This window comes from Diadema antillarum, unplaced genomic scaffold, assembly GCF_040938485.1.
Source record: "Diadema antillarum isolate AM-2024a unplaced genomic scaffold, OU_Dant_1.0 seq00000117_RagTag, whole genome shotgun sequence".
NCBI classification, from domain to species: domain Eukaryota; kingdom Metazoa; phylum Echinodermata; class Echinoidea; order Diadematoida; family Diadematidae; genus Diadema; species Diadema antillarum.
This window is the reverse complement of record NW_027271198.1, coordinates 153277-225365: the sequence shown is the minus strand read 5'-3', so window position 1 is coordinate 225365 and position 72089 is coordinate 153277. Positions and strand designations below refer to the sequence as shown.

Genomic DNA, 72089 nt, shown 5'->3' with positions numbered 1-72089 from the left:
ATATGCATCAAAATGTAAGAATATTGATGTCTGGTCTCATTGGTTTGTAATGGCCAACTGCTTATGAAATAATAATCATATTTAAAAAAATGCATTTTGTGTGTGTGTGTGTGTGTGTCCAAAATTGTATGCAGAGTATTCCACACACAGTTCAATTTTGACTTCCATCTAGGACGATGAGCGGTTACTTTTTTCTCAACTACACTGTAATATCAAAATCTATTGAAAAAACACGGTGGCAGCTGGGTCTAACACATTATCATTCCTTTTCGTTGGAGATCCATGCGGGATGGTCAAAACAAACATAAAAAACAGATATCTCAGACCTAATTGTTATAACAAAGCATCATATCCTCATATACCCAACCCAACCCTCTATGCCCAGACAATGTAAACCACCCCATGGACTTTACTTGGAGCTTTAGAATATCCTTTGTCAACAGAGAGAGACATCCAAACCTTTGCAGTGCCGACTAAGATCTGCCATGGAACTGATTGGTATTGGCTCTGCATCATTGACAGCGGATCTCGTTTCCTATTCTCCTTCTTCTTCTTCTTCTTCTTCTTCTTCTTCTTCTTCTTCTTCTTCTTCTTCTTCTTCTTCATTATACTGTGTAATCTTGTAATATTCTGCCATGGGGCCTTTTCTTAATTGGTTAAAGAAGGTATCCAAAGAGCTATATGAAGCAAAAAACAACAAACAAATGCAAAACAAAAAGAGAGACATATGTATCTTTAATAACAGAGCTGAATATTGAGTATCTCTCTCCTGAAGTGTTTCAAAGAGATACAAGAGACAGTGGCCGAGAGTAGCCGTCACCTTTTTTGGGAGTAGGCCTACTTTGTGTTCTTGCAAATGATGCCTGACATTTTTGGTCATTTGCCCTTTATGAAGAATGCAGCAATAGAGCCACAACTTCCTGCGGAGTGGATATTGTGGGGTTCTTGATGCAGAACATCATCGCTGAATTTGCCTGTGCTGTACTTTCTTACAGGGATTGCCATTGTAGTTTTGTTTTGTTTTGCTTTGTTTTGTTTTTCAAGTGTGGCTGTAACACTGCTTGTTTTGCATATGATGGTCATTGCAGCTAAAGAGTGAATATTTTCTCTGGATCATTCCAAACTTCATGATGTTTCACCTGGGTGAATGGATCCCAGATGATGCATGCATATTCCAGGACAGTCCTGAGCGGCATGGAGTAGCAAAACACCTGAACTTTATGATACTCGTATCTTTGTCTGGAGAGAGTCTTTGGTTGAAGTATAACCTTTTTAAGCTGCTGTGGCGATTTGATTCCAGCTGAGCCTCCTATTGGAACTCCAAAATATTTTGCACAATCCGCTTTCTCCATGGTTTGCCATGAATGCTTATCTATTCCCTGGGTAGGTCTCGGATGGCAATAGCTAGTTGCAATACACAGGATTGCTTCATGTGGAATGCATGTTGGGCCTCACAGTATGTCGAAGTTTTCAAGATGGTCCATGATGTCGCAGCTGTCGACTGTATACTCCAGGACCATGAGTCATTCATCGCAGTCATACTGTAACAACCCACCAGCTTTACACTCGCCAATACAGGCCCACCAGCTGGAAACTATGCAAATATTGCCCATGAGCTTGACACTTAGGCAAACCAGTCCCATAATGAGTCCGACAAATGGGGGAAAAGATCTATGAGACTTACACTGAATAGATTAAACACTCTGTATATCAGTCTCGTGGGCCTTGTTTTCCCCGAGTGTCGAGATAATGGCCATATTTGCATTTACTAGTCTACATAACTAACCCAAACATAACAGTTATATTTGAGGTCACTGCCGTCACTCAAGAAACTTAAGCTTTATTTCTGAAGTAATTGACCTCTCACATTTCAGAGACCTGTTACTATAAACCAATGCTCTGTGGAATATGCATACATACTTTGATCAAAACGTCAATGCGTGATTTGTACATGATTAAGCATTTACGATTACACCAATGAAGCCAAACATCAATACAGGTAAGCCTACACATGTGACCTCAGTGACCTCTCATTGTCCTGAGAGGTCAAAGTTGGATATAATGCACAGGCTAATGACCAATGTTCCATGGAATGACAAGATTCTTCTATTATAGCATAAATGATTGTACATCGGGTATTACAAAGTTGACCATTGACTATACATAGAATATCAATATTCTGATATTTTGAGGTCATTGACCTGTCACCTTCCTCAGAGGTCAAAGGTAGAGACACGTGAGTAATTTCTCTTGCTCTGTGGAATAGGAAAACAATTCAATTGTAATACAAATGAATATAACATCTAAATCATGTTTGTCATCAACCAATTGCACCAAATATCAATGTTCTGACATTTTGAGGTCATTGGCCTCATCATAGGTCATCTGAGGTCATCAGAGGTCAAAGGTAGAAATCTGACTCGAAAGGCTCAGTTGAACATTGAGGCAATTCCTCTTACAAAAATTAGTTTTTAGTACATAATTATCGTGTTTCAGTTATGAGTGACGCATTAAAATATCAATTTTCTGACATTTTGAGGTCATTGACCTCTGGAGGTCATCAGAGGTCAAAGATACAATAAACCTGACACGGCTCTGTGGAATATAAAGACAATTTCACTGTGACAAAAATTAAGTTTTAGTACATCATTACTGTGTTTTATCATTAACCAATGATGCAAAATATCAATTTTCTGACATTTTGAGGTCATTGACCTCTGGAGGTCATCAGAGGTCAAAGGTAGAAACCTGTCAGGGCTCTGTGGAACATAAAGACAATTTCACTGTGACAAAAATTAAGTTTTAGTACATCATTACTGTGTTTATCATTAACCAATGACGCAAAATATCAATTTTCTTAGATTTTGAGGTCATTGACCTCTAGAGGTCATCAGAGGTCAATTCAGACTTACCTCCCGATCTTAAAATTAATCTTATAGCATGTACTAACAATGGTGAAAGTTTCATGCTTTAGTCAAATTTTGCACAATTCTTCCGCTTATCTGCTCTACTAGAAGAGGTCACATCAAAATTACAAGCTGAGCTGGAGAATGCCAGGCCCTGATATGGAAAGATGTCCATACTCTGGAAGGATAGAAAATAAAAACCAGCTGTGCATTCCCCTACCAGGGACAGCCTCCCGATGACACTCCAGAAGTATGGATGCAAAATGATACCCTCTGATAGAATACAATGATAATACGGAAATTTTTGCATGAATAGCACTGTGCAGTAAGGGGCAGCCGAACGCTTTCGGTGTGTGTGTGTGTGTGGGGGGGGGGGGGGGGGCGGGGGGGGAGGCTGCAGGCAGATGGGGTTCAAGGGTCACTGTGATCTTTCAATATTTTGTTCTATTTCTTTTCTGAAGAACAGAAAATGTGTGTGGAGAGCTGCAAATGATAGAAAGGCAAATGTTGGATAAGGATGTTATTTCTGTTTGTACTTGCTACTTGAGGAAGAATTTTTACAAAACAGACTCAGCATGTACTAAGTCATTTGTTAAAGGCAGTTTCCACAGTTACAGACTCCTTTTAAACATACAACAACTGACCCTTTAAATCCAGACAGACAATACTCAAGGAAGCAAGGAGGCGACAAAGCCCTGCATCAAACAATGAGAACGTGAAGAAGCTATTCAAACAGAGAGGGAGAAAAAAAAAAGTTTACAGATTGGCATTTCTGACACTTGTGATTACCCAACCCTGAAATAAACCCCTAACAGGTATTCTATTTGTGAGCAGGAGGGTTTAGAGGGTTATGGTATCAATGTATATATTGTATGTGAACCTCCTTAAAGCTAAAACATAGATCAAAATAGGCAGGACATTCACATTCATCTTCCATCAATCGGAATTTGCTTGCTCACAAAGGAAAGATCTACCAAGAAACTTGTCTGGCTGATGGGATTTGCCAGGATATTGAGTTGATTTGTACTATTTTGAGATCAAAGAGTGTGAATTGATAAAAGTTGGTATACCAACTTTTATTCTGGAATGACCAATTTTAAAGGAGAGATTTGATGACACTGAAGACATTTGCATTGGCCAAGCCAGCACTGTCAATATTGATGAATTACAGACTATCACAAATAAAGGTATGAGATAATATCAAAAAATGGATTGTCCTGAAGTGTGCAAACTTGTATGCAAGCTGGCATTAACTGCCATTTATTCTATTAAAGAGAGTTTGAGAGTTTATGAATAGAATGACCCTGAAGACATTTAAATTAGTCAAGCCATTATTGTCAATATTGACAAACTACAGACAGTCACAAATACTAAAGGTAATGCATGTCAACAGTGGATTGTCCAAAATTGTGTTAACTTGCACACTGGTATTCCTAGCCACATATTTTGTTGAAAAGAGTTTATGAATATAGAATGTTATAACTTCCACGAAGGCTTTACAATTGGAATCATTTCCTTTCAGTTATTTCCTATTTCCTTTTCAGTCGGTAGGAAGAGCTTACAAGTAGTCTGGACATGTAGTAAAAATATTTTCTATGAATTCTGTTTTCTGCTTACTGGTACACAAGAGAGTTTGTGTATCACTGGCTCAAATCTAGCAAGCTGAGATTTTATATCATATACAATACCTCTACGGTTGTTAACATACTGCATTTGTCGTGCTGAGGTTGTATTCAATTTTCAAGCAAATGAAATATTTTGTAGGTACCAACATCCAACTGTAGTTAAAGCCCACATATTTCCACAAATAAACTATAAGATTGAAAAAAAAAAGAAGTTTCAAGAACAAACCTTGTTTTTGATAAGAAAAAGAAAAGTTGAACTACCATCACGCATCTATAATGTTACAACAACAAAATTCATTGCACTTATCGATTCCAAACTAAATACAAGTATGTCACCCAACTATATGCATTAATCTACCGGTAAATCATCAGAAGTAAAAAAAACAAAACAAAAAAAAACTCATGTTACATGTTGAATCTAGAGCTACAAACACTGCTCAGCATCAAAGACAGATGAGAGAGAGATTGTGCATTGCACTCTCCAATTCTACTTTCATGAAACAGTAACTGATATCTTTGATTCTCAGCTCAGGATTAACTTTCATCCATATCCTCAGAAAACAGAAAAGCTTTGTGGAACCTGATTTCAATTACACAATATACAACAGACAAATCAACCATAATAACAACAACAATAACAACAAAAGGAAAACATGAAACATAGCTTACTTTTGGCTTCATGTTTTGGCAAATAACACTACAAAAACAAATGACAAACTAACACACACTTCAGATTTGTTTATAGATTCTGAGAGAAAACATCCTCTGAAGACTAGCTCTGAGAGAAAAATATGAAAATGACACAAAGAGATAAAGGGTTATGGAAAAATACAATTCATGCAAGGCTCACACCCATGAGTACCTCAAGGACCTTTCACTGAAGCCAGATAGATAAACTGTACTCATACACACCACTACACTGTTTTACACTGCAACAGGCTAGACAGACATACCTCAGCTCTTGAGAATTATGAATACAATTCCAATGCTACTGCCCGAGTTGTTGCGCGTGCGGCATCACAACCTATCCCTTTCCACTCTTCACAAACTTGTGCCAGTCCCTGCTTGACGTGTGGGTATGTGTCTGTGTGTGTGTGTGTTCCCTGGATCGCTGCTGTCCGATATACTGCGTAGTGTGTTTGATAGCAGTACAGTTGTAGGTCGGTGGGGAGATGCGCAGTCATTGGCGGATCAGGCCCAGATATGACATCCCTGTTCTCTCCACAGCTGTCATTTATCACTTGAAAGGGGTCTAGACTTCAGTGACAGTCACTTTCGACACTGCAAAAATTTCCAACAACTTCCGAGTTCTGGCACTACTGTAAAGCCAAAAATGTTCACATGCATTTTAATTTTGCAAATTTTACAAGAGCCAAGATTCATGAAACTAAAATGCACCCGAAAGTTCTTGTTCGTACTATATATGCATTGAATGCCAGTGGCAAACTTTCATGCCACGAAAATATCTTACTTTACAGCAACTTGGAGGAACTTCCAGGAATCGTAGTTTGGCTCAGTGTTTTTTCTTGTACATCTGTTATTACTTTAGCCCCTAGAATGTTCCTACTTTGAAAAGGTCTACTATCAAATCTGCATTGATACTTTACTTGTCTTCAGGAGGGTGAGGAGACAAACAAAGTTATAGTTTTACAGAATGATAGAAAAATGAAAATATGCTGAATTCTTTTATTTTTTTTTATATCGCTGTCCTACTGCCACATCACGAATTGTTGTAGTCATCTTTAATACTCAGTAGCCAGCAATGGTAGTATTAAAACTTTCAACATTCATAACTTTTGAATGAATTGCCTGATTTTCCTCAAACTTCAAATGTCTTCTATTAGTATATTTCTGCATTCACTCAATCCACTTATATTGGATTTAATTTCCCTTTAATCCACTTTTAATGGAAACAAAGTGTGTCACATGCACACACTCTCATAGGCTACAAGTTTAAAATCTTTCATCTCACTAGCTTAAAGGGATACAATTTTGTAGTACAGTATTGGTGGAGACGAGAATTGGGCTTTTAACTTTTTGTGAGATACCAAGAAAACACTTATGATATAGTACAGAGCATACTATTTTAAGAGGAATCAAAGTTTATTTGATGAAAATCTGGTTTGGAGTGACTGAAACATCCAAAAACAAAGTAAAACAAAGCGATCGCAATAAAGTGTGGGTCCCACACTTTATTGGAATCGCTCTTTTTTTGATATCTCGGCCATTTCAAAACCAATTTTCATCAAATAAAAGTTGAATTCCTCATAGAATTACATGCTCTTTCATATTTCATGAGAGATTTCTCATTATCTTGCCAAAAAATGTTAGAAACCTGAAATTCGGTCTCAACCAAAACTATACAATCCCTTTAAATGTGGAGTCTGAGGGGTTCTATTCAGCATCAGTATACTTCTCTGCATTATGGGCTGCATTATAGATCTATTGAAAACTTGAGAGAGAGAATCATGTTTCAAAACGCGATTCTCAGGGTGCAGCGTTTATCTATCCATCATACAATCGCTAATTTGGGTGTTGTTACTGCGCGGCTGCTTTGCGCTGTTCGACCCAGGAAGTAAAGGTCAACTGCATACATTGTACCACCATACATGCCTCATCATTCACTCACAAATAATGGGTAGAAAACATAACCGGAAATGGCTGGGAGTTGACATTGAGATATAAACGCGTTTCAAAACGGTAAAATTGCGTTTATCTACTTGCAGAAAGGTGATCATGGTCTCAAACGCATTTCAAAATGCCCTTTGAATAATGTTTCAAAATGGCGTTTCTACACGCATTTGAAAACATGGTTGTGTTTACCTACTTTGTAACCCCGGAAAATACCTCACGTGTTTAGGATGGTGATTCTGCCTCAGAAAATTTTGAGATAAACGCACCCCATATGGTCTATCTATCATATCAAGTCTGTGGCTTAACTGCCTTCTAAATTGAATATCAGAGAGTAAAAAAAACATTCTGGGCAAACATCTTCACTGTGATCCTGTACATATTTCATATTATCAAAACTGACAAGAATGACGCCGTCACATCGAGAAATTACTGACCTTTTAGTAAACTAAAGAAATTTGGCTGAGAACATGTTATCTTTGCCACGAGATCATAATGGCCATCATTCAATCAATAAAATACCCAACTAATAGCAAAGTGTCCTGCTAGTAAGAATCATTCAAGAACAACAACAAAAGCTGCTAAAGGTTGTCCATTATGGAAGATAAATCAAACATCTACACAAGGAATTCTTGTCATTAGAATCCTATACTTGTATTTTTGAATTTGAATATTTACAAAAATATATAAAAAACCAAATCATTCTTGGACTTTCTTACAGGAGATAGATAAGAATCAAACTTTTTGATATCCAACAATTGTATCAATTGTATTTTCTCTCCATTAAACTTCTCTAGAGTTTTCTTTCTTTTACTATTTGTGATTTTATCAGGGTCACTTGCTGATGGGACAAAAATAACATATTCACAGTTTCAGCAAAATCATATGAACAATGAAGCAATCATAAGGTGGCACAGGATTGTAACACCACGTAGGCCTACAGTTTATGAAAATGATAAGAAAAGAAGGAAATCATTATTGTCTTTTACTTTTTATGAAATTCTGTGAGTCATTGAAACAATTACAAATATGACAATAAAATCATGCTCCATAAATATATGACAAAATCAAATCTTTATTCAAACCAGTGAGAGCAAAAATGACAATAACTTAACTTATAGTCCATGATAGAAATTTTATTCTAGGCACCAATATTCTAGGCACCAATAATCATGTTGATAGCTCGCAGAACATCAGGAATGCAGCAGGTTATGATAGATTTGTCTACCTCTTCTAGCATGGTCTTTGCTTTCCCCACGGAAAAATAACTTTACACACAAACTAGCAAATTCCACTCAACTCCAGGAAAAGGCTGTCCACGGAGACTAGCGAAAGGGGGTTACAGAGGAAGATATCATTGACAGTGATGTCATTCATACAGCATGATGTCATCCTTCAATCCCATCCCCTTAAACCCCCTCCCCCTTTCTCCACCACACACCCCTCCCCCGTCCCCCTCCACATCCCCCCTCCCCCATCCCTTCATCACCGCAGCAACAGTAGGTGCCAACAGACGAGGCAAAGTTCATAGGGCTAACAGACTTCAGGGCAGGACAACCGAGCGAACATTTGCTCACGCAGGCATCGTCACCTCAGTCTGGAAATCCAAGTTCGTTTGGATGCGTCATCAACCTCACCGGCCCCCTCACACATTCATCCCACTCTCCATTCTATCAGCCAAGCACTGGGCCCCTCTGTCCACTTACCCCTCCCCACTCTCTCCCACCCCCCCCCCCCATCTTCCCACCCCCTTGCATCTTCCTGTCCCCATACCCATAGCCAACATTCCCCACTCCCCCCATCACCCCTGTCCGTCTGAGACATGCATCAGTCTACAATAAACACCTCCGCTGACACAGGGCAGTGTACAATGTATGTTTCGCCGTCAAGACATAACGTGAAGCACAAATCGGTGTCAAGTGCTGTGATATTTCCAGGGAGGCCAATGTTGGCCATGCTGTCACATTTTGATTTGCTCAATATCAAAATGGATTAGTCTTCTACATATAATGCATTTACAAGTCCTGCCAGTACAAACTGAAGATAATTTCAAATTACAAAGGGCACATATCAAATTTATGATCACAAGTGCACACAAAGTTTGCACTGAACTCTGTACTGACTGTGAACTTACAGCATCTGATGTAAGAAGACAACATAAAGGTACAAGGTATCATAACTTGGTGAAAAGTGTCCACCTGGCTGTACAAACACTGTCATTCATGATCATGATTCACAACTGAAAAGCCAAGGTCTTACATTATACTCAAAGACATAAGGAAAATGGATGCTAAATTCCTTAAGTTCTCATTAAACAAGAAAAACACTATCAGCAGCAGCATGATCTAAGATTCAAATTTGAACTGTTTGATAAATATCATATGAATGCTTAATACTAATTCAATTTTAAAGATGTAGTTTTGTATTAAGCAAGAAGACAGGCGCGGTCAGGCCTACAGGATGTACAAAGTGTAAAAGTATTCATAATCTTTTAAGAATCCAGTCTGCACATGGTTTAATCAAAAACTTGTTCCTTCCTTGGAAACGTTTAAAATACACATGTATTCCAAGTTCAGGTCTTTAAAGAAGAATTCATAAAGAAAGTACTCCTCTCTATTATCGAAGCATTTTTTTTTTCCACATAGAGCATATCTCGTTGGCTGGTACTGGCACGACAATAGCTCCTGTCACAATTGGTCCTGTCTTATTTTTTTTTTTCCAAGGACTTAGGGTTAGGGTTGTGATAGGGTTTTAGGTTTAGTTTGATGTGAGGATTAGAATTAGGGTTAGGATTATGTTTGTGGGTAGAATTTGTGATTGGCTTATGGTGCAGATATTTCATAGGAGTAATTGTCACAGTACTGAGGAAATGTCATGGAACCATCTTGCTGAATAGGTGCAACATAACCAGCATTTCCAGGACACTTATGGTACTACTCATGTCAGTATCATATTCAACTATAACCCATTAGTGGTATTAGCGTAATATCTATCCTGAAAAAAAAAGTAGATCATTCGCTAATATTAAAACTGGAAGATGGCTTTAACAAATTGAATATTGAACACATGGGGCATATATAACTTTAATGGCTCACTCATGCTAAGATGATGCAATGTTATGCAGTCTTCATGTGAGATGAGTACCACTTACAAATATACCACATAGTCAAAATTCCAATGTTCTTCTACTACCACTCACCCCCCCCCCCCCCAAAAAAAAAAAAAAAAAAAACCATGGCATCAAATGTGTGAGATCATCTTTCATCATTTCCTTGCCACTGACTCTGGCATGTCTGCACATGAACATAAAACCAGGAAACTGCCAATTCCAAAAAATAAAAAATAAACTACAGTATGAAGCACATTTTTGTTGTTTTTGTTACTGCTTCTCCTTCATGATTATTTCATATGGTGATCAGTAGTGAGTACTGGCATGATTATAAACCTAACTTGTTTTATCTTTGCCATCTGCAGGAAATATTTAGAGATGAGGTGTCCAAAAAAATTTTTTTTTAATGCTTCAAAATATGCATATCTCCTGAAAAATCTCATGCTTTGTTTATGAACAGACAGAAAGGCATATTCAGCAGAGGTCAACATACATTTGGATCCTTTAATATCGCTGAATCAACACCTTCAATGAAGATAGCATACAATACACCTCCAAACCACAACTAAACAATATTGGAGAACAGCATTCCTCAAATGCGGTTGTTTGCACTATACAGCTGTTGCTATAAAATCATTGTGTGTCAATAACCACGGTTTAATTAAAGGGATAGTATAGTTTTGGTTGAGATGGGAATTCGGGTTTTACCTTTCTGCAAGATTTTTTATAAGTAGAAACCACTTACATGAAATATTAAAGGCCATACAATTCTACGACGAATTCAAACTTTATTTGATGAAAGTCGGTTTTGAAATGGCTAAGATATCCCAAAACATAGTGGTCCTAATTAATGGTGGGTCCTACCTTTTATTAAGACCGCTTTGGTCATAATAAATCATATTAATCAGGTGGGACCCACCATTTATTAGGACCACTTTGTTTTGGGATATTTCGGCCATTTCAAAACCAATTTTCATATAAACTTTGAATTCCTCTTAGCATTACATGTTCTTTCATACTTCATACGAAGTTTCTCATAATCTCAGGAAAAAAAAAATTTGGAAACTTAAAGCCCCATCTCAACCAAAACTTTACCATCCTTAATTTTCAGGAATTTTATTTTTGACTGAACCTTCAGTGAACAAAGGCATACATTTGTATGCCTACATTTTTGCTTGGTTCATCATCATCATAATGAGATATGGGTACGCACAAAGACTGCAAGTGTAGAGACAAAGAGATACAGGGGGGGGGGGGGTCAAATGACACTGGGTGCATTAAACTGTCTTTAAGTGGGGTGAAAAATGCAAACAGGCAGGAAACCCATGGCTTAGGCCCTCAGACAAGGCTGAAACTAGCAGGAGGGGGGAAGTGAATCACAGAGAGACTCCGCGAAACATAACGCAAGGTGCGACCAGCCATAGCATTTCATGTGAGCACACGTAATTAAACATGCTTGTGGAATCTTCCTACCCCGAACACATCCCTTCACCATGTGTCTTCCCCTCCCTCATCCCCCCCCCCCCCCCCCCCCCCCCGCACATAAATGACTTTACAGGGGGTTCCCTTACAGAGAAAAAGTTGTTTGAATTAAGCTGAATTCTATTCACCATCCATTTTACAGTGTGATATCAAATGGTTTTGAAAGCTATGTGATATGTTTACACACAAACTATATCCCTATTTACAATTCTGTAAAAGTTGCTCGTGAATATTTTTAATACAGCACTCAGAACATACTGAGATATATTTGACAAACAAAGTAATCACCACAACCACTAAATGATGCACCTCTTTTTTAAAGAAAACAAATGTGTGAAACAGCAAAACACAATATGATGGTGATTGAAACTCTAGTCTGTTCAATACCATACGTTTCTTTTAAAAAACAATACGTCACTACAGCCAGAAGCACATAATAGTATTAAAACATACAATTGTACTCAGGTATTGACAATCATTCTGAAACACATAACATGAAGTATACACACGTTTACCCAAATTTGTTACAATATGAACATGTGGGGTTGAAACTAAAGAACTCTGTTCACGATTCTTGCTTTCATGCACCAAGCAATTCCTAAATCAACTTCTCCACTTACCCCATGTGAGTCAGTCCGCTTTTCTGTTCAAGATAGTACTTAGTACTAGTAGTAGTAGTGGCAGCGTGACAAAATTCACTTGCTATACCTGTACTATGGTGCAGTCTCTTTTATGGGTATCACGTTTAATCCCTTTGTTTGTAAGGATTTCAACTCCAGTTCACTTCCCACTTCCTAAATCCTCTTCACACCATCTTATTTCTTTCCAAAACTGTCTACCACTGGGGACTTCAGGGGGGAAAAAGGGGGGGGGGGGGTCCTTGCAACGCCCCCATGAACACATTCTTTCCCTAACTGCATATTTAAAGTGCTACAAAGGGTGTATAAGATGGGGTGAACTGAAGCATGCTAGGGCGACATGTCATCCCACCACTGACAGTTACTGTACATCCATTGGCTGTTTTGAGATTACGGTACTAGTATATCCTGCTAAACAGCTTCCTGTATGATCCATGATGGTTAACCTAATATCCTTACACACACACCAAACACCCACTCTCAAAGACTTGACACTGAACAGAGCTCACTGTATTAAAGAAAGGAAGAACTTGTATATCATGGTGTAACTAGTGACACCATGGAACATGAGACAAAATGCAAAGGTACCTGTTTTTAAGTAATGATTTATCGCAGTCTGAATAAGAGTAATGTCTGATTTGGTTAACATTTTCACTTCCATTGTTGCTTTACAGGGTGCTTTATATCCACTTGCCCACTAACCCTGGAAAACTACACCAAAAATCTCACTGTGGGCCAAGTACATGTACATGTACAGTGAATGAGAATCCATCTGCTTAAAGTATGGAGCCTTTGCAAATATTGATATTAATATACATGTATGACAAATCTATGTTTTTGGTAATATCCTGCTTACTGGATAACTGCATTTAAGCAAAGTAAATTTTTATAGTAACAACACATTTTCTCTTTAATAAGATCTATATTTTATTTTTAAGAATGCCTCTTTTTGCAATAATGTCTGTGACAGTTTGTTCAGTTGTTTTTACCTATACATTGTAGATCTAGTACTCTATCATCATGCATATATTTATTGGAATATGAAATACACAATCTATCTTGTTTTCTACTTTCATAAATTTATGGAAATACTTATAATTCATTTCATTAAAAAAAAAATTAACATCCTCATGATTTCAACAGATAATTTAGTGAATCCACAATGGAATAAACTTTCATTGAGTAAAATGGAGGGAAAAATAGCAGGCGACAAAATTGGAAGGAAATCAGTTATGCAGCAAACAGTAGTGCCATTTAACCATGTAGCTTTAGTTTGCTATGTAACACAATATTCGATTCTCTGTCATATACAAATTTCCCTTTAACAAACCTTGATATTTCATTATTGCTCTCAGGGTCTCATTGACAAGACATAATTGTCAATGTCATTTTTTTCATATTTTGTTTGCAAAATCTAGATATGCTTTCTCACTCTATTCTGTGCAAAGTTTGTTTTCCTTTCTTCTTCCCAAGATCAATTTCAAAATTGATAAGACCTTGATGAGTTGTTTATCTATGTACCTCTGAATGCGCAGTAGAGGTGTAAAATATTGACTTTACAAAATTCACCTGACATAAAATCAACATCATGACGTCAATTTGCATACATGTACTTCTGCTTGTCTTTCAAGATATTTCTCACACTTTTGAAGGACAAGTTCACCTTCATTATACATGTGGATTGAGTGAATGCAGCAATATTAGTAGAACCAAGGAGGTATGAACATACCTCCTTGGTAGAACACATCAGTGAAAATTTGGGGGAAATCAGACGATTGATGCAAAAGTTATGAATTTCCTAAGTTTCTGCGCAGTCACTGCTGGATGAGAAGACTACTACAGTTTATGATGTCTGCGTTGAATGATATAAGGAAAATATAAAGAGAATTTCACAAAATTTCCTTTTTTGAGAAATGTACGCATTCTCTCGACTTGTCACTGATGTAATATTATTTCATCTGCATTCTGAAAGAGGCAAGTTGTGTTCTTTAACTGTATTATGCAAGAAAAGTGAAAATATGTTGAATTTTCTTTATATTTCCTTTATATCGTTCTACACATGTGATATCAAAAGCTGTAGTAGTCAACTCATCCAGCGATGGTGGCACTGAAATTCAAAAATTCATAACTTTTTGAATGAATTGTCCAACCTTCCTCCAACTTTCACTGATGTGTTATATTAATATTGCTGCAATTTCTCAATTCACGTGTACAGTGTATATGAAGGTGAACTTGTCCTTTATCTGCATTTTATTGCTCTAGCTCTATATCATTACAGTCATAATTTCTGCATAGGTTTAAAAGCTACATTGTAGCTTTGAAAAAAATGTGCAACATGAAAAAATTGATCTATTTTTTTCCTCAAAATGCTTTCTTTGGATTCATGTAATGTCTCTTCTTTTTTTGTCTCGAAGTGTCTGTTTCTCTCTCCCTCTCTTTCTCTCTATCTCTCTTTCCTTACGAATAACACACTATTTTCAATCAGTCTTTAATTTCCTCTCTTACCATGTATTCTAAGATATGATTTTAAGCATTCATGTGTACAGTATCTATAATAAGTGTATCCTATCTCAATCAACCTATCTACATGTCTTAAAGTAATTACCCACATATAATATATGTGTGGACTGAGTGAATGCAGCAGCATTAGCAGAACATATCAGTGAAAGTTGGACAATCCATTCAAAAGTTATGAAAGTCTTTAGTTTCTATGCAGTCAGCACTGGATGAGAAGACTAATTGTATTACAGTTTGTGACATCACATACATACAGCCATATACAGAAAATTATAAAGAGAATTCCAGAAAAATTTAATTTTCTATAAAAAGTATTCATTCCCTCAACTTGCTACTGACAGAGTGACCCATATTCAGGGTAATATTGTTCCCCCTGCTTTCTGAAAGAGGTACAGTTGTAAGTCAAGCGCTCTTTCATTTTGCTACAAATATGAAAATATGTTGAATTCTGTTTATAAACTTCGTTTATCATTGTACACATGTGACATTACAAACTGTAGAACATTAGTCTTCTCGTCCAGCAATGGCTGCACAGAAGCTTCAAAAAAAAAAAATCATAATTTTTGAACTTTTCCTCAAACTTTCACTGATGTGTTCAACTAATATTGCTGCATTCACTCAATCCACTAATATATTCTCTCTTTCTCTCTCTCATTACATCCAATATCTAAATTGAACATACAGTAATATAGAGTTCTATTTCGGGGGAAAAAAAGTTTTCCCTTGGAAATTTGGGTTTGTCTGGCAAATTGGAAGTTAGCAATGGATCTTTTCTTCTTTTTTCTTTAATTTTCTGTGAGCACTATCAACATCTTTGCTCACTTTTTGGAAGGACGCCTACAAACCACTCTTATACCAAAAAATGAGCACTAGTTAGGACATTTGCTGGCAGCTTTATAGTGCAAGGCACCTCCCTGGTGCAAGGTGCAAGGCTTTGGCAGAAGGAGGGAGGAACCTCCCTGGGCAGACGAGCCCCTTCGAGGAAATGCAAGCACACTTCTCCCTATACCAACACCAAGACAAATTGGGGGGGGGGGGGAGGGGGAGGAAGAGAAAAGCAGACAGTCAGATTGAAAGACAGTTAGACTGACAGTGGGAGAGAGAGAGCCCTGCTCGATTAGTCTAGATTCTGGACTTGTTAAAAAAAATTGTCAATGTTTTCTTCTCATTTCTCTTACACTGGTGTAACATGCACTGTACTGTATAATGTGTACTGATTACCTGGGTATGTATAAAACGGCAGTTAGTGTACCTCAAGAAACTATCATCCAAGAAATTCCCACGTCACACTATAGGAAGTCATTACAGCAGGCAGATACAGAAACAGTCCAGAATCTAGACTACAATTTGATGAAATTAGGAGCAAGAGAGAGAAGGAGAGGGAAGGGGGAGGGAGGAAGGGGGAAGGGGGAAGGGGGAGGGGGGGACGGAGGGAGGGAGGGAGGGAGGGAGGGAGGGAGGGAGGGAGGGAGGGAGAGAGGGGGGGGAGGAGAAAGGAGGGAAGGCATGAAGGAGAAGGAGGGAGATGTTGGGTTGAAGACATGATGACCTTTACTTAGACTCTTATCTCCCTGCAATGTAATACACTAATGACATTTACTGGGTGGCAAAAACTGATACCAGACTCCATCTCTGCACATATTCACGTAATGCTTATAATCCAACAGTACAGACCGATACTCATCTCTATGCAAAGCCAACCCTGGGGAATATTAGACTCATTTTTTTTTTTTAGTGCATGATAAATGCAGGTATGTCTACCAGCCATGCTGAAATGCCTTTTACTTACTGTCTATATCAAAAAGAAATTAATGCCCTACACTGTCCTGATCACCTTTTGTTAACCCGTTGAGGATGAGTCCCGAGTATATCTGGCAAGTGTCTATGGGAAATGCGTGCTGTAGCAAAATCAATCCGTCCTCAGTGACCAGTCTCAAAGCTTGTATAGGCCTACACTCTTCATGGGATGTTCTAAAGATTGATAAGTCTCGCTGCATCCAACACAGCTTCATGAATCCCCTAAAACGGCATCTGAACCTCTGCCATCGATGTTGTGTGGGGCATGATGTGCATGTGAACTTCATGCACACATAAACCTACGTGTATGACCAAGGCACTCCAGCCCTTGGAGTATGGCAAGAAACCAATGTGAAATTTCACCAGGACCATGGCAGCACAATGTACCAGCCCAATTTCTCTTTTATTGTTCTCTGAAAGTAAATAAAGTACTAAGAATTTTTGCAAGGCTCACTTTGACAAATTAAAGGTATTGTTTACCATTGGGAGCAGTGATTTAGGGGTTATCACATTAGATGCATATCTGATATGTGTAGGTCAGTTGTATCAGAAAACATCCTACCATATAATAATTTTGCAATAAAGTCTATCATATAAGGAGATAGACTTTTCTCAATAAACCATAACAGTAGCCAGTTTATTCTAGAACTAAGCAATTTACAACTATTGTTCACATTTTGTACATTTGACAATACTTAACATTGAAACGGTTTGACATTTTTATGTCGGTTGTTTCTATCCCTAACTCACATTTTAGAACTATTTTGAAGCACTAAAGCTGGGTTTTTGTTTCAGCTGCAAATGGTAAATAATGCCTGAAAAGAGTCTCACAACTTCAAATTTGCAAACTTCATGAATTTCAGGCTCTCTATAATGTTATAGTATGAGTGGCTAAGTTATATTTTCATGGTATCATCATACCCCCCCCCCCCTCCCCCCCGCATATCACACAGGAGTTCAAACTGTACGTCCAAGGGGGTGGGATGAAGCCAAAATTGCCAGCAAAATATCTACCAAAGAGACAGGCTGAAGTTTTCAGACTATCTAACAGCAAAAATGGTCTCAGTTCCTCTTGTCTGGGCAGCCTCTGCAGGTCTTTGCACTATTTTCATACAGTAAAGGGCCATGCATTGTTATGGACCAGTTTTTGCATCTGGGTCAAAATGGGGAATATCAACATCCCTTCCAAGGATGTTTACATTAGACAGGATTCCAATATTTCCTGTTCAGGACTGTATACATGTGTCACCATCATTCATATCTGTATCATATTCAGTGCACAGACTAAAAAATGTTGTGGGTGTAGCCAAATCATACTTGCTCCCTAAAATCATCTGCATGAAATACAAAGAAGAACACAAAACATTTAACCACACAAAGAAATTTGTAATTGGGATCGTGGCACAATAAGTTTATGATTATATGATATAGAGTCTAGGTAGAATACAATGGTAAATACAAGCGTATTATGAATTTTTTTAACATCATATTCATAGATCATTTACTTCTACCTGCAGTGCTCCCTACTTTATTATCAGTAATCTATCAAGAGCTAAGATTAAGAACACATCTGCAAATCTTGGTTCGAAGTCGTGTGTTTAATCGCAAACGTTACAGAAGTTACCCAGCATACCCTCATAGTTACAATTCATTCCATTTGCTGGCTATTTTCTGCCGAACATGTGCCTCCGACAGGCATAAGCACGGACATTGCAAGTACACGATGAGTAGCGAGCAAATCTCGAACTTGCATATGTAATTTCTGCTTAAACCACACTTGGCAATGTTTATTATCTACCATGACTGTAAATATGGCCATACTTGCAGTGTAATGCATCGTGGAAAAGCTGACATGTGAGAATATAATTCTGTAGATCTAACCCAAAATATCAATAGGAGTCATTTTGAGATCAAAACTGTGTGTGGCCCCTAAAAACCCCTGGCCTGCCCTTGGCCTTGCAACTGGCCCTGGATAGCCCTGGGCTGGGGTTGACGTCAGACTGACTCTAAGTCTAATCTTTATCTTCATAAAATCTATCATATAGATCTACATGTCTTTATAATCTAGAACAATTGCAACCAATCTCCCCCAATTTGACAAATGTTTAGCTGTAACGTTAATCGCTCATAATTGCATGGAACCAATTGCAAGGAGCTTTTGAGGCTCCTTGATGGAACTGATTGGCGCTGCATGCTGCACTGTTTACACTGCACTGGTGCGCAAAAGCGGCCATCCACCGCCCGGGCCTGGCGCCCGGTGTTTGCGTATCAACTCTGTGAGAGGAGCTCACGGGTAGCTGAGCGAATGGATGCTCGGTAACCTTTGCAAGCCCCTGGCATGGCCCTGTCTGTCCCGTCATGTTTATCAAGTAGCAATTACTCGCTGTGCGCTTGCTGTTACCATTTCCTCCGACATATCGCGGTCACATAGCAATCCTACCTAAAATGGGTAGATTCTGCCTCGAAATGCCACGAAAATCCCCTCGCATAAGGCAGTATACGTCGAAAGAAAAGGCAAAAGTTTACTCACATATACTAAGAGCAGTTTAAGTAGATAGATGGTTGACGGGTTTTTCTGAACTGTTTTAAGACGTGATGAACCGGCGTCGAACTTCCTAAAGGAGACGGTATTGATGTGTTGTGCACATACTGACAGCGCAAGTCAGTCGCCGATCAATATCCAGCTGATTCGCAAATTCCCAACACAAGGGATTTCCTCAGTCGAGAGCACAGTGCCGAACAACGTGACAGAAAGTGGAGAGTGGCTCTCAAATTCCGCAAGGTTGATTTTGACGACAAAATCTATGGTAGCTTTCAATATTTAAAGGCATTATTTACCATTTGCAGATGAAACAAAAATTTAGCTTGTTTAATAGTGCTTCAAAATAGTTCTAAAATGCGAGTTAGGGATAGAAACAATCAGTGTAAAAAGTTAATCAGTATAATCAATGTTAAGTATTGTTAAATATGCAAAATGTGAACAATAATTATAATGAAATTGTTTTTAAATTCTAGACTAAACCATCTACAGGTTATAGTTTAGTGAGAAAAATATCTCCTTATATAAAGGCTTTATTGCAAAATCTTTAAATGGCAGGATGTTTTGTGATACAATTGACCTTCACATATGCATCAAATGTGATAATTCGAACATTTTTAAAATTACTGCTCCCAAAGGTAAGTAATACCTTTAAATCCATTGATTTCTATTGTAGTGATGTGTTTGTTTTCTTTGCCTCATTTTTTCTTCTTCTTTTCTCTTTTTTGTGTCCTTCTTCTGTTCCTATTCCTTCCTCTTCTTCTTATACTTTTTTCTTCTTCTTAATCTTCTTTTACTTTTTCTCCTCCATTTCACTTTTTTTTTCATTTGCATACTTATTTTTTTTAATCATCTTTTATAATACCTAAGTATTCTTCAGCATCTTGTATTAATTTTTCTTTCAAAGATTTTGATATACTCTCTATCTTCCTTCTTATTTTCCATCGTTTCTGTTTTCTTTGTCCGTTCCGGAATAGTGACTGAAAACGATGATGCAAAATACAGATGTGGTTTAAAGGGCAAATTAAACCAGGGAATATCATGTTTGTGAATGATCTTGCAAACCGGTACATCCTACTTGTCCTGCTTCCTATTCAAGTGAATCGACGGCCGAATCTTCGAAGATTGCTGCTATTGCACGCACCGCCGCCGGGTCCCACAGCCGCCCCGTGTATGCGCGCCCAAAGAAGGTACGGGTACGGTAAATCGACCCGGACCGACCCGAAGCCTCGCACGGGATCGGGCGGCAGGCGCGGCTCGTGCGTAGGATCGAGTTTGCGTATTGATACCATATTTGCCAGGCAGGCTCCCTTGTCCTGACTAGCGCAAGAGTGCGGTGAGTATTCTTACTATTTTGTTCTGTTTAGACTTGTTTTGGTACTCCAGTCACCACAAACTTCGTAGCTTGCACATAACTCACAGTCTGTTTATTTCGATTGCGTTTTGCCAATAAGAAAATTGCAGCAACGTGTCCGAATAATTGAAATGTAGATCCATTATAGGTACCAGTCCCATACGCTTCTATTTTTGCTGGATTTATTGGCTTTTGCATGTGCAGCAGTATCACGGAAATGAAGCGTAAATGAAGGAATAAACGAATGAACGAACGAATGAATGAATAACTTTTTTCACACATCGCCAACTCCAAAAATTTAAAAGGAAAATTTGAAACACATCTCTGATCTGTAGCTGTAAACGATCACGGTACTTGAGCATATCAGAATTATCAGATATGTCATTGACATTATTGTCATGTCTTGGTTTATGCAAATTATGGAACAAAGTGTGAAATGACTATTAAATTTAATGATGATTATGAAATTAAAACTTTACATCTTTTCATACTGAATTTATGCAAAAATGAGAGTGACACTGATTTCACTTTCCTCTGATTATGTGTAGATCTAAACAAAATCTTTAAATTTGATAGAAGCATGTACCCACCAGCTCCAAAAAAAAAAAAATAAAATAAAAAATCAGTAAAACCCACTGCATGTTGAAGTTGACTGTAATAAATGCTGTAACTGTTACTGTTAGAATGACATTCACAGAATGGGTGCTACTGAGTATGACATTGCATTCAAACATAATAGAAATTGTTAAAATGTGGAATTTTAATGATACATCACATGTTTCTGTAAGAAAGCTCACACCTTGTTCCTGTAGAGTTCGTGCTAATAATACTGTGGCTACAAGAACTCTCTGTACAAGCCTATGTATGTATCAATAGGGTAAATGCAGATTTTACAAAAGATGCCCAATAGAAGACCAGCTTGTTCGTCTGAAGGAAGACTGTTACCTATTTTTGGTAATTACTGTAAAACACAATATTTTTGTGGCATGAAATTTTTGCGAAATGGAGCCGACGGCCTTTTTTCGCGGCATGAAAATGTTGCAAGTTGCCTCTACCATTCAATGCATGTTGTGTAGACAAGAACTTTTGAGTGCATTTTAATTTCGTGAATCTTGACTCTCGCAAAATTTGTGACATTAAAATGCATACGGTGTGAACATTCCTCATTTTACAGTACGTACCTTACTTTTCTATGGACTAATGTAAGCAGTCGGAAAAATAATTCCTCTTGCCTCAGTATCTAATGAGAAGTGTATTGAATATTAATTCTTTATTTATACCCCCCCCCCCCCAACTCTATTCCCAACTCTATTCCCAGTTGCATGGCTCAACATTTTTTTTTTCTTTTACGCAAAGGGTTAAAAGACCTGAAGATGAATATGTAAATCATTTATGGGGATAAGATTTGCTAGGTGGTTTCAAGTATCACATTGGATGTTATTAGAAATTTGCTGGTATTGCAAATAATTACAAAGATAAGATCCACAATCTTTTAACAAGCCAAGGCCTATACGTGCCTCACAATGAGTTTTAGTCCTCCAGGATAAGTGCAATGGGTAATAGCAATCTGATTAGGGGACCAGGATTATTACAGTCCCATGTGCATGTCCATGTTCATGTTTAGCAATAAACCATCTCTCTGACTTCTTTATGATGTGACTCTAAGAAAATTGACCATTTTTATATCTATTCTTCAGCAGGATATCAATGTGAGGGTTTATGTGCCTCTGGTAGAGATCTGAGGTGTCTGCATCCATGATAAGATGGTGGTATCGTCCACAGCAAAATGAGTCGAGTAACACTTCTGGCATTCCTGCTCCTGCATTGCATATGCTATCAACTAGCGCAAGGGGTTGACACTGAAGACCCCTTGAATCAAAATAATGGAAAGACTGACACAGAGGCGACAGAAAGCAGAGTCAACCGTGATGCGGAAGCGGTGATGACACTTGTGACTGATGACAGGGAGGACAGCGTGTTTTCCACTGGGGGAGCTGGGAGTGATGTGAAAGTTGCCAGCGCCTCCCCTAAACTTTCTTGGGATCCTAATGGATATTTTACCTTCTGTCCCTGTATGGGTAAGGCTATTACGTTGAGTTCTAATCATATCTCAGCAAAGCTGTTTTAATGAATGAAGGAAATTGGTTTTGTGTAGAGAGAGTATAGTTGTAGAGGGTTTTCTTCATTTTTTGTTTGTTAAGTAACTGTTACTCTCAGCAAATACAGTAAGATCATGCGGTTGATCTGCATTGTTATGAACGCTGAATGAAAAAGAAGAAACTAGCATGGGATTTGAACCTATGTCACTTACTGCTTATTGGGTAGCAGCATTACCACTGAGCTGAAGCCTATTCCCAGCAGTAACATAGTGATATTTGAATTATACCCAAATACCCGATGCCTCACCTCTCTTTCATTCTCTCTTTGGTCTTATTCAGTAATTCATTAGCCTCCAGAAAGGCATGTTACATGAATTAAGGGAATCGGTTTCTTGTGGAGAGAGTATGGTTATAGAGGTTTTTCTTCCATACTTTTTTCATTTTTTTTAAAAACTGTAGTACTATAGTGCTTCTGCCTGGTATGCAGTAGGTAATGCTGGTTCAAACCGCAGACTAATTCCTTCTTTTTCAATTGACATTCATAAGGAATATACAGATCCAGCACACAATCTTATTTATGGAGAGTAACAGTGAAAAACAAACAAACTACGATTAACCAACAAAAACAAAAAAGTCTACAATTCTGTTTTATAGTCATGTGTAATCCTACAGTGCTAGATCAGTTATTTGCTCAAGATTGTGAAACTCTGATATCATTCAAAGAAAAATGATGTGATTTGATGTTTGGTTTGGGCCAATATGAGGGGTCCTTTCATAGATATTAGAGTTTAAATACTGTATGATTACACTTAGATTTACAGCTGGAAGGGTCCACAGTGTACACAAACAATGTACACTGATGTAATTTGTTGTATGACAAATCAATGTAGAATGAGAAGTGATAATATCTGAAATCTGATGTCTTTGATATTGGACTAATAAGGCAGGTTGAGTCACACATTTTCTGTTCACCACAGGTCGATTTGGAAACCAAATGGAGCACTACTTAGGGGCCCTGGCCTTCGGTAAGGCCATCAATAGGACAATTATTCTGCCTCCTTTCCGTACTTATGTAAGTATGATTTCAACATTTGTGGATACTCTCTATGTGGGTCTTAGGAGGACTGAAATTCCTTTTTAAATCAGGACTTTGAAATAAGGCAGAAAAAAGTCATCTTCAATACTCGAGTAAACATTGCATTCTCAAATCTACTGGAAAAAGAAAAAAAAAAGAATGAAGACTCAGGGGAAAATGCAAATTCCTCCTGAAATATTCTAAAAATCCAAACCAAACCAAATGCATCAAAGCCAAACAAATTCATACGTCTTACTCACATGGGATGGGACAATTGTGTCATGGTCAGGATTGGTTTTATGGGAAAATAAGGCATTCAATGACTGACATTGTTTTTTGTAAAGTAAATTTGTTCAAATGCCTGGCATTCACAAATTTGTTGTCTGTATCAAAACCAAACGTTGTTAAAAGGGACACATACTCCAGGCACTGTAGGGAACTTTAGACTTTAAATCTCAGAGTGAATTACCTCCTTTTGTTCCAATCTGATGTGTTCTATTTTTTCTTTCTTTCATTTTTGTTGGGGAGCCACCTAGGAAGGGTTCTGTTGTGCTTGCTTGCTTGTTATGATGTTACATCCGTTCATGTGGTGTTGTTGTTTTTTTAAGTTTTCTTTACTGTTCATCTGATATTGTTCTCCTGCATTCCTTTGCATGTTGCAATTACATTGATTCTCCATTTACTACACAGAGAATGGTAAGTAGGTATTGAAGGGAAGATCTGTGGAATGACCGCTTATTTTGTTTGGTGTTTAAAAGTTACTTTGCAATATCTAATCAGATAGGACACAAACTTACCTGCTCACATTCCATTCTTCTGTTTTTATGTCTTACTCTTCTTGGGGTTCCCAAACTCCTCACATGTAACATAACAGAATTAACATACCGATTAATTCTATTCCAGCATTACAAGGTCACTACAGTGTGATACTTCAAAGAATGACACAAGTACTCACTAAGCCAGCAATATCCATAAAAACCATTGGCAAAACAAAACAAACAAACAAGACCACAATAGGAAACCATGCCACATATAATACTAGTAGTAAACTGCCATATAGATATGGATGTATGTGAATTGATGTGGGATGACTACATAATGTGTACGTATGATGTCATGTATGACAAAGTTAAAAGTACTAACTCATCAAAACAGTGTAATATCTAACATTGTGTCATCTTTATGGTGTCTTTTTTATATTTTTATGCATATACTTCCACATTGTAGTCATAATTGTGTATCATGTTTCTTCAGTCTGGTTTTTTTTAATATTTTAGTTCAACTGTTTTCCATTTGTTTTTATTGAGTATGGTCATTCATCATTTGTTTCCATATTACATAATATGTAAACAGTAAAAATTAGAACACCTATATACTTGCCATCATTAAGTGGTTTTCATGAAACATTCTGGATCTTTTCAACAAGCCTTTGCTATCTAATGCCATTATCCTGACCCTCACATTCTTCCTGGATTTGTGTGTGCGTGTCATCATAATGGGTAACCTTTGTGAAGACATTGTAAGGATCAAATCATATACGAGTAAAACACAGTTAGGTGCTTCTAGAGCAAAGATTTAAATCATCTATGTCTTCACATGACATGCCCCTGGTACTATGTCATTGGTGACATCATCATTGATAACTTTCAGTGTATGACTGATTTCTATACACATAAACTTATTGGTTTATGTGATTGAGAACTTCACAACCATGCTCATTGGTTTTATAATGATTAATGGAGCATGATATAACAGTGTATGATAGATATTTAGGGGTCTTCAATGATGTAGTATGAGGCTAATATTAAACATCATTCATTTCCAGTTAAAATGTACATTATGCATGTATATAATGAAGGTAATTCTTTGTGTCTGTGTACTAACATTAATTACCTTTGAAAGGTTTCAGTTAAGTTGTAAAGGCTATGGAAATGTAAGATATATTCAGAAGAAAGAAAGAAGGTATAAATACTGAACGAGAGGAGAATTCTTCAAAATACTCATAGCATAGAACTGAACTGACCTTATAACCAAAGCATCCTCATCTATCAAATGATTCAATATTGTCTTTCTTTCTATAGTGTTATTGTCTTTTACTCAAGTTGCATCTTTTTATTATCATTCCCCATTCTATCAGTCTTAGATCACATGCTTCTGTCACGTTCTCATTGCCATCATCTTTCTTTCATGTCTTAAACCAATCATTTTGAAATTTTGTGTTTTAGTATGTATTTTCTTCCATTTTTTGATGCCTGCCAGATAAATGTCCCATTCACGGACTGGTTCCAGTTTGAGCCCCTACTGGAGTTTTACCCCCGCCTCATCACCATGGAGACATTTATGGAGGAGCTGGCGCCATCCCATTGGCCAGAGGAAGAGAGGCGGGGCTATTGCTGGATGCCACAGTCTAGTGAAGTTCCATGTGAAATGAAGAAAGGTAAGAGGGAATATGGCATAATGCAAGGAGGAGGATAACTTTATTGTGTTTTCACAATGTCCTTTTGTATGAAGCAACACACCCTTTCTTTCTCCCCACCCCCACAACAACAAAAATATGATGTTATGTAGTGGCAATCCAAAATGGCAGAAATGGAGTAGATTTTTCCTTTTTTTTTTTCTTCTTCTGTTATGTGAGGCAAGTCAAAAGCAGTATTCACTCATAAACATTGAGATTCAATTTAAGTGTGTTGAATGTGATAACTGATGTGTTTGTTTCTATTTCTGCCTGTGCCTCTGTGTGTGTTTATGTCTATACAGAAAGTTAGAGGCTGCCATTACAAGAATTTTCTGTTTGCAGACATGCTTAGTACACATTTTGTCACACTTTTTTTAGAGCATTGGATGAAGAGTTATGTCTTTAGAATCATGCTTGATTAAGGTAACATTAGCCTCAGATCCTTGTTTCATAAGAGACCTCAAACCTGTTTAACATGATCATGCTGAAAGCATTACTCTTCTTTAAGCCTTATCATGTCAGCTTCATGGAATTGATTGTGTTGGTTTACTTGAGACTGCAACTTCAGATAACAATTGCTTCAAATATTTTCAAAAAGGGGAATGGTAATACGTTTGATTGTGCTATGTTGATTTCCCTTTCCTGCAAATGTATTTTCATCATTTTGATGTCGTTGATGGTTGTTAAATCAAATACTTGATCAGTTCAGCTCTCTTTTATGTGACTTCTTCATACCAGGAAATCCTTTTGGTCCATTCTGGGATGGGTTTGACATCAACTTTGCTGAAGAGATTAAGTTTGAGCTTTTGAGTCTGGCAGACATCACAGATATGTGGACCATGCAGAGAGTAAAAAAGGACTGGGATAAGAGGTGCTCAATCTTTTGGTATAGTTTGGAGTAATTTTCGGTTATAATTTACTGGTATGCATTTGCAGCTTTTTGTACGGTCCTTTCTCATGACTGGTTATCTTTACACACCTGAGGAGAACCATGAATACGGATAGATGTAGAGTTGACTTGTGTCCAGAATGTTGCTTCTGTAAATGATTTGTGACCTGCTACAACAAAATGATCTGAAAGTCAGGGGAGGCCTGTGAAATATTTATACCTATGAAATATACGTCATTTGTAATATGTGGGAAGTATTCAAGATGGTGGAATAAAGCCAAAGACCAGCCAAAGTTTTAAAACACAAATCAAGGTTGTACATGCTATACATGATCTGCTTTTTATCTTACATAGCTAAGGATGACTGGTTCAGGTCTTACCTTAGTCATTCTTCATAGAGCTAGCTTAAGTCACTGACAAATATCAAGACACAGTATGGGACTGGATTGAAAAGTCTTGTGAATGCAGTCTCCTGACAAACCTTTCCTGCAGATTTCCTGCAAGTGAGCACCCGGTGCTGGCCCTGAAGGGGGCCCCAGCCAAGTACCCGATGGCCCCCGGCAACCGCATCATCCAGAGCTATTTCAAGTGGAACCCAACTCTCTTTGCTCAAGCCCAGTCCCACATGGAGGAAATGTTTGAGGGGGAGCCCTATGTCGGCATCCACCTCAGGACTGGTATAGACTGGGTGAGAAACAGCTGTCCCACAAACATCGTTATTTCTTAACCCATTGAAGATGAGTCCTGAGAATACTCGGACAGGTGTCTGAGGGAAATGGGTGTTGTAGCAAAATCAATCCATCTTCAACTGGTTAGAGTTTGGTCCATGCTTCTGGAAAAGGCAGATTTCATTTTAAATCCTGCACATTTGTTTTTACGAGAGAAATTTGGGAGCTTCTCTTTTTGTTAGGGGTTGTTACAGATTTTGGAGAAAAAAAGATACTAGGAATCTGGGGAAATAGAGTAGCAATATAGCAGCATTTATTGTATGTGATACATAGTCTCCTTGTCCAGAAATAGCAGTACCTAAACTTTAACAATTCATAATTTTTGAACAGATTGTTAAATTTTCCTCAATTTTTGACTGTCGTGTTTTATTAATATTGCTGCTTTCACTCAACAGCCATTTATATTTGGGCTTTGGTTTCCTTTAATGCATTTTTTTTTTAATGCCAATGTGTTTTCTCATGGTGTGAATGTTATCTTTTGTTCTGTATCACATTGTGTTGTTTTATATGCCGTAAATTCATATATGGACTCACTGAAGAACAGCCCTGAGGCTGATTTTTTTTTTTTTTATTGAATTGAAATAAATGAAATGAACAAACAAATAAAATATTCTATTTTCCTTCCCTCCCCCTCCCCATCCCTCTTTGCTACCCTCCCCTTTACCCTCCAGGAGAAGGCATGTGAGCATGTGGAGGGTTCAAGACAGCTGATGGCCTCGCCCCAGTGCCAGAAAGTTGGTGAAGAGAAGTTGACGAGGGAGATGTGCTTCCCTGCCAAGGAGGTCATCCTGGAGCAGACGAGAGAGGCCGTTGAGAAGTACGGTGCCAAGCATCTCTTCATCGCCACAGACAAAATCTCCTACCAGAGGGACTTTGAGGAACTCCTAGGAGATGATGTGAGTGGATCTTCGCCGTAATTGGTATCATTTTGTTTTTTTCTTCCTGGTGCTTTGATGCATTTCTTTTTTCATCCTCCACATCTTCGTCACCATGTACCCCATCATCTTCCTCCTTCCTTTGGTAATCTTGGTGGTCTCCCCATCCCCTTCCACTCATTTCCTCCTCTTCTGTCTCCTTCTCTATTGACCGATTCTGTGAGGCGGTTTGTGTATTATCGGCATGGGCAGCGCCATTACTGCGGTGTCCCGGCCAACCCCCCTCCCACTCCCCCACCCCCCTCCCTACATCAGCACGCGCACAGAATGAAAAACTAATACATGGTTGTATTAGCCAATAGGCGTCTCGTACTGAGTGCACGAACGCTTGCTTAGTGCGCGAACCTTTGTTACAAGTGCGCGTACCCCTGCTACAAGTGCGCGATAAACATGTTGCCCGTGGGGTGGGGGAGAGGAGGGGGGGTCGGCTGGGACACTGCAATATGAGCTAATGGCTGCGCCCAGTGCCACAAATTGTCTGCTGCCCTCAACGAACCCAAATCGGTCAATATCTTCTTTCATGTTCTTACCTTCCTCCAAGTCTTCCTCACCTTCATTGTTCTCTGTCCATCTCCAACGCATCCTTCTCCATCTGTTCTTCCCACCTCTTCCCCCACCCCGATTTGCTTTGTTGTTGTTCCAATTCATGAAATTCTTCTGTTGAGTTGTTTTTATTGCAACTGATTGACAAATTATTCAAATTCATGAAATTCTTCCTTTAAGATGTTTGCATTGCAACTGATTGACAATTGCCCTATATCGATGTAAAAATGCACTGAATTGATCAGTGTTTATAGTAGTAGCTGTGATAAAAAAAAATCATGGGCGTACATACTCGAGCAGGATTCGAACCTACGACCTCCTGATCTCCGGACAGGCATCATCTCCACTAGACCAAGCAAGTGTTGGTTCTAATCCTTATGGCATGCAGCGGGTACTGCGTAATTATTCAAATTCTTGAAATTCTTCCGTCGAGATGTTTGCATTGCAACTGATTGACAAATTGCCCTACATCGACGTATCATGGCTACTACTAAACACAGTGATCAATTCAGTGCATTTTTACATCAATGTAGGGCAATTTGTCAATCTGTTGCAATGACTGACAAATTGCCCTAAACGATATAAATAAGCACTGAATTGATTAGTGTTTTAGTAGTAGCCATGGCAGAAGTTTTTTAGAAGTAGCCAGTGCTTATGTCGATGTAGGGCAATTTGTCAATCACTTGCAATAAAGGTTCTTGGAGAATTGTAGAAGGAGCAGGTTAAAGCTTGTGAAATATATGTCAACCTTTTCTTGCACTTTTATCTTAGATGTTTTACCAGTACTGTTTTCCCTTGACGTATGAACTCTTGACAGGTCAAAGTGCACCATCTTGACCCTCATCTACCCCAGATTGACCTTATCATTCTGGGTCAGGCAGACTTCTTCATCGGTAACTGCATCTCATCCTTCACTGCCTTCACAAAGCGCGAGAGGGACGCAAATAACAAACCATCCAGTTTCTGGACCAAAGGGGTTTGACATCGACACCTGTAATTCCTTGTAGTTTGAAATGTAGATAGGATGAAATTTAGTGTCATGCAATGCTGCACACCAGCACTGGTCTGACAGCCCAAGACCAATAAAAATCACTGTTCAGTGTTGGACCAGTAACTTTTTCAGGAATGGACCAGTAAAATAAATATTAAAAAAGGTACCTACAAGTCCAATAGACAGGGTGGACCAGCAGAAAAACATGGGTTAGTGTGCAGCCCTGTCTAATGATAGAGCACTATGTATGTATAGGTCTATTGAAGTTGATGCACAAATTCAAAGTTATGTCGTTTATTGTCAACACACTGAAATTGAAACATTAATGTTTTTTACTATGCTGTAAAATTTGGAGATATTGTGCAAATATTGAGGCTGAATCTTAGCATTCCATACCTGAGCAGACTACCAGATTTGTGCCTTGACAAAAAAACAGATTTTGTTTTAAATATATGTATGCATACATTGTATGCCATTTACATGTATATCAGCCCATTGTCTTTCAGTTTGTGCTTCCAGCTGGAGGTATGTTTGTCAGATTGTTATCTATGAATTTTCCTAAGATCAGCGTTATCTCACACACCCCCTATTCAGACGCATGCCATTTTATACCAACACTCGATAACGAAACGACGTATCAACATAAAGAATCATCGTATAGCCGACTGACTGTTCAGACACTAATTTCGACTGTTCTGGGAAACGTCGTATAGATGTGCAGTTTCCCACTGCGCATGCTGTTATAGTCATGAGTGACAGCTGTGGGGTCACCTTTCGTGCGCGCTCCCATTAAGCCCCGCCCAGTTATACCGTTCTATGGTCGCCATGCGTTCAGACGCACACGGAATGCTGATTTGTTATCGAGTTCTAGTTCGAAACGATGCTTTGACCGTTGTTTCGCTATACGTCGTTTCGTTATACGTCGTTTCGTTAGTCAGCGTTCATACCTATAGCTATACCGTTTTAGTATAGCTATACCGTTCTGGTATAAATTTTTTGCGTCTGAATACCCTGACAGTTACATCAAGTGACCACAAATTTTCTTTTGGCAATGACAATTGATGACAAGGGTCACTTGGGTCAAAATTTAGACCTTACTTTGTTCTGGTTTGGCAAGGAGTGATCCTCACAGCTCACTCTTTGATGTACACCTAGTCTGTGGCTATGAAATAAATTTATACTGAACTAAACCGATGATAGTACAGTGTTTACTTTCGCTTAAACAGTTTATACCTTGTATATTGGACACTTTCTGACAAAGGGTTGTTTTGCTGATGTAAAGAGGGCCAGCCATATAAAGAGGGCAAATAATGATCGATGTGTTTTACTTTTTTTTTCTATTTGACTTGTTCATTGTTATCCCGTGTACACTACTATGTGACATCCACATTTGTTTTCCTACTACAAAAGGGATATTGCATAGACCCTATATGTCTTTTAGTAATACAAGGAAATCCTGTCATATCGAGCTTGCTTGCAAGAAGTTATCGCTTTTAGGGAGATGAATTCTGGGGTCCTTATTTTTCATTTCTGTATTCAGCTGATCTCCTTGTTACTAAATTTTGTATCGTATAAAGTGCCAGTTATAGTGAGGTGAAATTGGTGGTCTCAGCAATCGTATTAAACTAGGTTTCCCTGTATTACTAGGGGCGTCATTCTCCCATTCTGACTTTAGTGGCTTTGACGGAAAATCGTCCAGCCTGTATCAACTTTTTTCATGTATACTTGCATTCATTGCAAGTTGAATATTATTGTAAGACTTTTTGTGGAATGGAGTCCAAGTGTCATAATGAATGAAGGAGCATGAGCAGAATTGTCATTAAAGAGAAGAGCAAGATCTAGAAGAGTTCTTCATTTCGTGTCACCATCAGAATTTGAAATAGTATTCATTATGCAATTAGGAATGAAATGTATATTTATTTGTGTGTGTTTTTTTTCCATTGCGCCAGTTTTAAAGTGTACAGGGAGAGATCCTATCATTATGTATCAAAAGAGCTGTACGTACTACCATATTATTTTGTATTATTTTAAGACACATACCGGTACAATTGTAGACTTCAAGGTTAACAACCAACAGCTGGAGGTCTCAGTGAATGCTCATGAAAGTCAGAAAACTTGGGCGATATGTTTTGTAGATGAATTGCATTCCATTGCGTGGTGTTGTATTGTTCATGCTGAATATCTGTTCAAATGTGCGAATAGACTGTAAAAAGCTAACTGACTGTTCAACTACATGTATGTGGGTCTGTAGAGATTACGGGATTATTTGACTCTAGTTTTCATCCTTCTTCAAGAAGACAGCTTTTTATATAGTGAGGGCATGGCCAGGTTGTTGTCCAGTATCTCTAGGCCCATGTCTCTTCCATGGATGTCAAACTCTGGTGTTTATAGCCATGCCATGCTCACAACTTGAGGTTTGCTTAACTACTAACAACACAAAAATGTATCGACCTAATGATATTTAAGCTGATATGAAGTGAGTCAAACTTCTATATTCCCTGAAGTTCATTGCAAACCTATTTATCTAAAAAAAAAAGTAAACATATCATTTGGGACATTTCGTGTCAGTGTGTGCCTTGTATAAACTAAGCTGACTTGACAAAAGTAAGACCTCTGAATTCACTGAAATATATTTTAAATCTACTTATAAAAGTGTTGTGTGGGTCATTTTCTATATTTGATCGTTTTTGGATGAAGAGCAAGGGGTTTATGTTGTTAAAGCTTTGTTAGTTGCAGTACTGTACAAATAATCTAGTAGGGTTTGATAGGTCTTTGTATACTTTATCAGTTACAATACAATTCTACATTTTTAAGACATCCGCAGACTTGCCCTGTATTCTGTACAGATAATATATATCTCAAAAACATCTTCATTACCAAAAGGATAATAATTTTACCATGTGCACACCATGGAAGACATTTCAGCCATTAGCATTGTGTTCTAAGACTGGGAGTCTTGACAACAGTCTGTATGGATACTGATGTAGATACAGATATTTCTTGAACTGTCTAGGAAGTTTGCAGCATATGGTTGTGTTTCATCACACAATTAACATCAAATAAAAAGGATATATACGAGCATGTATCTGCAAAAGTTTGTCAGGAGCAAATCTTATATACAATGTAAGTGTATATACCTGTAACTTGTAATTAACTGGGTGGTTGCTAACTACTATTGAACTCAGTACAAAAAAGTTTGTAGATGCTTGCTAATCCAACAATTGTTAGTTTTTTGGGGGCAAAGACTGGTATAAATGTATCTTTCAACAATGTATTTTGCTTTGTGAGATATAACCGTGGTGTTTCTCAAATAAGTGCAGATACACTGTATGAGGCATAGTGTAAGAGGTTGAATAGGTCTGTTATTCAATTTCAACATGGCTAGTCTATTCAGATGATACTGATTTTTTACATATTTGGGTTTGCGCCCTCTGTAACTGTAAACCTTACAGTGTATGCTGCTTAAACACAGCAGTGAACATGAAGGCGATATTATTTGGGCAGTACTGTCTGTTTTTGCACAAACATGTATCCATTCAATTTTGAAGATAGTATTAACAACTGAAGGATAGTGGACGAACTCACAAGACTTTTGTGCAATGACCAAAAAGACCAAAGTTGTGTGCTAGAATTCCTTTACTGTTCATGTTGCCTTGCATTTTGTCTTCCGCTGTATCAGTCGATATCTTTCTTTCTTTTAGGGAGATGGGATTTCATTTGATTTCATTTTGATAGTTGATTTATTATTTTCTGTGTGATGATCAGCATGCTTGCCTCAAAGTACAAAACTTTGTACAAGTGCAAACTACACAATGCTTTTCCATATGATAACAATTATGCAACAAATGAATTCTGAGCGATGCATTTAAGCATACAAAGAAATTATTCAACGTAAAAAAAAAAAAAGAATCCTGTTTGTTAGTGCTGACTCCTGATAAATTTTTGAAATTGCATTATACTGTTAATCCAGAAATATTCGCAGCATGAAATTTTTGCAAATTGCCACAGCATTCAATGCAAAGGTGTATAGACAATAAATTACATGTGAATTTTAATTTCACAAATCTTGGCTCCTTGTTAAGTTCACGAAAATCTAATGCACACAGAAATGTCTGGTTTTACAGTAGTAACATGCATGTTGGAGCATTGTAGTATAGTGGATGACTTAGGATTTGTGAAATGAGAGATCCAGTAAGTCTGATACACACTGAGTTTATACATCCTTTTGCAAGATGATTTACTCAGTTCCATGACATTTGCTCCTGCTACAATTGCTCCCATGAGTAACCCCTCCCATGAAATATGTACATGCTATTAAAGTCAAACGTAAATTCTACCCACAAACACAACCCTAATGGTAATCCTAATCTTCACATAAGACTAAATTTAAAACACTGTCACAACCCTAACCCAAGCCTTAGTCCTTGGGGAGAATATGACCAGAGCAATTGTCACAGGAACATATGTGTCACCGATTTACTCACAGTATCCCTGTAAGCTGTAAGCCCAGGTATATTTTGATCTCAAAGTATCTGGTTGTAATAAGGCTGAGTTTATGATAAATGCATTCTCGTTATAATGCACATGGTTATAATGAAAAGTTGAAAAGTAAACATTCAGATCCCAAAATTATTATCAATTAATTGTTATATAGACTGTATTTGTTTGGCTTTTTGGCTTTAACAAAATTTCAATGAAAAATAAAGGAAACTACAAGTCCCAAGGACTTTGTTACAACGGGAGTTGCCTGATGTATTAATACATATGTAGTGCCCAGTGGGAAAACAGTGCATTCTGTACTGCTGAGACTTCCCTGGGAGTAATAAGACCAGGTTACATTATCATCATGATGATCTTTATCATTTTGATTGTAACCATTACAGTTGCCGTTCAGTGTCATTTATTGTATTACTGTAATTTTACTCTGTTATGACTGTATTATTACTCCATTCGACAAGGCGTCCCAGATATTCATGTGTTATGGCAGTAAGGAAGTTCTTGTATGTTTTCAGTGAAATAGATACTGGGTATGCGGTGTATTCAAAGATGTTTACCTGCACTTTCAACTGCACAACCTAATGATGTGACTTTGGCGATTATATCACAGTTATTTTGTGTAGGTATTATGTATGTGTTACAGTGTGTGCTTTTCTAACAGGTCAAGTTCTTCAGATTGAAGAAGTTTTTCACTTTACAACATGAAATATGCAGAAAAATAATAAAACATGGCTCGAAAATACACTGTGGTAATATGTTTCATCTATTCTAAGTTATGTTGTTTCACAAAATTTCATGAAAGAAACGGAAGTACAAGCATGTTTTCTTCAAGATATTCCGTTCTTCATTGTCCAAATTCATGGTTTCACCAGTTATTTTAGGAACCTCAGATGGGACAGGGGGCCATCTCACTGATTTCTCTTGATGAGGTCCATGAGCAATGCAGAGCGAGGAATTGAGGGCAAAACCCTGATAACCCTGTATACATATATATATATATATATATATATATATATATTTTTTTTTTTTTTTTAGACCCTATATATATATATATATATATATATATATATATATATATTAGACCCAGGAAGTTGTCAGATAGAGTCCTACACCTGTATATTTCACATGCAGGTGTATTTTCCCCTTTCTTTTGAAAAACAAAAAACAGCGTGTTTTTTTTTTTCTCTCTCTCTCTCTCTTATATATAATTTCTTCAGCCAAAACTTGGCTGGGGAAGGCAACCACATCACACAGCCCTTTTTCCTTCCCTATCCTTTTCTTTTTTGTTACCTTAAGTCAGGATATGATATCATGCATGTATGCTGACAGGGAAAATTATTGTTGTCTATGATAACTCGGTTAGCTGGCAATCGAGATGTTCCTGCACTTAATTATGCATGGGTCATGTTTATCATTATTTCCGAAGGTTCGTTATTCTGAAGCACACAATTAATATGTCCGTATACATACCACACCACTTACACTGATGTTTGTTCGTTCAAAAATTTTTATAGGGTCCTACCTAGATGTTCATTAATCCGAAATGAAATAGGACTTGTAAATCCAAACGTTTGTGGCGTTATTCCGCAAGTTCGTTATTCCAAATCTTCGTTTATCTGAAAATATAAGTTTCGTTATAACGAAAGTTCATCAATCCGTAAATGAAGTAGACATACATGTATGCCCTAATTAGGGTTCATAAGTCAGAATAATGAAAGAATGATTTCAAACGACCATTACAAACCCATTCAGGAAACATATTTTTGGGGTAATTTTGTATCAGTTTTATGCCTTTTGTTGATATGTAGGCGACACGATTTTCTTTCAAATCTAGTTGTACGTGTACTAATGTGCAATCTCCTAAATATCATGATTTGTGTCGTAGAACAAGCCTACATTTTACAAGGCATTAGACACTCTATAGCAGAGTGCTTGATTGTTATTTATTCATTGAGCATCATTCAATATTTTCATGATAAATTTGACATTGAAAAGAATCAAAATGGAAAATGCAGTTCATGTCTTATGGAGTAATAGTAATAGCATACAGTGCACTCTCGTTAAAATGAACATGGTTAAAACAAAAATTCACGTCCCAAAATCATCTCGCGCGTACAGAATGTCATTAGTACGCAAAAATGTGCGTGTCCGGTAATACCATGGTGTCCGGTGACACCATGCTTGCATGTATATATATATATATATATATATATATATATATATTGTGACGAACTCGCCTTCTTGTCGTGAATTAAGAGAGTGTATTTGCCTGTTTGTACAAATGTCTCCGCGAGCCGTGTCAGGATGGCCGAGTAGGCGGGGTTCGTTTTGTTGCAGTTTACAACGATCCCTTTTAAATTACTAAAACTACTAGTCTATGTCTACCATGTAACATGTTGGGTCAGAAGCAGTTCACTAACACAAGCGGCATACATACAAGTTCATCATCACTTAACGTATCTCACTCCCAAGCGTCTCTTGTTGAGGATGTTAAATTGGTACACCTATTTTTGTTACCAACATTTGCTACCAAGTTCTACTACCAAGGTTTGCTACCAAGTTCTGCTACCATGTTTTGCTACCATGTTTTGCTACCAAGTTCTGCTACCATGTTTTGCTACCAACTCGTGGAACACATTTCACAACTATGTGGTGGCACAAGGTAATGTGATGACTGGACCTTGGATTGGGCACGGGCATATGCGACAAGTCACATTACCACTATTCCCGAAATCCAATAGCGACGACTGGAACTTGGATTGGGTACGGACTATGCGACAAGTCACATTACCATTATACCCGAAATCCAACGGCGATGACTGGAACTTGGATTGGGTACGGACTATGCGACAAGTCACATTACCACTACCCGAAATCCAATGCTGCTTGCTGGTAGAACTCCACTGCTTGTGCCACCACCAAGTACTACTTGCTTTATAAGTCAAACTCAAAGAAAGAGTCTAAAGAGTCAAATGTTGAATGAATGTATAAACAGTTTACTTGGTGCTTCCAAGCAGCAATGAAACAAAAGCAAATGAACTCATGCAAACACTTACTGTACTGTTAGTGCTACGGGCTACTTGCTGGCGACGTAGTCGGACAGCGGCCAGTTTATATGCTTCCTTTCCTTAAGAAGAAGGATAGAGGATGCAATCCCGCACGGCCTTATAGTGCAGAGCGAATCCTCCGGATATCGATCAAATAACCTATTATCATGTCATGGTTAGTAAATTCGACATAATTATTGATTCTAAACATATTTGGGGTTCATCGTTCCATCTAACGGTATGTACCGACGGCTAAAACAAACATGTAAATACTACGATGGTGCCAACTCATAAATTTCCAACAATATAACTAATTATTTAACATCAATGTTTAAATCATGATAATTAATTATCCCATAACAACGACTATTGAGAGTACCGTATACGGCACTACTGTTGAAATAAATAGGACGCCCTCTTTTACTGTTAAACGTACAATCGATTTTAACAAGTTGTAATTGGAAACAATTAATTACAATCGATTTTAACAAGTTGTAGTTGGAAGCAATTAATAACAATCGATTCAACCAAATTTTGTTACAATATATATATATATATATATATATATATATATATATGATTTGAGTGATTTCATCATAAAGACTGTAGTTGCTTGATTATAGTGAAATTTTGACATAACAAAAGAAAACTGCTGGTCCCAAGGACTTTGTTATAATGGGAGTGCACTGTAATACTAAACTCACATCATGTGAAGAAGTGATTGGAATTATTAATACACATCTTCATGGACACATATAGTTTGATGCAATCAAGGTAAAATGATAAATATGGTTTTGCTCGTGAAGTGGTGCTGGATTACACTGACAGACAAAAATAGGTGATATTTTCTTATATTATACATACACCTCTACAGTCAGCACACTGTAGTGTTTTGTGCTTTTAGTCCTTAAAGTTCTCCATCAATCGGGGGAGATGATTTTAAGTAGAAGGGTGTTTACCACATCCGTTGTCATTAGGTTGAAGTTTATCAATATTAGGGATATACTTATATTGTGGATGGTCAACAACAGAAAAATTGATATGGCACTAGTCTTCTATAAATACATTTGTATTCATTTGCAGAATATTGAGCATATTGGACACTACCTGAGTAAGTATATTCAGTACAAATATAAAACACACAAGGTGTAAGCATGTAAGACTAGACATGTTTGAGATACCCTGCAAAAAAAAAAAAATTTCAAACAAAGAATATTGTATCATGAAAGCACTTAAAGTTTGAAAGACAAAATAGCAATTGTATTACAAATTTCAAAGTCGAGGATATGTTCCTTACATTTTTTGTAAAGAAATTAAATGAGTTGTAGGAATATACTGTAATACGTGAGCTATAAATCTTGAAAATATTATAAAGGTGATATAAAGTAAATATTTCCCTGAATATTATCTCTCGTGAAGGATATGTTTCACTTCATATCACAAAATAGGATGTGTGCTATAACAGGAGCCTGTAATGCCATTCAGCAATTTATGCTTAATCACTTCATATGATACACGACTGCTACTGTAAAACATGATATATTCGCGGCATGAAATTTTCGCAAATTGGAGCCGACAGCCTTTTTCGTGGCACGAAATTTTCGCGAATTGCTACTGGCATTCAATGCATGTAGTGTAGACAAAAGCTTTCGCGAATTTTGGCGCTCGCAAAATTCGCAAAATTAAAGTGCACGCGAAAATTCCTCGTTTTACAGTATATGCTCCTTTAACCCTAACTGCACGGGGGGGGGGCTCGGACGCCCCCCCTCAACATTTCGCATGATTACTCTGCAACACGCAATGCTCTCGCCGCGATGCTCCATGACTTTTTTCTTTTGAGTTTCCCGCACATTTTGACACCAAATTTGTGATGCCTGGGGGTACGGTTCTGAAGTTACATGACTTTTTGTACATGCACTTGAGGCCAAAAATGGCTAAAAAATGTGATTTTGTGTACAAAGTCAATGCATATTGAGTTTTTTCACATGGTTCATATAAATATGCTTATTTTTACTCTCAATGGCTAAAATTAGTTTGTTTTAGGAGTATTACGCTTCAAAAAGTGTCTGTGACAAATTTTGTTACAAAAAACAACAAAAACAAAAGGTCGAAAAAACAAAGAAATAAATAAGAAATTCATGAAACAATAAAATAAATAAGAAATTAATTTTGATACCGAATTTTTTTTCAAGTACATTTGCTAAGAATGCCACAAAGAATGATTATACCAAAAATGAGCACTTTTGGAGCTTTATTTACTGATTTAGATGAAAGATTCTGATTTCTCGCATAAATTATCATAATTAATCAAAATAAAATAAAAGAAGACTATTTTCTAAAATTTAAAAATGCGATCTTGTAGATTACATTGCACACTACCATTGTGCAAAGTTCCGCAGCAATCGCGCAATCCACGGCCGAGATCTTGGGGGGGGGGCCCTTGAGGGCCCCCCCCCCCAGTCTTTCGAGCTACCACAATAGCCCAGTCTTTTTAGGGTTAAACAGTACAATCAATTCACCATTATGCATAACTACCAAGATTCCCCACATGAAAAAGTATCATATGCCCGTGTTACAGTCAAAATAAGTGGTTTGCAAAATATACACACAGTTGAACATGCTCCAACTCCGATACACCAAATTACTACCAACAAAATTTACCAATCTGATAAGAATAGAAAACAAAAAGTGAGGTGTCAAAACAGGAAGGCTTGATTACGTCATATCATTTCAAGACAATTACAATGGAATTATATTCCTCCTTATGACTTTACTGCTCCCCCTTTCAGAATACGACGTAGAATCTTTCCGGAAGCTGATTTTGGAATGGTGGCCACAAATTCCACCCCTCCTCTGAGCTTCTTGTGAGGGGCAACTTTCCCTGTTGCAAAGTATAATGCAAAGTAGAAGAAATTGATAGTTCCATAGCATCTCATTAAAATGTTAGAATGTCATACTCTAAAGCCACAAATTTTCTTGTGCATGGAACTTTCACAAATTTCACAAAACTAATATGTAGACAAAGTTTTGTGTGTGTGTGTGTGTCTACATAGTGCATAAGATATATGTATAATGCTGTACATCATCACTGTCAGCAATATGCAAAAGTTCCATACCACAAACTAGAAATATCGCTATGGCGACTGATGCCTCCGCCATAATGAATGATTCTCCCAATAGGCGTATAGTACAATGTCTTCACAATGTGTGATCCATGACAGTTTCACATAACTGGCAAAATATTGAAATGACAGGTTGGTCAGAAATGTCTTGTGGGTTTGTTATAATTTTCTAAGAGTGCAGGTACACATATTTGGGGAATTGAGAATTTTTACTTGAATTCTGATGGACCTTTTTATAAGTTTATGCATTGAGTAATTTCCAAGGTACGAAGAAAGAGTGTAATGACGGTACAAAATAGATTTTTTTTTTGGGGGGGGGGGGGGGCATGGAAACCTGGCCTTTGACCCTTAACCTTTGACCTTTGACCTTCTGGCTCGAAATTTCCCGGAGAATCTCCTTTAGGTAATGCATGTATTAAGTTTTGAAACTAATAATGGAAGCATTGCATATACTAGTATATGAGGGAAATAGTAACATTTTGAGGAGTTGACCTCGACCTTTGACCCCTGACTATTGACCCATGACCCCTAAATTCCCTAGATAATCCCTGCCAATCAGTACATGCGTATGTACCACGTTCCACGAAGATATATTAAACCATTTGCAAGAAAAGTGATATTGCAACATTTTCATGTAACCTTTGACCTTTTGACCTTTGACCGTATGACATGAAACTCTCTCTGGAGAATCTTTATGCAGTAGTACATGTCCACACCAAGTTTCAAGAAAATATCTCTGGCATTGCATAGATATGGGGGAAATTGCAACATTTGTAGCATTTGACCTTGACCTTTTGACCTTTGACCTCATGCCAATGTCACTAAAATCTACTCAACTAATTGTCCCATCATACATCATCCTTGGACCAAGTTTGGTGAAAGCTGCTTCATCCAGTTTTGAGTTATCACGTAAACAGATAAATTTTAGGATTTGATCTTGATCTTTGACCTTTGACCTCTGTCTGATTTCACTGAAAAACTAATCAAGTAATTGTCCCATAATATATCATCCTCCAACAAAGTTTGGTGAAATTTGCTCCATCCAGTCTTGAGTTATCGCGTAAACGGTACAATTTCATGATTTGACCTTTGACCTTTGACCTTTAGCCGATTTCACCCAAAATCTAATCAGATAATTGCCCCATCATACTTCATACTTGGACCAAGTTTGGTAAAATTCCAGTAAATATTACTCAAGTTATCGCGTAAACGAAAGCGGACGGACGTACGGACGTACAGACGTACGGACGGACGGACAACCCGAAAACATAATGCCTCCGGCACCACTTCGTGGCGGAGGCATAATAATGACTTCTCAAATTATTGTCCAATAGGCTTATAGAGTGCAACAATTCACTAATATCCAGAAAATGAAATAAAGCACAGCAATCAGTAAAAGGCAAATAGAAGACAAATGCACAAACAAAAACAAAGATATCAGAAAAAAAAACCTAATCCACTCCCAATCCCTAAACTGACACATCAAATTTACCTGCAACGAATTCGACAACATCACTCTCAGTAAGTTCCTCTCCGACCCTCACTATGTATGCTTTGGGGAGTTCCCCTGCCTCCTCATCAGGTACACCGATGACGGCTGCATCAGATATCTTAGGATGTGTCAGCAGTAGGGCTTCAAGCTCAGCAGGTGGAACCTCAGTCACAACAATCAATTAAGAAATGATAATAATGGAAACGTTGATGCTAAAGAAAACAAGGAAAAGTAGAATTTACGCGGTGCGTAATATATGTCCCCGCCGTAAGTAGCATTTTGTAGCAAAATGTACAATATAGGTAAAAAATCAAGGTCAAAGGTAAAAGAAGTCAAAGGTAAAAATTCTGGGTAGAAGTTTTGAAGCCATCACCTATCTAGTGCCATCACATAAAGCAAACGGAATCGAAATCGGGTTAGAAATGGCGAAGGAGTTGCATTTTGTAGCCAATGTACAATATAGGTCAAAAATCAAGGTCAAAGGTCAAAGAAGTCAAAGGTCAAAATTCTATGAAGAAGTTTTGAAGCCCTCACCTAGTGCCATCACATAAAGCAAACAGAATTGAAATCGGGTTAGAAATGGCGAAGGAGTAGCATTTTGTAGCAAAATGTACAATACAGGTCAAAAATCAAGGTCAAAGGTCAAAGAAGTCAGAGGTCAAAATTCTGTGAAGAACTTTTGAAGCCCTTACCTATTGCCATCACATAAAGCAAACAGAATCAAAATCGGGTTAGAAATGGTGAAGGAGTAGCATTTTGTAGCCAATGTACAATATAGGTCAAAAATCAAGGTCAACGGTCAAAGAAGTCAAAGGTCAAAATTCTATGAAGAAGTTTTGAAGCCCTCACCTAGTGCCATCACATAAAGCAAACAGAATCGAAATCGGGTTAGAAATGGCGAAGGAGTAGCATTTTGTAGCAAAATGTACAATACAGGTCAAAAAATCAAGGTCAAAGGTCAAAGAAGTCAAAGGTCAAAATTCTATGTAGAAGTTTTGAAGCCCTCAACTAGTGCCATCACATAAAGCAAACAGAATCGAAATCAGGTTAGAAATAGCGAAGGAGTACGTAGCATTTTGTAGCAAAATGTACAATATAGGTCAAAGGTCAAGGTCAAAGGTCACAACTGAAATTCTGTGTAGAAGTTTCAAAGCTCCCACATAGTGCTATCATATAAAGCAAACAGAATCAAAATTGGCTCATAAATGACAGAGAAGTAGCAAATTGAAGATTTTGATCACACACGGACGGACACACGGACGGACGGACACACGGACGGACACACACACGTATGGAGCCCGTTTCATAGTCCCCTGCTCGAACTCGTTCGGCGGGGACAATTACTACCATTATACCATCCTCATTTGTAGTAGCAGTAGTAGCAGTAATACACTTGTAGTAGTGGTGGTGGAGGTAATAGTACTAGCAGCATGAGTAGTAGTATCACTATCATTAGCATTGGTATTGTCATTATATATAGCCAATATCAACATCATTACATTAGATATCACCAATATGTAAAGAAACAACTACCACTACTACTACTGCAACTACTACTACTACTACTACTACTACTACTACTACTACTACTATTAACTACACACTACTGTCATTACTGCTACTACTATCACTACCACTACTACTACAGTAACTACTGTACTACAGTAACTACTGCTACTACTACTACTATTAACTACACAAAACTGTCATTACTGCTACTACTATCACTACCACTTCTACTACTACTACTACTACTACTACTACTACTACTAGTACTAGTACTACAACTACATGTACTACTTCTACTACTAATATTATACTCCCATATTGCTGAAGAGCAAATTTTTAGCTTTTCTATCAAAGGCAATTGCTGCTTGATTCTAAAGCAAGGTTTTGACAGAATATTTGCAAACAATTAAAGTATTGCAGAATTACAATTTCACATGTGCACCCATCTCAAGTAATTGAGACCAAAATGATCATACCTGATATCCTTTATACTTGATGAGCTCCTTCAGACGATCCACAATGTAGAATAGCTCCCGATCATCATAGTGGCCAATATCACCTGAAATCACCATGGTTACAGGATGTCATGAGTTTAAAAGCATATTATGATTATCCACCTTGGGTACTACTGAGTTTTCTGCACCAAAATTGATATCAAATTCTTGATACCAACAAGTTTGAACTTCCTTAAACAAAACTATTTTAGGACAGCTATGTCAAACAAATCTATACAATCCATTCAATTTCCTTTTTCTCAAAGCATTGAATTTTCTCATCATATATATGACGTAACTTTTCAGTACATTTTAATTGCAGGGACTACATTGGAAAAATGTACAGTATTTGTCCCTTTAGATGGAATATCATGGTATAAGATGGTACAAGATCCCTACTATCCCCCCCCCCCCCCCATGTGTGCTGAACAAGTTCAATGCATAGCATACAAAAATGTTTGTGTTTGAGGAATGTAATACCAGCCCATCCATTGGAATCAACCTGTATAATATAGAATATAACCTTACCTTTCCTCTTTCTTCAATTACAAGAAGAAACTGTTTCATGTTGGTGTATTTGTCTGTATGTGTGTACTTTGCCTCTCTCTTTAATACTTAATTTTTTTTTGCCTTGTTTTGTCAGTTTTGTGACTAGCTTTTTTAATGAGGGGACTGCAGACTACAAGTTCTGCTCTTAGCAGTCCCCTCCATTTCCAACAACTTCTTTGGGTACTTGCCTTGAAATTCGCAAAATTGTATCACTGTTCATAGTTTGTTTTTCATTGCATTGTTGTGTTATTATGTGTATTCAAATGTTGGAATCATATGTGTTGGAAATGACATAAAATGAAATGAAATGGAACTAGAAAAGCACTCTGAGAGCACAGACATCTGCCAAGCATGCAGCTCATTACCACATTACCACCACTGATCTTGTTCTTCCATAGAGATACATGTATCAGTGATTTCCACCCATACATACTTATAGCATTGTGTGCTGAAAGTTGCCCAATTTCCAAATAAAGAAGCCTTTGTTACTTCATAAGCCCTCAGCTGCACGACGCGCCTCACCCTATAGCAGAAACTAGAGCACGCACTTTAGTGCGCACATGCAAACCTCAATACGCGCAGCCTGAACTCCCAAGTTCATTGACCCTACCTGCCAAAATGTAAAAAAATCCTTCATAAATTCCCCCCAAATTCTCGGATCACAACCAAAATTTAATCAATTGTTACTTGTATCATTCTTAAGTTTTCCTGCAAGTTTCATCCAAATCCGTTGACTATTTTTTGAGTTATTTTGCACAGTACGGACAAACTAACTAACTAACTAACAAACAAACACACAAACCAACGGTAAAGAAAACATAACCTCCTCCCTCGGCAGAGGTAATGAAATATCTTTGTATTGGAGGATTGTGATACACTGTACCATCCCACCCTTGGATACCAACCTGTATGGAGGAATCCATCCTCATCAATGGTGTTGGCGGTTGCTTCTGGGTTGTTGAGGTATCCTCCCATAACCTGTGGTCCTCTGATACAAAGCTCTCCGTCCCGCCCCGCCCCGAGGAGTTCCCCTGTCTGGATGTCCACAATCTTACCAGGGGTGTGGGGGACAAGGGGGGGGGGGAATAAATATGGCAGGGTTAGTGAACACATTATGCTCACTGATGAGGCAACCATGATACATTAAAACCTAGTGCTTTCAGCTAGCCTTTTGTTTGTTCATTTCCATCTGAGAAGATGGCTGGATAGCCCATATTCCGCTACGTTAAGCTGGTCTTCCATGGGGTCCAGTTGGATGTGAGGTGGGACCACTTCACCGGGTTAAACACCCTGCTCTTTGCGATGAATGAATGAAGCGGGATCTTGTACGTGCATGAGTTGTTACTCTCTCATACACGGGACCTCCATTTTATGTCCTATCCAAGGATGTTCAGTCACTGAAAAGATCATACCACAAAGTAAGAGGCAAACACAGACAGACTGACAGACAGACATAAAGAGAGAACAGACAGATAAACAGATAGAGAGAGATGGAGAGAGATAGACGGACAGACAAACAGATAGAGAGAGATGGAGACAGACAGACAGATAATCAGATAGAGAGAGATGGAAAGAAACAGACAGACAGATAAACAGATAGAGAGAGATGGAGAGAGACAGACAGATAAATAAACAGATAGAGAGAGATGGAGAGAGACAGACAGACAGATAATCAGATAGAGAGAGATGGAGAGAGATAGACAGACAGATAAACAGATAGAGAGAGATAGAAAGAAACAGACAGACAGATAAACAGATAGAGAGAGATGGAGAGAGAAATACAGACATATAGAGAGAGATAGAAAGAAACAGAGAGACAGATAATCAGATAAAGAGAGATGGAGAGAGACAGACAGACAGATAAACAGAAAAAGAGAGATGGAGAGAGACAGACAGACAGATAAACAGAGAGAGATGGAGAGAGAGAGACAGTCAGATAAACAGAGAGAGATGGAGAGAGACAGACAGACAGATAAACAGAAAAAGAGAGATGGAGAGAGACAGACAGACAGATAAACAGAGAGAGATGGAGAGAGAGAGACAGACAGATAAACAGATAGAGAGAGATGGAAAGAAACAGACAGACAGATAATCAGACAGAGAGAGATGGAGAGAGACAGACAGACAGATAAACAGAAAAAGAGAGATGGAGAGAGACAGACAGACAGATAAACAGAGAGAGATGGAGAGAGAGAGACAGTCAGATAAATAGAGAGAGATGGAGAGAGACAGACAGACAGATAAACAGAAAAGAGAGAGATGGAGAGAGACAGACAGACAGATAAACAGATAAACAGATAGAGAGAGATGGAGAGAGACAGACAGACAGATAAATAGATAGAGAGAGATGGAGAGAGACAGACAGACAGAAAATCAGATAGAGAGAGATAGAAAGAAACAGACAGACAGATAATCAGATAGAGAGAGATGGAGAGAGACAGACAGATAAACAGATAGAGAGAGATGGAGAGAGACAGACAGACAGATAAACAGATAGAGAGAGATGGAGAGAGACAGACAGACAGATAAACAGATAGAGAGAGATGGAGAGAGACAGACAGACAGAAAATCAGATAGAGAGAGATAGAAAGAAACAGACAGACAGATAATCAGATAGAGAGAGATGGAGAGAGACAGACAGATAAACAGATAGAGAGAGATGGAGAGAGACAGACAGACAGATAAACAGATAGAGAGAGATGGAGAGAGATAGACAGACAGATAATCAGATAGAGAGAGATAGAAAGAAACAGACAGACAGATAAACAGATAGAGAGAGATGGAGAGAGACAGACAGACAGATAAACAGATAGAGAGAGATGGAGACAGACAGACAGACAGATAAACAGATAGAGAGAGATGGAGAGAGATAGACAGACAGATAATCAGATAGAAAGAGATAGAAAGAAACAGACAGACAGATAAACAGATAGAGAGAGATGGAGAGAGACAGACAGATAAACAGATAGAGAGAGATGGAGAGAGATAGACAGACAGATAATCAGATAGAGAGAGATAGAAAGAAACAGACAGACAGATAAACAGATAGAGAGAGATGGAGAGAGACAGACAGATAAACAGATAGAGAGATGGAGAGAGAGAGACAGACAGATAATCAGATAGAGAGAGATAGAAAGAAACAGACAGACAGATAAACAGATAGAGAGAGATGGAGAGAAACAGACAAACAGATATAAAGAGATGGAGAGAGACAGACAGACAGATAAACAGATAGAGAGAGATAGAAAGAAACAGACAGACAGATAATCAGATAGAGAGAGATGGAGAGAAACAGACAAACAGATAAACAGATAGAGATGGAGAGAGAGAGAGACAGATAAACACAGAGAGATGGAGGGAGACAGACAGACAGATAAACAGATAGAGAGAGATGGAGAGAGACAGACAGACAGATAATCAGATAGAGAGAGATGGAGAGAGAGAGAGACAGACAGATAAACAGACAGAGAGAGATGGAGAGAGACAGACAGACAGATAAACAGATAGAGAGAGATGGAGACAGACAGACAGACAGATAAACAGATAGAGAGAGATGGAGAGAGATAGACAGACAGATAATCAGATAGAAAGAGATAGAAAGAAACAGACAGACAGATAAACAGATAGAGAGAGATGGAGAGAGACAGACAGATAAACAGATAGAGAGAGATGGAGAGAGAGAGAGACAGATAAACACAGAGAGATGGAGGGAGACAGACAGACAGATAAACAGATAGAGAGAGATGGAGAGAGAGAGAGACAGACAGATAATCAAATAGAGAGAGATAGAAAGAACCAGACAGACAGATAAACAGATAGAGAGAGATGGAGAGAAACAGACAAACAGATATAAAGAGATGGAGAGAGACAGACAGACAGATAAACAGATAGAGAGAGATAGAAAGAAACAGACAGACAGATAAACAGATAGAGAGAGATGGAGAGAGACAGACAGATAAACAGATAGAGAGAGATGGAGAGAGACAGACAGATAAACAGATAGAGAGAGATGGAGAGAGACAGACAGACAGATAATCAGATAGAGAGAGATAGAAAGAAACAAACAGACAGATAATCAGATAGAGAGAGATGGAGAGAAACAGACAAACAGATAAACAGATAGAGATGGAGAGAGAGAGAGACAGATAAACACAGAGAGATGTAGAGAGACAGACAGACAGATAAACAGATAGAGAGAGATGGAGAGAGACAGACAGACAGATAAACAGCTAGAGAGAGAGAGACAGACAGACAGATAAACAGATAGAGAGAGATGGAGAGAGACAGACAGACAGATAAACAGAGAGAGATGGAGAGAGATAGACAGACAGATAATCAGATAGAAAGAGATAGAAAGAAACAGACAGACAGATAAACAGATAGAGAGAGATGGAGAGAGACAGACAGATAAACAGATAGAGAGAGATGGAGAGAGATAGACAGACAGATAATCAGATAGAGAGAGATAGAAAGAAACAGACAGACAGATAAACAGATAGAGAGAGATGGAGAGAGACAGACAGATAAACAGATAGAGAGAGATGGAGAGAGAGAGACAGACAGATAATCAGATAGAGAGAGATAGAAAGAAACAGACAGACAGATAAACAGATAGAGAGAGATGGAGAGAAACAGACAAACAGATATAAAGAGATGGAGAGAGACAGACAGACAGATAAACAGATAGAGAGAGATAGAAAGAAACAGACAGACAGATAATCAGATAGAGAGAGATGGAGAGAAACAGACAAACAGATAAACAGATAGAGATGGAGAGAGAGAGAGACAGATAAACACAGAGAGATGGAGGGAGACAGACAGACAGATAAACAGATAGAGAGAGATGGAGAGAGACAGACAGACAGATAATCAGATAGAGAGAGATGGAGAGAGAGAGAGACAGACAGATAAACAGACAGAGAGAGATGGAGAGAGACAGACAGACAGATAAACAGATAGAGAGAGATGGAGACAGACAGACAGACAGATAAACAGATAGAGAGAGATGGAGAGAGATAGACAGACAGATAATCAGATAGAAAGAGATAGAAAGAAACAGACAGACAGATAAACAGATAGAGAGAGATGGAGAGAGACAGACAGATAAATAGATAGAGAGAGATGGAGAGAGAGAGAGACAGATAAACACAGAGAGATGGAGGGAGACAGACAGACAGATAAACAGATAGAGAGAGATGGAGAGAGAGAGACAGACAGATAATCAAATAGAGAGAGATAGAAAGAAACAGACAGACAGATAAACAGATAGAGAGAGATGGAGAGAAACAGACAAACAGATATAAAGAGATGGAGAGAGACAGACAGACAGATAAACAGATAGAGAGAGATAGAAAGAAACAGACAGACAGATAAACAGATAGAGAGAGATGGAGAGAGACAGACAGATAAACAGATAGAGAGAGATGGAGAGAGACAGACAGATAAATAGATAGAGAGAGATGGAGAGAGACAGACAGACAGATAATCAGATAGAGAGAGATAGAAAGAAACAAACAGACAGATAATCAGATAGAGAGAGATGGAAACAGACAAACAGATAAACAGATAGAGATGGAGAGAGAGAGAGACAGATAAACACAGAGAGATGTAGAGAGACAGACAGACAGATAAACAGATAGAGAGAGATGGAGAGAGACAGACAGACAGATAAACAGCTAGAGAGAGAGAGACAGACAGACAGATAAACAGATAGAGAGAGATGGAGAGAGACAGACAGACAGATAAACAGAGAGAGATGGAGAGAGACAGACAGACAGATAAACAGATAGAGAGAGATGGAGAGAGACAGACAGACAGATAAACAGAGAGAGATGGAGAGAGACAGACAGACAGATAAACAGATAGAGAGAGATGGAGAGAGAGAGACAGATAAACAGAGAGAGATGGAGAGAGACAGACAGACAGATAAACAGAAAAAGAGAGATGGAGAGAGAGAGACAGACAGATAAACAGAAAAAGAGAGATGGAGAGAGACAGAAAGACAGATAAACAGATAGAGAAAGATGGAGAGAGACAGACAGATAAACAGATAGAGAGAGATGGAGAGAGACAGACAGATAAACAGATAGAGAGAGATGGAGAGAGACAGACAGATAAACAGATAGAGATGGAGAGAGAGAGAGACAGAGAAACACAGAGAGATGTAGAGAGACAGACAGACAGATAAACAGATAGAGAGAGATGGAGAGAGACAGACAGACAGATAAACAGCTAGAGAGAGAGAGACAGACAGACAGATAAACAGATAGAGAGAGATGGAGAGAGAGAGAGACAGATAAACACAGAGAGATGGAGGGAGACAGACAGACAGATAAACAGATAGAGAGAGATGGAGAGAGAGAGAGACAGACAGATAATCAAATAGAGAGAGATAGAAAGAAACAGACAGATAATCAAATAGAGAGAGATAGAAAGAAACAGACAGACAGATAAACAGATAGAGAGAGATGGAGAGAAACAGACAAACAGATATAAAGAGATGGAGAGAGACAGACAGACAGATAAACAGATAGAGAGAGATAGAAAGAAACAGACAGACAGATAAACAGATAGAGAGAGATGGAGAGAGACAGACAGATAAACAGATAGAGAGAGATGGAGAGAGACAGACAGATAAATAGATAGAGAGAGATGGAGAGAGACAGACAGACAGATAATCAGATAGAGAGAGATAGAAAGAAACAAACAGACAGATAATCAGATAGAGAGAGATGGAAACAGACAAACAGATAAACAGATAGAGATGGAGAGAGAGAGAGACAGATAAACACAGAGAGATGTAGAGAGACAGACAGACAGATAAACAGATAGAGAGAGATGGAGAGAGACAGACAGACAGATAAACAGCTAGAGAGAGAGAGACAGACAGACAGATAAACAGATAGAGAGAGATGGAGAGAGACAGACAGACAGATAAACAGAGAGAGATGGAGAGAGACAGACAGACAGATAAACAGATAGAGAGAGATGGAGAGAGACAGACAGACAGATAAACAGAGAGAGATGGAGAGAGACAGACAGACAGATAAACAGATAGAGAGAGATGGAGAGAGAGAGACAGATAAACAGAGAGAGATGGAGAGAGACAGACAGACAGATAAACAGAAAAAGAGAGATGGAGAGAGAGAGACAGACAGACAGATAAACAGAAAAAGAGAGATGGAGAGAGACAGAAAGACAGATAAACAGATAGAGAAAGATGGAGAGAGACAGACAGATAAACAGATAGAGAGAGATGGAGAGAGAGAGACAGACAGATAAACAGATAGAGAGAGATGGAAAGAAACAGACAGACAGATAATCAGATAGAGAGAGATGGAGAGAAACAAACAGACAGATAAACAGATAGAGAGAGATAGAGAGAGAGACAGACAGATGGATAAATAGAGAAAGGGAGATCTACAGAGATAGCAACATAGACACAGAGACAGACAGAAAGGTAGAGAGGAGGCTCGGGAGAGATATCGGTGTCTAGTCTTCTTCTTCTGGTTAAGTCAGCCTCCTTCAATAGGCTGAAAATTCTTGCAGATTGTGTTATCTACATTATAATACTGTTTATTTACAGATATTTACAAGCACATAGCAAACATGGAAAGCAAAGACTAGCCACTGTGATTAACCGTTAGTTGGTTACTGAATGCTCTCACAGATGGCGCTGCAACAATTTTCAAGAACAGGGAATTCCAGCTCCTTACTGTTCTCGGAAAGAAAGAATGGCGATGCGATTCAGTTCTCGAGTATGGTATCTGATTGGAATGTGGTTGGGTGGCTTGAGATAGTGAAGGGAAATTGGTGGCTGAGATTAAACATAAGATCTAACTGTGTTCACTATTTATTGTATCTATCATCAGAGAGTGGTTTGCAACAGCTATCATACTATATAAATTACTTCTTTACGATATGTCAGCAGCTGGCCAACACCAAATTAGCTGAAAGTCTTCCAGCTGTTACTATGGTAATTGCAATCATTATAACTTGCAATAACCACACATTCCTACATCAAATAAGCTGTGTGGGACTTCACTGGAAGTAATTAGCCTGTTGAGGACGAGTCCTGAGTATACTCGGGCAGGTGTCTATGGGAAATGCGTGTTGTAGGGAGCAAAATCAGTCCGTCCTCAACAAGTTAAAGCTGAAATGCAGTACTCGGAAGGGCTCAAAATTCATCTTCCGCTATTTGGAATTTGCTTGCCATATATCAGAAAGATCTACCAAGAAACTTGTCTGGCTCATGTAATTTGCCAGGATATCAAGTTGCTTTGTAGTATTTTTGAGATCAAAGTGTGAAATTAAAAAAAAAAATTGGTGTACCTGACTTTTATATCTGAAGCATCCTCTCCATGTAAAATGCTGCTGGCATGTGATGATTGAATCGTGTCCAAGCAGTATCATTGAATCGTGCACAGAACAAGCTGCATGCAATTCTCTCTCACGAGCAATTGATACCGCTCTGGTCCAATATATTCTAATCAATGTAATTGAATATAAAACATCACATAGCAGCTACAATCGAGTGAAGTCTGAGATTGTAGTGCTTCCCCTGAAGCTCCTTGGCTCTTATTTCACATTTTTGTCCAATTACCCAATTAAAATTATGTTATTACAGCATTATTCCACGCATCTTTTATGCATTTGTGTTCATTTTAGAGCAGAAATTGAAAGTTCTGCAGGCATATGAGAACTATGTTTCCACTTTAGATGTACCTTGGCTTCTGTGTTTGGCAGCAGGTGGCCGACACTAGAGGGAACATCCACGCTCTTTGGAAGAACATGAGAGGCAGGACCCAACTCTGTCATGCCAAAGCCTGTGAAAGTGTACATGAGATTGAGACAGAAGATTAAAGTCAAAGGCATCATTGAGCATTCATCTTTTATCAATTCACAAAAATCTGCCAGCCAGGATAGATGCTCGTAGAAGTGGGAATTTTTGCGCATTTTGCGCAATCCGAAATCAGCATGAAAATAAAAGCACATAAATATATTTGCTTTCCATATGTTCCAGTACGCAGTAGTTGATGTCTGGATTCTGCAGTACTGAAAACACGCCAAAACTGTTCCTACCAAGCCGAGTGCGATCGCGAAAAATGAGTCCCGCAAAAATATCCTCTTCTGCAGTTAACTCATATAATATACATGTACACACTCATATACACTCAAACCCTTGCATGCCAAGACTACGCACGTCACTGAGACAAATACAAAGAAAACCAATGAGCGTCCAGTATTTGAGAAGAGATGTAATTAAGCAGTGAGAGGAAATAGAAAACTAGTAAATGTGATGCTGAGATAACATGTACATCATGTATGTGAAGACAAAATCACTATACATCTAGTATTGACAGCTAGCTGCAGCTACATGCTAGATACAAGCATGGTCAATGCATGACAAGATTTAGGCATGGGCTACAGTAAGTTTACTGTTAATTCAGCAAATCGTAATTCAGCAAAGTATGATAAATTCAAATTTTTGAGTCAGCTTGCACCTATAATGAATAATCGATGAAAACAAAAATGAGAAAAATGAAGCAAACTCATAGTTGTCAGTTGTTGTTTTTTTTTACACCCCTACCTTGTCTGATGCATTTGAGCCCTGTCCTGCTCTTAAGGGCTTCTGCAATATCGCCCCCTAGTGGTGCAGCCCCAGACAATATCATTCTCAGTGAGGACAGGTTGTACTTTTCAACCAGCGGGTGCTTGGCTAGGAATAGCATGATGGGTGGGACGAGGTAGGCCACATTAATCTGTGATATACAGAATCAGAAGCAAAAAAAAAAAATCCAACTTACTAGGTGAAATTTTTGGTGGGACATATTTTGCTGTGATATATTACATCTTTAACACCAAACAAGAACCTTAAGAACATGTGTGGAGATGACAGGAATTATGCTAGGAGGTACAATAATATTGTTCATTCTGATTTTAACCCAAGCCATTTGATTGGAAGGCAAACAGCAGTGGTGGATCCATATAGGAACGCACCGGGCACGCGCCCCCTCTTTATTTTTTGTTAAAACAAAAGAAATAAAAAGAAAAAATGGGGGGGCGTGCGCCCCTCCCCCTTTGATTTTAGTGCCTCCCCCTTACAGAATTCCTGGATCGGCCCCTGGACAGGATACTGACTGAACCACCTCAACACCCTAGATATTTCTAATAAAAAGAATTCTGTGGTACCATATTATATATATAGCACTACACAAAATAAGGTGCTCTTTTCAAAGAAAAACAAATCAGAACATTCTGTGAGAAATCAGATAAGTTAACATTTACCTTGTAATCTTGCATGATCTTGAGAAAGGCCTCAGGCTCGAAGCGCGCCATACAGACTTGCCGAGTGCCGCACCGAAGGCCGTGAAGCATAACGACTACAAGGCCGAAAGTGTGAAAGTAAGGCAACAGTGCCAGTGTGTTCTCTCCGGGTGCATCATCCAAAATTTCTGGATTACTGCAATGAATAACATACCAAAGGCAATATACACATATTGCCTTTTACCGTGGAGGTATTATCATATAACACTGGACATCCACAAGGGAGTTATATTTTTCCAGAAGAAAATATATTTTCCCAAAAGAATGCAGTATTGAAAGAAAATCTGTCTCGAGGAGTAAATATATTCTATATTTATTTATATATATATATATATATATATATATATATATATATATATATCTCCCAAGGGACTTACAAAACTTTCCCTAGAGAATCTTTATCTGGTGGTTACATGTACATACACTAAGTTTCCTGAAAATACTATCAGGCATTGCAGAGATATGGGGGATATTTTAAAAGTGGATATTCTGGCACAAGTAATTTGCGCTCTACAGGGTAAGGTGACTTTTGCACTTTTTCAAGTCTGTGTAATCAAGACATGAATTACCAGAACACAAAGCAAGCTAAAATATTTGTGTGCTTATATTTTCACACTAGTTTCTGGTTGCGCAATATGCATGAAAATTTCAACGGCGTGAAATTTCCACTTTTACAGTATAGTGAAATTTGAAGAATATGACCATGACCTTTGGCCTTGGGAATGTGCGCCCATAACAGTGTCGATAAGTTTAACTTCATTGTTATCATTATTATTCATTTGGTATTTGCAAGACAATACAAATGTAACACAAGTGGTAACAGATAAACAAAAAAAAAGCAAAATACAAGGGTAGAAGATGGCAGGCTTTCCCTGAAGTGCTTTCCTAATTTGCTGGGTTGGAAAAAAGCAATTATACACTCATACATAATCATGCCAAGTTTCATTGGAATACCTGTAACAGTTCTTAAGTTATGCTGTCCACAAAATCGATTACAGATGGAAGGACTGATGGACAGCCAACCTCAAATCATAATGCCTCCAGCGACACTTCATGAGAGAGGCATAAAAAAAAAAAACCAATAAGTAATATATGGCAACACCTCAATGTGGGCTTTTTCTTCTGACTGCCCATTCACTCATGATAGGCAGACATTGAAACGTTTTATCTGATAGGGCAGACTAGCCCACTGATGTAATCAAATGCTTAATGCTGTTGGTTATCAGATGATGAATATCAATCATGCTTTATTATGTGACCGTGCATCACAAAACGAACAAAAAGTCGCACACACTGATTTTGCATGAGGACTGAAAATAGTGAAATGGGTCAACCTAGTCAATCTTAACTTTTTTATATTTTCTGAAAGAGTAAGTCTTCTTTTACCTTATGCTAAAATTTGGAATCATAACACTGGCGGGAAAGTGTTGTTTTTTTAGCAGTTTATCTCGAACATTTGTGGTAGAATAGTGTAATTAGGTGTGTCTTTTAAGTCCCTTTTTCATTTCTGTAAAAAGCTTGTACATAATCGTCACTTTCAACTCTGATAACTTTTGAAAGGATAGTGCTACTGCTTTGAAAGTTGGCATTAATTTGGTGGTTTACTTCCTGTTTTTTGTCCCATTCATCGCACAGCCAGCACGGTTTGGTAAAGATTAAGCGCTTGAATAGACGCGGTACTTCAGAGCCTTTTTTCTCAGTTCAAACTTTTCCTGAGTTTGTGCTTTCTTTCCAATATTTAGATAGGTTAGGAGAGTCCATTTGATTTGAGTTATACATCATTTTAAAGCTTAAAGTCTGCTCTTTCAGAATATGGTTTTAACTAAAAATTCATGCACGGTGACTTTTTATTTGTTTTGTGGTGCAGGGTCACATATGTAAGTATACTCCAATTCTACATTCAAGGAGACACTCCAAGTTGATTGACACTTTACAAGGAAGCCATAGAATCTTCTCTGCCTTCTCTTTTAGTACAATGTCACTGGTTGTCGCTATTTTCAGGTTGGTGTATTTCATAAAGATTTTTGGGACATGATTGATATTTAGATAAAAGCTGTTGAATATCAGTTTAATTTTCCTTTTACAAAGTGATGCACATTCATAGACACATATAGAGCTGTGCCTTTCCTGAGCAAAAGTCTTCACCGCGTGACCATATATTTTTGGAAAAGATGAGATAATGCCAAAATCAAACACCATAGTGCCTCAACTAATGTCACTAGGGAATCAAAAAAGAAATTTCTTGCAAACACATCAGGCAAGGTGTAACTTCATGAGCTAGACTGTCATCCGTAGACAGACATTCTATTTTAAAGACCAGACTGACAGACAGGTCGGAGCAGTAGAAAAAAAAAGTGGGTTGGTGAGCAGCCTTGCATTAAGTATGCTTTGATGCAAATATTCAATAATGGGATCTATTCATGGTTTTTGAATGAACCCCGGGTGGTAGCAAATAAAAATGGGACCACTTATGTTTCCCCATGCTACCAGTCTTTAAACACATCCCAACTTCAATTTGATTTACTGACTGAATTTGGCATAATCTTCATGACTAGTGCTCACTGAAGGATCAGTCACCTTTCCAACTGACTGATGTTCCAGATGATCATCTTGTTTGTCACGACGACGCCTTTCGGCACTCCTGTGGTGCCGCTTGAGAATGGGAGGGCAAAGAGGTCACCAAGAGAGGGCGCCAGAGTGGGGAAAGCCGAGCCGTCATCTGCTAGCAGATCCTCAAAGGGTTGGCAGCCATTCGCCTCACCAAACACGTACACTGCCTGTGGTGAATATTAGATGTTATCATCTCAGGGAAAAAAAGACTCTAGACTTGGGTACAAGTTTGATGGAGGTATGCCCCCACCCCCCTTCAGAAATAATTGTAGAAGTTTGACTCCCCAGAACACACACACTAGCTGCTCGTACAGGTGAATGGAGATGTTCAGCCAAGTATTAAACAATGCAACAACAAAAAATTAAAAATACATGTATATTACTTTTTCATCTCCACCTACATCATTTTATGTTGCTGCATCAAAGAAAGCTGCTATGCTTTCTTTTTTTATGAAACCAAATTTTGATTGATTTCTGCCATTTCCAGTCATTGAAACTCACATGTGCACAGCCTACATATTGTACAGTACTTTTAAAAATGACTGAAATTACATTGCCCGAATAGCATCAAGGCGGAAAAAAAAAGAAGAAATGCCCTTGCTCATCCTCCTTTTTAAAGAAAAAAAAATGTTAGGGCAAGGAGGAACAAGTATTTTCTTTTAAACTTGGCCTTATTACCTCAAGGCAAGAAGTACACTAGTTTCTGTACAGATTCAATCGTGTCATGCTTCTCTTTCTGAAGAGTTGACAGTTTTCATCACAGGTCAAATTCAATTTTTGATCTCAAGTAGCAATGTCAAGTGACACAGGTTATTTTCTGCTGGTAGTAGAACTTCCTTTGATAGTAGCATTAGCAGTGAAACCCTGGTAGGCTATAGATCAGTTAACGAAATATGTTACATGAAAAACTGATTATATGCACAATGATCATAAGTTATTGTGTTTCTTTTCAAAGATTATGAGAAAACATGAGAGTGTGTTAAAATTAATTTCTTCTAGTGATTTCCCAAAGTCTTTCTGGCACTTTAAATGCATCAGCCCACTTAATATCTTCATACCCACAACATCCAAAGTCATAATCATAGCAGATTTTTTTTCCATAGAACTAAAACCACACATGGGTGGCACAGAGTACATTAGAGAGGAAACGCATGCAGTGTACATACATACCGTTTCCTCAAAGCTCAAACTATCAGCATTTTGACTTGGACTTTGATACATGCTTCTTTCATGGGAAACTGACAAAGAAAACCTTCGCATACTTTATGCTTCCAACTGTGAAAAACATTTGAACAACTGAACATTTGACCCCATTTCAAGAACAGTTTCCTACAATACTATTATCGTAGCTTTCCATGACTGAATACCGTTCTTTCCAGTGGGTAACATGATTACAGTGTCTCACACCACAAGCTAGTACCAGTAATCAAAGGCCCATTATGTGATAAAATAGACAAGGCTTGACATTAGAAAAGGCCTGGTGAAGCTGATTGAAATTGATGTCGAGCCACCAAATTTCTGAAAAGATTATCTTTTGGCAGCCTGTTTGGGTGACTACTTAAGATTAAAAGTGGACTGCTACCTTGGCTATTATTTTGGACTACTAACTAATTCTTTTGTGCTACCAAAATTTTAGATTTACAGATTTTTAAGACCCGGATGTGCCACCAGAGAGAAAAAAGTTAATGACACACCCTGAAATGGACATCCAAACAGTTACAAAACTTTTGTAAAAGGGAAATGAAACCCACATAAATAATGGACTGAGCAAAAGTGGCAATATTAGTAAAAACACATCAGAGAAGTTTGAAGAAAAATTTGACAATCCTTTCAAAAGTAATGAATTTGTAAAGTTTAGTTCTGGTGAGAAGGCTACAACAAATAATGAGATCATGCTAGGCCAACAATATAACGAAAATTCTGAACAAAATCAAATAAGTCCCCATGTTTTCTGAAAGAAGTTAGTCAAGTACTTTTTCATCATGCTAGAGAAATGAAAATAAGTTGAATTTTGTTTATGTTTGTTCTTTATATTATTGTCCATACAAGAAGTTGCAAAATGTTGTAGACTTATCCAGCAATGCCAGGAGCAAAGCTGTAAAAAGTCATAATGTTTGAACAGATAGTCTGATTTTCATCAAACTGCACTGACATGTTTTACTAATATTTCTGCATTCACTCAAATGTATATATATATATATATATATATATATATATATATATATATATATACATGGGCTTTATTCTCCTTGGAGCAAAACAGTTCACTATTTAAAGATGTGATGATTGGCTTTACAGCCTCCTTCGGGGTTAGGATTAAAAAGCACGACCTCTTACCTTCACTCTTGGAAGCCGGCTCTTTGCCTCCAAAACCTTCTCGGCAAAGGGAGGTACAGTGATGATCATTTGGGCCCCTGCAGCCTCCATCTGACGAACCAGTTCATCTTTATATCATAAAGATTATGAAACAAACAATAATGGCCTTTTATCCTTTGCTTCTCAGCAGTGTAGATTTACTGCAAACAAACATAAAAAGAGACATAAAGATTATTCTTCTCACCCCTTGGATTGTCAAGGATACATTCATTGCAATATCTACATTCTATGTGCTCTGAAATTCCACGACTGTCTTTATCTTATCTCTAATTTTGATCTTGAAACCTCTAATCTCTTTTTCCTAATTCAACTCCATCTATATAATAAACTCACATCATTCAATAGTTCACTGTACCTTCCAGCTCAAAAGAATTGAAAAATGATCCCAATAGTTAGCAACTTTTCAGTTTAGACTGGCTGAAAACATAAAAACAGTGCAAGGTGACCTAGCCCTTATTTCAAGGTTAAGGCAATTAATATGGACCACTTAAATGCTTATAGAGAGGATACATTATCTTTGTGCTACCAATTCAAACTGAAGATAAAATCTAACATCACAATGTAGTACATCAAAAACTAAATCACATATTCAATGACACCAACATGAGTACCACTTTAAATAGGTAATACTCAAATACTGACTTGGAGCCCGTATATAACTGACGAAGAAATTGACCTCTGGATTGAAAATGAGGTACCCATAAAATTGTAGCTGGTAAGAAAAGCTCTAACAGTACTGTAAAACATGATATTTTGCGGCATGTAACTTTTGCGAACTGGAGCTGAAGGTAATTTTCAAAGAACAAAATGTTCACAAATTGCCTTTGGCATTCAATGTATATAGTGTAAACAAGAATGCTCATGTGTATTTTAATTTCATGAATCTTGGCTCTCACAAAATTAAAGTAATGCTTGTGAACATTTTTTGATTTAGAGTACAAAGTATCATGGATTATTTGCCACTTATTTTCAAAATTTATATATTACGGACTTAATACACCTCAAGGCTTTAGTTAAGCTCAGATTTCTTCAGCTTTTAAGAATTTAGAGGCTCACATCAAAGTCAATATTTTGCTTCTAATGGTGGTCTCCTCTATTTCTTTGAAATAATTTGATTTAATAATTACCCATGGGGTATTTCAGGGTTTGTGTTAATTGTTTTAACATTTGATTTTGCTGGGAAGATTTTTTTGTAACATGTTATCTGTTTTGTGAAAAATGCATAAATCAAATCAAAGCAAAGCACAGCAAAATGATATTTCACTCATCAAAACTGGACATTCCTTACTCATCAAAACAATTGATGGAATGATTTGTAGGAATGTTATGTTAAGGACTTTTGATGTAAGAAGACCAAACACACCAAGTTACACATTTTACATGAAACAAAAGGTTTTTTCAAACTTCAGTGTCAACCACTGCTTTTGATTAACCTTACTATTTGTACAGTCAGCAGCAACATGCTCTTCATGCTTTCAAAATGGCAAAACAATCAAAACTACTGCTGACTGCTTGCGGAGATTCTATAGGGATTTATGAACACTTTGGAAAGTCGAGAAAACCAACAATCTTTGAAAGAAACAAAGGGTCTGGAGAAACTGTTAAAGACACATGTATGCTTTATTTTTACGCTTCAAAAGTTTGAACATAGAAACAAGAAAGATAAGATAAAGAATACAGAAAAAAGGCCATTGCTAAAGTACTGCAAGATACCATCATTTCTTATCCACAGAATTTTCACACTGCAGAACAAACTACACTGTATCAAAATACTGGAGCACCAAACATTTCACAAAATTTACATCAAAATGGCAGTTTTCAAACTAGCATGAAGTGTCAATGTGCCAAATCACTTTGGATAGACAAAACATTTTGAAGAAAATCATATTTGTCTCCGTTGTGCGTTTTTGTTTGCTATTTTGTCTTCTGTCTGTTAGTCTTGTCCATTCCGTTTTGTCCCGTACAGCCTTTTCTACAGCAGTTGCTTTGTTGTCTATATAGTCTTGTTTCATGTTTGTTTGCGTCTATGAAAGTGTATTTATCTGTGAATCTAATTCTCAGTGGGCTTCCAGATTTCTTCCTCTTCTTCCTTCTTTCCTTTTGTATTTATGATGCTCCAATTAATCTTCCCATCATTTTTTTTTTCCAGAGGGGCCCACATTCTACAAGCTCTGTCTTGTCAGTGGGTCTCTCCATTTTTCGCACTTTAAGCAAGGTTATACACATACTTCATTTCGACCACTTCTGGGTTTTTTTTCTACAATGTATAATTACTATAAGGTCCTCAATTGTTGTACAGTCTTTTCAATACATAATGTTCTGTTTACCTTATTCTCTGTTGTCAAAAGAAGTGTAACATAACATATGCTTTGTCGAAAAATGAAATAAACCTTGAATTTGTCTGTCATCATAAATGCATGTAGGTGACATATGGCTGCTATTTAACCCATTGAGGATAGGCTGATTTTGCTATACATGCATTTCCCATACGCAACTGCCCAAGCATACGTGGGGCTCGTCCTCAACAGGTTAAACAACTCCCATTTGTCTCACAAGGGGATGATTCAAACCACTCCATATCTCATTCTGTGACACAAGTAACATCTGTTCAACTTGTACCTACCAGCTGTGTACAGTGGATTCACTCCACTTACTACACCACCCATCCTTCCAATGCCGCACAGCATCAACACAAACTCTGGGATATTCGGGCTCATTATGCCGAACACATCACCCTTCCTGTAGCCCTGCCTACAGAGCGCGCTAGCAATGTGACGAGAGAAAAGCTTCACCTGCGCGTACGTGTAGGAGCGTCCCGACAAGCCATCAACCTTTATCAACAGAGTAGATACATGGAAGTCAGAGTAAATCCATCATTGATACACCATGACAAAAATATGATCAACACACAATTATAGACTTTTTCAAGATTACTTTTTAATTATTTTTTACTGTATTTTGGTTTAGTCAACTTGTATATTTCACCTCAAATAACTTACAAAAGATTTTGAAACAAGTAAACATAAACAAACAACAAGATTTTACACTGGAAAACAAACAAGTGAGCATATAATGCCTGTTATCACAAACACAAGAATGGGCTATTTCCAGGTCAGTTTTGTTGTTGTTGTTGTTGTTTTGTAGGGGGTACTTTAGTTTAGCTGAGTTGTATATTTCACTTCTGCAATGTACAAACTATTTCAGAACAATTACAAAAAAAACCAAGTTTAGTTGAAAGGTATATTTCGCCTCTGACAATGTGCAAACATACAATTTGTAGACATATAAACAAATAACAAAATTCTATATTTGGAAAAAAAAAAGCCATCAAGTTTAATACCTGAGCCCCGTTTTATCAAAAGATAAAATCAATTTTAAATTTCCTCACCACACAGGCTGCCATATAGACTTATAGTTGAAATCAACTATATAATCAATTTCAACTCTTCATAAAATAGGGCTCTGTTGTCACAGTCGAACAAAGAATAGATTTGATCTTCAGCTGTTTTTCTACACATGATAGTAGCAGTGATAGATGCCTACATTATGTAAACTCACCACTGCTGCTGTATCTCCATACTCATCAAATTTTTCAAAGACAAAGTCAATGACAGACATTCCAGTTGGGATGCTGACGTCGTCATAACTGCTTTTCACAATCGCCATGGTAACTGGTGAAATGTTGCTTCCTTTTAACTGTTGATGTTATGCTGTTGAAGAGCCAAGAATTATAAAATGAGATATATGCAAAGGATACATGCATTTTACAAAAACAAAATACGAAAATTTAGATGGAAGGAAATTTTCTTTTCAAAGCAACTTCATCTGGTACACCAAGTATTTGTTATTCAACATTGTGTGGATCTCCATTTTCTACTAAATCATTCTATCTCCTTTTAACTCAAGAATTTATCCAAGGCTGGCTCCACTCTTGTGAACTGCTGAAGGTATGTATGCCATAATCTTCATCCCAGGAAATATTTGTGTGCAAATTAGTAAAAAATAATAATGATAATAAATCCATGATCAACACTTCTCCTACTATATGAAATGTAGATATATAATTATATAAGTTGTCATTCCCACCCTAACATGACATATGGAATTCTTGTCAATCTTATTTTTTATGAGTGTTGTAAATAAACAATAGAATACTGAACTGTCACAAATAAATGTTAACCATCACTATAATTGTCCTGAAAAAAAAAAAAATCTCTGAGTCTGACAAAATGCACTATGGGTTGATTTGTAAGAAACTTGCTCTTACCAAAATTTCAAAGTCAAACAATTATCTAAACTCTTGTAATCATATCCATTTTTTCATCATACTTGGATATCTTTTCATACATATATGCATGGTTAACCTGATTGCAAAATGAAATCATCATGTCAATTGAAAAATCAGAGAAAATTTATTAAAAATTCTGATGGAAGGCAGATAATTACAAACATGGACATTTAGTGATTGTCTTGAAATCATTTATTGGCTTTATCAAAATAAAATCTACAGGATTCTTAGAAGCTATAAGCCTATTGTTATCTTACAAAAGAAGAATGGAAACAAGAGCAAAAGATCAAATCAACTAAAATACACAGAGTCAGAGTACCATGGTCACTTTTTAAATGAAGCAAAATACTAGACTACATTATATTTGTGCAGTGTTGGCTTACTGTCAAGCAAAATAAAGCACTTGATGTCACATCATATCATCACACCAGGGCTAATAAACTAGAAAAAAAGTAAAGAGGATTATTTAAATGTGTATTTAGTGGTTATAAATCATTAAACCAGGTGCTAGTGTCACTTGTGAAAGTACACTTTTTTTTTTTCATGTGATTGAGTTCTGTTCACAGTGCCAATGTGCAATAAGAAGAAATAGTGTGGAAGGTAGGTGAGCAAAGGAAACTGCTCAGGTTGGTGATGGTTAGTTACATTTAAAGTTCATTCTCTGTTTTCAGTTTATTCAATTATGCTCCAGTGTTAGTGCTTGCACATTCAATTTTTGTGATTATCTCTACAAAATCATCACTGGCACCTGAACTTTCAAATTCAATATCCATTGATCAAAGGTTTTCATATTTATGCATATCCGAAAAATTGCCCCTTATATGTGTAGGCCTTCAACCTGCACCATAACTATTTTCAGAATAGCATGTGGGGCACACAGTCTTTAATATGAGGATGTTTTAATGTTTGCATAGCTGGTAATGAGAAACTATCTTGTAAAAAACTGCCAGCAACTTTATGTGTGAACTGTGAAGCATATTTGACTCAACATATCATCTAATTAGTTGGACTGGGGGAGAGAACTCAGTGCTCAATGAAAAAATTCCACCTGCCATACCAATCTACAAGCAGTTTCCCCTTGAAACGATGCTCTTGAATACTGCCTACAGACTGGCCATTGTATGGAAAATTGACTTTGCTTTATATACAAAACACAGTTGTATACAACAAATGCCATGAAATCCAACACACAAAATAATTGTCTCCCAGCCAAAACATTCCAGCGAGATAAGTATTACCCTTGAAAAGGTTGCCAGTACTTAATAAATGGTTCCACTTGGCAAATAAAACATTGTCCCAAAATCCAGAGGAGTGCAAGATAGCACAATCATCAAAATGGCAGAGCACTAGAACCATGAACACCAATCAGATTATACATTTTCACATAATCCCCAGATGACATCGGCTGTGTGACCATTGTTTTTTAAATGTGTGTGTATGGGAGGGGGATTTTAGGTCTAGGGGCAATACTCCTATACCCTTTCAATGTGACAAATCTTGGGGCAGAACCTCAGTCATGCATTGTCTTGTTGTTTTGATTTTTTTTGTTGTTTATTCATTCATCCATCCATTCATTCATTCATTTAGTCATTCATCTATATTTCCATTCCAGGAGAAATATACAGTGACAGTTAATGTATAATTAAATCACAATGTATAATAAAAGAAATGTATAAGTTTGTAAAACATTGAAAAACAAGGAAAAGTAGAAATTACGCAGTGCGTAACATATGTCCCCGCCGGAAGTAGCATTTTGTAACAAAATGTGCAATATAGGTAAAAAATCAAGGTCAAAGGTCAAAGAAGTCAAAGGTCAAAATTCTGTGTAGAAGTTTTGAAGCCCTCACCTAGTGCCATCACATAAAGCAAATGGAATCGAAATTGGGTTAGAAATGGCGAAGGAGTAGCATTTTGTAGCCAATGTACAATATAGGTCAAAAATCAAGGTCAAAGGTCAACGAAGACAAAGGTCAAAATTCTGTGTAGAAGTTTTGAAGCCCTCACCTAGTGCTATCACATAAAGCAAACGGAATCGAAATCGGGTTAGAAATGGCGCAGGAGTAGCATTTTGTAGCAAAATGCACAATATAGGTCAAAAATCAAGGTCAAAGGTCAAAGAAGTCAAAGGTCAAAATTCTGTGTAGAAGTTTTGAAGCCCTCAACTAGTGCCATCATATAAAGCAAACGGAATCGAAATCGGGTTAAAAATGGCGAAGGAGTAGCATTTTGTAGCAAAATGTACAATATAGGTCAAAAATCAAGGTCAAAGGTCAAAGAAGTCAAAGGTCAAAATTCTGTGTAGAAGTTTTGAAGCCCTCACCTAGTGCCATCACATAAAGCAAACGGAATCGAAATCGGGTTAGAAATGGCGAAGGAGTAGCATTTTGTAGCAAAATGTACAATATAGGTCAAAAAATCAAGGTCAAAGGTCAAAGAAGTCAAAGGTCAAAATTCTGTGTAGAAGTTTTGAAGCCCTCACCTAGTGCCATCACATAAAGCAAACGGAATCGAAATCGGGTTAGAAATGGCGAAGGAGTAGCATTTTGTAGCAAAATGTACAATATAGGTCAAAGGTCAAGGTCAAAGGTCACGACTGAAATTCTGTGTAGAAGTTTCAAAGCTCCCATGTAGTGCTATCATATAAAGCAAACAGAATCAAAATTGGCTCATAAATGACAGAGAAGTAGCAAATTGAAGATTTTGATCACACACGGACGCACACACGGACACACGGACACACGGACACACGGACAGACGGACACACGGACGGACACACGGACACACACACGTACGGAGCCCGTTTCATAGTCCCCTGCTCGAACTCGTTCGGCGGGGACAAAAAGTATATGGAAATGCTGGAAATGGAGAGAAATCAGAAAGATTAAGCTAAAGTGAGTTAGGACTGTACAACCCTCCACACTCCCCCTCATATGACATTATAATTATGTCCACAGGTTGGAAGCTGAAAGCTGGCACTAAAGTAATAATCATGTACATGGTAGACAGCTTATAAGAAATATATCAACTGTTCAAGAATAATATGGCATTTCTTCCAGTAGGTATCAGTGATAAAGTGAATGTTGTCTGGGAGCCTGAGGTCAAAGTGAGTCTACACTACTTTAGCCATGACCCAACAGACCACTACAGTAGACCTGGTGCGCAGCACTCTTTGGATTTTCCACATTTTAATCCGATGGTTACTGTTGATTTTGAGTGCATTTTTTTTGGGGGGGGGGGGGGGGTGGGGGGAGAAGAGGAGGGGAAGTTAGTAGGAAAAAAAGGAAAAAAAAAACTATAATGAAAATCATAATGTCTGCATACTTTCCTACCTTAATACTGATTTCATTGCAGAAGATTGAATAACAATTTACCAATTAAATGGCAGTTATGAATGATAGTGATAACAGTAATCTTGGTTTTCCTTTAAAAAAAAAGTTTGAATTCATCACTTCACCATCTCCATGCAAAAATGATGGATAAAATATTTTGTCATCTCATTTTTCTCACCATCTTCCTTGCACCGCTCTGATGTCAAAAAGATGATTCAGGTTTTTCATTATTCAGTATACTAGTTTGGAAGCTAATGAATAGATGTCTTTAGGGGCATAATATATATAGATATGGTCACAAATACAAGGCTAATATAAAGGTAGGTGCATTTTAACCCTCATTGATCATGATATGAAGAATGTATGATCATGCCCAACAAAACAAGAGTAGAAATATATTCTATGAAAGATAAGGGACGTGGTTTCTCTTTCCACCTCCCTGATAATGATCTAGCAGATGCCATGCAATTAGTGCTATTTCATGTGTAAAGATAAAATGTAATTCAAGTGTAAAATAAAAGTTAATCAAAAACTCCCTTGCTGTAAATTAGAACTTGTTAAAGATATAAAACCTTGAAGAAAACATGCATGAGTATTTACCTTTTAAAGTTCGTGGAATTAATGGAAGAGGCGGGTCGGGTCAAGAGATTCCAAGCGCAAAGCATGCACGATGAAAACCTAGCTTTGTCATATAAACTGTAACGGAAGCTAGCAGTAGCATAGACAGAAAGATCCGTCTGTCCGGAGGAGTCTTTTATTTTGTTGACGTAATCACTCTCGGTGAGGCCAGGGGGGATCTGTGAAGCCAGACGCAGTCTCCACGGAACATTTCCCCGACGACCAGACACAGATCGATCTTTCGGTCAAGCAGTAGCAGAGATGCCAAGTTCGAAAAACTTTTATGAGTGAGATTTTTATGACTCGGCGTCTCGGCGCTCGCGCACATGTGCACGCGAACGAGGGGGGTTTCCCCTCCCATGGAGAGCTTTTTTTTTAATTATCAGGTCTTAATGATGCGATCTGGTGCATACTTAAGTGACTATTTTTTACTAATTTTGAAAGGCAAAAGGGAAATATACCTTCAATTGCAACTAGGATCTATCACTTAATCCTTTGAGCTATGCTCCTTATTATTGGCCCAAATTGCAGACTTCACCAGATGCGTGAGAAAAATGGGTGCCATGCGTGAGATCGTGAGACAGACCCTAAATGCTTGAGTCTCACGCAGAATGCGTGAGACTTGGTAGCTCTGCAGTAAGCGGTAATATCTACCGATTGCTCTGAGCAGGGAGGTGAGAGTAGTCACCTCCCTGTTCTGAGGCTACACAGCTTCGTCGCTTGACCCAACAGCTGACGACCGATAAATCCTAACGCATTAATTGGCCTACCTTTAATTCTCTCCCTGTATCACCTTGCACATCCCCGACTCGTCTGCTAACCTTGGCTGGATGTGGAGTCCCCGATGTGCTGGCGAAGAAGTGTGCCTGTGGGATCCCACTCCGCAGGCCGCCAGTGAGCTGTGCCCTTGCACAATGCCATCGTAATACTCCAGCGCGCCTGATATCACGCACCTGCATCCCACCAATCTTCCAAGCACCCTGCTATCTGTGAGACTGGTGGGAGCGAACCTATCGGGACCCGCCTTGTCCACGCCCACTATTATGATCTCAAAGCGGGTTTCATGAGCAATGAAATACTAGCAGGCCTCGAATTAACCGACGGCCACCGACGGCCACGGCCGTCGGTGATGGCCGGTTGGTGCCCCTCTCGTTGGCCGCAAAATGCCTTTTGTTTTCTGATCAAAGTTACGCGGCCAAAAAAAGTGCCATTTTTCTTGGGGCCGTGGTGCCCTTTTAGAATGAAAGTTATTATTTATGACGTATAATATGCCCTTTCTCAAAGTCTACACTTTAATAAGCTTGAACAACTTTTCTGATCTCAAATATCATACCTTCAGTTCACTCGCGTCGCAATATATCTGATTCAATCTTTCCGAGATACGAGACGACGTGTACCCTGTACACCCGACCGGCTTTTACCGTCCCGACTGCCTCCGCAGCGCAGCGGCCATAGAGTTACTAGCTAGGCAGCGCATATTCAGATAGAGTAGTAAAGAGTGAACACCAAGTTCACCAAGAAAAAAGAAAAATCCCACGATGCCAAGGTGCCAGACTGGGGAATGAGGAGGGGTGGAGAGAGAGAGAGACCAATCAACAGAAGAAACCGCGCGTACTGGCGCATTCTTGGAGGTCATGAACTGTCTGGGGTCTTGGAGATGAACAGGGAAAGAATGTTTAATTATCAAAGATAGCTCAAGTCGCAGCCCCAGGGCGAAGACCCAGGATTACAAACGTAATGATTCTTTATTTCTCATCACTCTCCTGCGATTTTGAGATGTTAGTAGAGTGTCAAATTTTTCGTGAAAACACAAATTTGACTACCAGTGACAATGAAAGAATTGTATTTTTTTGTGCAGATTTTTTTTTTGTCTTTATCCTGACTAATATTCAAGTTCATATGAAATTTCTGACGTCTTTACTGCTGTATCAACAGCCTAAAATAAATTACTGGGAGATTTTTAATGCATTTGAAATGTCAAATTTTGAGGATGCAAATATGTGGATAATCATCGGATGTGGATGATCATAATCCACATTGATTTATACCCTCTAAATTTGCCATTTCAAATGAATATAGTAGGCAATGTGTCAGAAAATTCTGAAGCTTTGTGAATATGAAATTTTTGGCAACCTTCCATTTGAACTTCAGGCATGATAAGCTCCTATGATTCAGCAAAAATAACTCAACAGATCAGAGATAAACTTCCTTCGAATTGAGAACTAGCATGCAGATTTGCTGAGCGTGAGACCACAAGAAGCTTCAGCTTTGCTTTGAGATTGTAACTCGGGAAGTTCTCACAAATTCCTGGATCACCCCTCCCTGCCAACTCCAACTCGTTGCTCCCCAACGTGCATGGTGAATGCATGGTGTCTCGATGTCACCGTCTATAGATACCCGAGGCTGCTTTGTTTTTGTCTTGGAATATTTATTCATTTCGTGTCATGACATGAGTGTCGTAATCTTTTTGCATGGCGATGTACAAACTCGTGATACTCAACTCGTCTTTTTGATGTTTTTCTTTGAGGCCAAAAGGAAGGCAAAATAGTATCATGACGTTTGCAATTGTTCAAAAGGTCTGCTTTTGATAGCTCACAGACTAATCACCCATGCTCCCAGGCCCTCCATCGACGAGCAATTCACACGCGCGCGCAAATTCCTTTGCCATGTGGTTTTGCCAGCCAGCTGTCGGAATGTGCTTTGAAGTTACATGGCAGCCTGGCCTGGCTGGCCTGAATGGGTGTCGAGTTTCAATCAATACCTATTGTTGTTTTATTCCTGTTTTTAAAAATGTCGTTTCACCTGATAGAAACGCGGAAATCGGGATTTTGTTGTGTGTTGCACTGTGTGTGTGTGTGTGTGTGTGTGTGTGTTTGTTTTTCTCGGTTTTTTTTTCTTCTTTCTTTTTTCATAAACACCCAACATGCCCTTTTCCAATGTGGCCTTGGTGCCCCTCTGACTGACCTAAGTGCCCTGGCCTCTTGGAAAAAGTGCCCTTTTCTAAATGGCCTTGCCCCTCCAAAATCCTATTTCGAGGCCTGTACTAGTAGTATTCAGTTCTCTTCCTTCCTACCTGTTCTCACTGTACACTAGCTAACGCTGAGCAACGGCTTACTTCGTTCCATCGGGTGATCGCGTTTGCGTCGGGTGGTCGCGTTACCCGACATTTCGTAAATAACATGCCCTAATATACGAAGGGTCGGGTAAGGAGGGGTAAAATAATCACAATTTAATACAGATAATCCTTGACATAAGGCTGATCGTTTAACGCGACTATGTGAAAGAAAAAAAAGTGTAATACAGGCAGTGGCGTATCTAGGGAAAACGGCGCCCGGGGCAAGCGCGAAAATTGCGCCCCTAATCTCTGAAAAAGTGTTCAACCCCAACCCCATCCCAGTAGGGACTTTAAACACAGTCCACATGATGTACTTTTTCAAGCACTTAAAAGGGGTCTTTTTGAGGGTGATTTAAGTGTAATGAATTTTGATAAATTTTGGCGAGCGAGCGCAGCGAGCGAGC

At 38.1% G+C, this 72089-nt stretch overlaps 2 protein-coding genes across 2 annotated transcripts; one reads left to right on the top strand and one right to left on the bottom strand.

Annotated features, from left to right (window-relative positions):
* Positions 1-25267: 25267 nt before the first annotated feature.
* Positions 25268-30305, top strand: LOC139727064 (GDP-fucose protein O-fucosyltransferase 1-like). The gene is made up of 6 exons (XM_071638044.1): positions 25268-25291; positions 26032-26209; positions 26966-27098; positions 27609-27804; positions 28516-28740; positions 30140-30305. The coding sequence occupies exons 1-6, from the start codon at positions 25268-25270 to the stop codon at positions 30302-30304; spliced, it is 921 nt and encodes a 306-aa protein (XP_071494145.1). The 3' UTR covers position 30305.
* A 10314-nt stretch (positions 30306-40619) lies between these two features.
* LOC139727063 (uncharacterized) lies at positions 40620-64001 on the bottom strand. The gene is made up of 11 exons (XM_071638042.1): positions 63894-64001; positions 62959-63166; positions 60297-60403; positions 57927-58126; positions 55311-55485; positions 54613-54784; positions 53748-53848; positions 45929-46073; positions 44457-44539; positions 42472-42634; positions 40620-40738 (listed from the first exon to the last, which is right to left on the bottom strand). Exons 1-11 carry the CDS (start codon positions 63999-64001, stop codon positions 40620-40622), a joined length of 1581 nt encoding a protein of 526 aa, XP_071494143.1.
* Between the last annotated feature and the right edge of the window lie 8088 nt (positions 64002-72089).

Coding starts and splice junctions, on each gene's coding strand:
- LOC139727064 (XM_071638044.1), top strand. CDS start 25,268: ATGGGTAACCTTTGTGAAGACATT. Junction 27,099..27,608: donor AAAAAGGACTGGGATAAGAG/GTGCTCAATCTT, acceptor CCTTTCCTGCAG/ATTTCCTGCAAGTGAGCACC. Junction 27,805..28,515: donor TCAGGACTGGTATAGACTGG/GTGAGAAACAGC, acceptor TTTACCCTCCAG/GAGAAGGCATGTGAGCATGT.
- LOC139727063 (XM_071638042.1), bottom strand. CDS start 64,001: ATGGCGATTGTGAAAAGCAGTTATGACGACGTCAGCATCCCAACTGGA. Junction 60,404..62,958: donor GAATCCACTGTACACAGCTG/GTAGGTACAAGT, acceptor TATGATATAAAG/ATGAACTGGTTCGTCAGATG. Junction 58,127..60,296: donor GCCGGCTTCCAAGAGTGAAG/GTAAGAGGTCGT, acceptor TATTCACCACAG/GCAGTGTACGTGTTTGGTGA.